The following is a 72,089-nucleotide window of genomic DNA, read 5'->3' as shown; positions in this document are numbered from 1 at the left end:
TTACAAAAATGAATATGATACAAGAAGGTAAAATGAGTGGTCTTCCTAGTTCAAGTTGGGGGGAAAAGAAGGGGAGGCATTTCTGTGTCCCCAACCCCAGACACTCACCAGTGCTGAGATCCATGGAGGACAAGAAGTCAGGAAGACATTGATCTGGGACTGGGGTGTGGCTCAAGTGGTAGAGTGTTTACCTAGCAAGCATGAGGTCCTGAGTTCAATCCCTCGTACACTACCAAAAAGGAAGAAAAAAGGAATAAAAATGAATCAAAGAAAAAACAAAGATCAAAACTATTCATCTTGATCTGTGCCATTTGTATATCATTTTATAATTTTTAATTGCATCCTGAGGAATATATCTTTCATTGTTACTTTACAGATGAGAAAATCAGGACTCAGATATGAGGTGTTTTGGCTAAGCTCAGCAGCTGGTGAGTGTCAGGCTGCCACAAAAACCCAGTTTTCCTGATTGGAAGGTCAGTGCCCATCTGAGGAAATAACAGGTTTCCCATAAAGGGGAAGAGATGTGGGGGATGAGAACATGACTGGAGACCTGGGAGAGAGGAAGGAGTGGCACCAGCTAACCAGGATGGGTGTGCGTGTGTGCGTGTGTTTATGAATCGGCCATCTGATGAGGGAACATGCAGACATCACAGCTTTCCAAGATCAACATGGGAACTTAGTGACGTTACAGAGGACGGATCCATGGAACAGAGGAACAGAAAAGCTGGCACAAGGCAGAGAATGCTGGGGAATGTTGGGAAGAGTTACAAGGCATGGTCATCACAGATTTAGGACATTTACCACCACAAATCTGTAGCCAATTATAACGGCTGACATTTACATTCAATCAGCATATGCTCTGACAGTTTTAGGACACAAAAATCCAGTAAAAAGTCAACTGAGAGTCAATTCCCCACACATCTGCTCTTTGAAAGTGAGAAGTCCGGAGTGTCAGCTGGGTGGATGCTCCCTCAGCACCGTGCTCTGTCGAGATAGTTATTGGTAACGCCATTTCCGTTGGCAGGCAAAGGAGCTGGAACTGCCAATGGGTTGTAGTTTGATTGAAAGCATTGTCTTTCCTGGGCATTCTCTCCCCATAGCTGGCCATGCCTACACGCACCAAGCTGCCTGGGTGGGGGTTGGGGCTCAGCAACTCCCTGCACCCCAAAGCCATCTATATCACTGGTGGTCCAGCTCAGCTTCAGCCCCTCCAGCCTTCTCACACCTTGTCTGCTCCCAGAGAAATGCACCCACTGCTCTCCCTGGAGGTCCTGGGGCCCCGGGATCGTTCGGCACCTCTTAAAGCCCACAGGCTCCTTGAAAAATACAACGCGATTTTTGAAACAGTCAATGCATTGTTTTAAAATGAGAGTCCTTATGGAATTTATTTAGAGTAGGAGAGTGCTAGAGGCTGAACTGGATGGCACCAGACTTTGGCACACTGAGAATTCAGAGAACTGGGGGATGTGACAGATGAAAAGTCACTGGAAAGTGAAGAGTAGGGCAGAGGCCAAGTGACCTGTGCTAGAATTCCAGCCCTGTCCTCATGGGATGTGTGACCTTGGAAACATTGACCTTGTATGCCTCAGTTTTTTCACAAATCAAGGCTTGATGATAGTTTCCAAAGACATGTGAGAGAAAGCCTGAATGCAGAGGACTTAAGGGGAAGCAGTTATGTTCAGACTTTCTCAACGTTTGCATTTAGTCTGGGGTTCAGGGAACAGGTACAGGACTTCCCGGTGGGCTCAGATGAGCTCTAGCGCACCTCATCACCTGACCTGTGTGATGGCTTTCACCGATTGTTCAGCTAATTGTTCCATGGGCCATTTCCCTGCTTCCTGGCCAAGTTCACCATGGAAGTGTGAGCAACCCAGGGACCTCCTCTGGAGGACTCTGAGTCACTGTGGCCAGGTGCATCCCATGCACGCCACGGCCGTCCTGGAGGGACAGTTTACCTGCAGAAGTGCCATGTGGCACCGTGCAGAGCAAGGGCTCCCCAACAGGCAAGCAATGGTGGGAAAGACTGCACCTCCACCACCCCCAGATGCTGACCAAGGCTGTCGGGAATCTTGCACTTGATTTTCCCATTCTCAGCTCATTAGAGACGGTTACTTTAACTTCTTAGAGAGTGTTCTGCATCCCTCATTTAACTGTGTCTGATTTGGGGGGCTCTGTGGAGGAAACGCATCTGGTGGTCCAGCCTATCCCACCTGTAGCCCTCTCGGTGCACCCACAGAGGAGCTGCGGGGCTGGACGAGGCTCCTTAACCCAGCAGCTGTCAAAGGAGCGATAAAATGGTGGTTCAGACCCAATTCATAGCAACGCCACACGATTTTTTCCTTTAGTCCCTTTTAGGGTACTACAGACTTTTCACTGACTCCAGCTGCTGCATCCTTCTACTCTTAGTTTTCATGTACCGTGGAGAAAAGCCAAGTGCTACAGGAGAAAAACATGGGGAAACCACAAGGCATACACACACAAAGCATGGTGCAACCTCATTCTTGCTGAGAGACTCACCGTTTTTCTTAATCCACTTCTGAATTGTCCCTTGTGTAGATTGATAGTCACTGCAGGTCAATGGCAGTATAATTTCAGTTCTGCTTCAGAGAAATAGGCAAGAGAGCATTTGGGTTCCGCTAACCGGCCCGGGACACCCTGCTTCTCTGTCTTGATGTCCTGCCCGTGGCCTTATTATTTAATGTCACATGCTCAGCCTTCCAGAAGACTGTGAGTTCTGGTGTCCACAGGTGTCTACCTACTCATCCAAAGCCAGCACAACATTTTGGACTTCAGTGCCCGCTGTGTCCTCACTGAAAGAACATCCCCAGGGAGACACAACAACTCTCCCTGAATCTAGGCCGGCGTTTTCCAGTCCGAGACCTGTGTCGTGTGTGCTCTAGTCCAGACTGTCCTTAGGAAACAGCGGTAAGTCGCAGGCTCCCTGCATTTGCTTTGTGGGGAAGCAGGCTGTGGGCGACGGCTGGGTGGCAGGTCGCTTGGGGGTGGAGCACCGAGGGGCCCAGACACTCTCTGACACCCTCAGAGCCCTCGGCACCACACATCCCTTCCCTGTCAGCTTCCCTTCCTTCATTCTAGAGGCTGGAGCCATTTCAGATACATCTTTGTGTTTCTAACTATGACTCACTGTCAGCCATCCAATGACCTCATCAAACTCTAATTACATTTTAATGTTTTGTCAGAGTAATGCAGAAGAGCTTAGCACATCCGCAGTGTCTCACCATAGGGCTACTATGACAGAACAGTTCTCTGTCACACTTTCTTCTTTTTGAATTCCCATCCCTAGGTGGTGTCACTTTGGCCTCCCTAGTCTGTTTCTTCTGATTCTACCTTCTTATTTCAAAATAGCCTCCTGGCTTAGTCTGTCTCTATGCGATAACAAAGTACCATAGGCTGGGAAGCTTAAACAACAGAAATGTATCGCTCACAGTTCTGGAGGCTGGATGAAGGCACCTGCAGGGGTGATGTCTGCAAGAACCGTGTCCTGGTACCCAGTCAGTCTTCTCAGTCTCATCCACACAGCAGAAGGCTGCATGTTCACAAGGGCCCCACCCTCATGTCTTAATCACCTTCCAGAGGCTCCCTCCTAATTCCATCATGGGGTGGTTAGCATCATAGCTCACGACTGTTAGGGGAACATGAGCATTTAGACCATAGGACATTCTGTAAGAAAGTAGCTGCATTTTTCAATTTTAGACATGTCTACTGACTTTCTGTGATGAAAGATTGGATTTGGTTCTCCTACAAGTCCCCAAACACACACACATGGGCACCCAACTACATACACATACATATATGCACACACACACTTATACACACGCGTACACACACACTTATACACACGTGTACACACATACACATATGTGTGTATATTCTCATGCACACATACACATACAAGTATACACACACACCTCTTTTGGAACATTTTAGAATTTCTTTGGTCAGAGTCAGCTTTGTGTTGCTATAATTAAATACCCAAAGCTGGATTCTTTATAAAGAAAAGAGGTTTATTTAGCTTAGAGTTCTGGACGTCCAGGAGCAGGGCACCGACATTTGCTCAGCTCTGGTGAGGGCCTCATGGTGGCTGGTGTCACAAAGCAGGAAGATGTAAGAGATCTCACGGAGAGATAGGAAGCCAGAGAGTAAGCTGAAACAGCTGAACTCACTTTGTAACAACCCATTATCTTGGGATCCAATCCAGTCCCATAAAACTTGCATTAATCCCTTCCAAGGCTGGTACCCTATGACCTAATCACTGTCCTTAAAGACCCACCACCTCTCAGTGTCACCATGTGGAGACAGGAATCTCTGGGATGCACTCACACTCACCGTGTGCCCACACCAAAGCACGTTCATTCCCTGAACGCTGCACTGCCGCCCTTGGAGTGGCCCTTCTTAATCCCATCTGTTGTCCTGAGTGAGCACCTTCCCATATGGGGCTCACATGCTTCTATACCAGAACCTTCCTTCTCCCATCTACTAACCACACATAGCTGTGCAGGATGACGCCTTTGTTCAACTCACCACTTCTCTCCTCTTCCCATCCTGGTGTCTATCAGCTATTCGTTCTTGCAGACACCATGCTTTATTTTCTTTTAAAGGCTAGAAATCTGTTAACGGAATTTCATTCTTCAAACTCCCACTCTTGTTCTCTGAACAGCAGAGCAGCCTCTGGCTTTGCTGTCACAGTCTTCTCCTTTCTTGGAAGATGGAGACCATGACACGATGAAGGTTCTTCTACCAGTTTCTTTCTTTTCCACTCTTCTGCTTACTTTTATCACTGTTCTTCACGCAGGAGACTTCTCTCAAATACCCAACGCCCATTATCTGCCTCTTGTGTTTAAGAGAAAGGAATTGGAAACCAAAGGCAAGCTCTGTCTGTGTGGGAAGGCTGTGGACAGATGGGAAGTGGAGGGCCATCTTGTTTAGTGGGTGGCACCAAGATGTCCACCTCTATGGATGTTTTCTGTTTAGCTCACCCTTATTTGCAACTTTCATTATCCTTTACAGGCTCCTAAACCTCTTTGATACACCTTATTGCACTTCGGATTAAATGTTTGCCACCTTAGCGTGGTTTCAAGTCCGGTGTGCCCTGACTCCTGTTAACTCTCAGCTTTTCCTCCCCAGGCCCCTGGGTTGTCTTCTGGCTTTTCATACACAATGTCTTCCTCTGGCATTCACACCTTCCATGTGTCATTTCATCTTCCTAGGACACATTTCCTTCCTCTTGGCCTGGTGAAATTTTACTCAACCTTTGATCTCAGGTGAGATGTGATTTCCTCTGAAAAGCCACCTGCTCAGGATGCCCACACTTTGTCACAGCCTCCTGTCTTCCCTCTTCAATAGTGTTTTGTGGCTGTATCTTAGTCTGGTTTCTGATGCTGGGTAAATAAGAAAGAAGAAAGATTTATTCAGCTCACAAATCTGGAGGTGGCAGAGCTTGGCTTCCAGTGAGGGTCTCCTGGCCATAGAGAAAGCCAAAGTAAAAGGGAAGCTTGCGTAGAAAGGTGGAGGGGGGTGCCGGGCTCCTTGTACAACAACTAACCCTGTCCCATGACACCTAACTCATCCCAAGACCTCACAATTCAACAATGGGTTTTGAGGGGACAGATCATATCCAAACCATGACAGGCAGTTTTGTGTTTTGTTTTGTTTTACCTTTGACCTCGATGCACTCAGAGAAAACAAGCTATTTGTATTTCCACGCATAGGATGTGTTTGAGGGAGGATATGTTTTCAATAAAATGTGTTGACTTAAATCACATGTCCATTTCTTTATGGGTTGTTTCCTTTGTTGTTGGTGACTTATAGCAATGTGTTCTCTGTATTAACCTTATGGGATCTGTGCTTCTCAGATATTTGCTCCCATTCTACTCTGAGATTGTGCCCGCCAATCCGATTGGCTACTCTTGAAGCTATTTAAAATTTTCCCTTTATAAGATTATTTATGGAAGTGTGATAGGTGGCGCAGGTGGGCGACTTAGCAACCTATAGCTGGAGAGGCAAATTCTGAGCTCCACATGTGGGCATGCGTGGGAGTGGAGGAACTGGCCTCTTGCCTAATCAAGATTCGTCGTAGACTGAGGGAGGCTGTGCCAATAGATGAAGGACAGATGACCCCAGCACTGGTAGGGAAGGGATGGCATGGCTGAGAGTCATTGAAGCCCTTGGCCTTTTTGATGGGGTCACAGGTAAGACTAGAGGTTAGTTTGTTTTTTCTGTACAGGATTCAAACCACCATTCAAGTATTAAGAAACACCCTCAAGAGTCCCTCCCAGAAATCGAGCAGGCAATTAACAACCACCCAGTCGAAGGCAGGTTCGGGAAGAAGCAGGTGCCCAGTTTATGATGGATCAGTGAGAATCTAGCCTTCTACTAAAAGGAGTCCTGGGACCTCAAGCAAGATGTCACCAGTTTTATTGAGGCTAAGGCTTATTAGTGGTTCACATGAATGGAGCCAGGACTGGTGTATCCCGAGAAAGACTATCAGAAGAGGACTGACACCTGTCAGATGAAGGCTAAAACTACCTGTGTTCAGGTGAAATTAAAAGTCAGGTTACTTGAGAGCCAGAACTGTCAGATCAGAACTGGCTGAAAGAAGCCTTTAGGGTGAGCTGGTCTGTTATGCAAAGTCACAGCTGCTCTTCTTTCCCTATTGCACTTAGGTCTCCCAGAGAGGCAGAAAGCCAGATGTAGCATTACCTGTATATTCATTCCCCTTAGCTATGTCAGATAATGTCATTTTACAAGTTGTCAACCAATGAAGTCTCATAGACAAAAACAAAGCTTTCCTGCAGAGCAAATTGTTTCAGGTCCCACAGCCACCAATGGATGACATCAGTGGTCTGCAGACTCATCCGAGTCTCAGCCCTCACACTGCTCACCAGTGTTTTACTGCAGAGATGCTTTAAGAATGCCGTTAGACTTACAGTATTTGAGAAGCAGCACTGAAAGAATATTGAAAACATCCATCCCAGGGAACTTACAAATACAAGGAAACATGACTTGTCGACCTTGAACGTGCATGGAGCAGACACACAGTCAATGCCGAGATGTGTCTGTGCGACTGAAGGAAGAATTCTCAAGGGAGAAAAGCAAGTCACCTGGGAGTGGAAAGGTCAGGCCATGTGCAATGACAGCAATGGGCAAGATGAGGAAAAGAGACGTCTGTGGTCTAAAGGTCAACCTTGCCCTCAAGTGCCACTGGCCTTTTTAGAAGACTGCGCAGGCTCTTGCAGGCTTTGATCTTTTAGACTAAATTGCCCAAAGCCAGAGGAGGTGGGACAGCAGGGCAACATTGCGGCTGAACAGACGGCCATGGATGCTGAGTGGGGCCAAAGCGAGAGGAGGCGTCTCAGGAGTCACCAACAAACTTCCAAAGACCGTCGGAGGTTGGGATGGGGATTGGTTGTCTCAAAAGCTTTTGATGCCTGCAGAACACACACCAGCTAAGAACACTGTGCCTGGCTTTGAACCTTCCCAGTTATGACCCGGGCCCATCCAGGGCTTGTGAACTTAAAACAGTCTCCCTTACTTAGGATTTATGCACACACGGCCTTTCAGAAGGTCCGCGAAACGAGTACTGATGCATCCAGTTCATTTCCGCTCTCATTCTACGTCAGCTGTAAACCTGGCCAGAGTTTTCTCTGTCTTTTCGATACGAGTGGTGAAATATTTCAGAGGCGACCAAGGGCAGGATCTAAGGGTACGCACCCAGAAGAGCGTTTCCCACAGCGGGCCGCAGAGGTCCTGCAGGAGAAAAGGAAGAAGGACTGGGAAATGCTGAGATGCTCAGGGAATGAGTTTTTTTCAAAGAGGGTCCACGGAGGTGACTGTCAGTGGCATCGTCCACCCGGCTTCCATCTAGATGGACCCTGCCTGCCTATGAGTGCCAGCTGCTCCCCTAACACCCATCATCCCCTCTGTGCTGGACGCAGCTCCCAGGGAGCCACAGGATGCTGTCAGGTGCAGTGCTGGAAGACACAAGTGCTCAGTCAACCTTGACCCAAAGACTCCTAATGGCCGGCCGTGCTGAACTGTTGTCAGGCTTTACACAGTCTAGAACACTCCAACTTCAGTTTCTTTGCTTCCTTCCTTCACTCAGGGCCAGACTTGCACCGTGGTCTGACGCCTCTCCCAGCTCCCTCATCTCCTCACCTCTCAGCCCTTCTTCCCAACAAAATTCTTCCACAGTCGACCCTATCTTGTGTCTGCTCCTCAGACAAACCAGAGGAATGTAAAACGAACAAACCTTTATGCACAGAAAAACAGCGGTTAAAGATATGAAGCAAACCTCTTAGGAACAGAAGAATTGTTTGGTCCCCAGTGCAGGAAAAAAAGAAAGAGAGAGAGACAGAGAGAGAGAGAGAGAGAGAGAGAGAGAGAGAGAGAGAGAGAGAGAGAGAGAGAGAGAGAGATAGAGAAGAAAGGAAGGAAGGAAGAAAGAAAGAAAGAAAAAAAAGAAATAGAAAAGGCACTGCATGAACATGTGTATCGGAGGTTTTAATATATCCCGTTCAACATCAGTCAAAATAACAGAAAAAACTAAAGCCAGTAACGAACTCTGTGAATTCACAGCCTGCTAAATAGGTAATGAAGCTTACTTTTTAAGTTCATGAAGCAAAGAAAAATCTTGTCATCACTCAACAGAGTCAGAAAAAAAAAAACAATAAAAGTGACAAATAATACTTGAAAATTAAGAAATATACTCTCAGACAAACTTTGGAGTACCAAGACAGTACTCCAAAACTGACATTGATTTTACACAGGGGGAAAGTTGGAAACTTAATGCTTTTATTAAAAGAGAAGGACTGGGATAGATAGGGGTGAGGCTCCAGTGGTAGAGCGTCTGCCTAGCAAGTGTAAGGCCCTGAGTTCAAACCTCAGTACTGCAAAAAAAAAAAAAAAGGAAAGATTGAAAAAATGAAATTTTGTATCATAGAAAATTAGAGAAACAATTAAAATATTAAAATAAGCCAAAAGGAAGAAAGAAGTGACAGTTAGTAAAGACAAAAATGAACATAGTGATAATTTTAAAATAGTAACAAAAAATAGAATGAATGAGTAAATCAAGAGGTAGTTTGCTGAAAGTATCAATGTGATTTTGAGTTTGATTATGGTAAAAAAATTAAAAATAAAGATTGAAAGAAAAAAAGTGAAAAGTATGTCTGATTAAGAACGAGGAAGGAGTTGTAACACAGCCATGTTATCTACGCAGCAAAATAATTCATAAGAACATTGGAAACGAAGCAGCACTACTAGTTGCTTTTACTCAAAATGTAATTTCACACCTAAAAACCTCCAGGGTGTCTATTTTAAAAGCAACCTTAATTAAAAAAAAATTGAAAATAGAAGATAAAAACATAACACTCAACAGTTCTTTTTTATACTAGGAAATGAAAACAGAAAAAATATCATTTTTACAGGAGTTCCCCAAACTGCTGAGCTAGGAGTCCATTTAATATAAAAGACAACGATCCCAAATAAAGTTAATTATAAAGTCATCCTGAGGGAAGTGGAGTGAATGTGCACACCTCTGTCTGTTTGGGACACTACAACAGGCTGCTATTACTTAACGACTTAAACAGGAGGTGCTCGTTTCTTGTGGTTCTGGAGTCCAGTCTGCGATCAGGCTGTCCGCACAGCTGAACTCTGATGTCCACTGTCTTCTGGGTTACAGGACAGTCTCCTTCTCACCGAGCAGGTCACGCATTCTCTCGCTGCACTCTTACAAGGGCACCAATCCTGTCGCGAGGGCCCCACCCTCATGACCTCATCCAATTCTCATCACCTCCCAGGGGCCCCACTTCCTGCTTCCATGGCTTTAAGGGGAGAGATTTCCATATGTGAATTTTAAGGGAACACAGACACTCACTCTTTAACACTGAACACGAGGGTTCAGAAAACGTAATCTCAGGAGACGTCTTTGCCATGTGACATCCCACGGCTGCTGATTCGAATTCCAGTTATGAGCCTGTGGTGTTTCATTCTCAAGCCTCCATTCCCTTTCTAAGAACACCAGACTACTCGTGATAAAGCTATTTCTCCAGGTTCTCCAGGTTCTTTGCTTCTCTGGCAACTGGGTGCTCTCACAGCTGTCTATAGGGTGAGATGTGCAAAGACCAAAGCCTAGCGGTCCCTACACCAAGTGGGGAACCAGCGTGTGGGGAGGGGTGTGGGGTTATTTCCCATCTACATGCTAAATAGGCCTCAAATGACTTCATTATCTCTCCAAGATACCTAACAAAGCACACCCATAATAGAGACCAGACACCATGCTTCATGCGTTTCTTGAGATTCATACAGACCCTACAGTGGCTTCAGAATACCTTATGAACTAGAAGAACCGGTGAGGTACAGGAAGGGGACTGCATCCTCCATTTCTTCCATTTTTTTATGTCTCACTTGGAAATGGTCATTTTCTAATTCCTTGCCTTTAGGTCATTGGGCAAAGATGAGCTCATAAGATGACATGCTGACCTGCAAAAGAGAAGTAAGTGTGCAAATTGCTCACATCCTCTTAAGAAACCAGAAAACTCAGATGACCTCTAAAGGAGGTCAATTCTCTGCTATTGCCCCCCTTCTGTACCCTCACAGTGGACTCTGATGGAGGCGGAGGCATCGGGTGTCAGGAGACAGTAACAGACCATCTGTGCAGTGTCAGGGAAATGAAGAAAGACCCCGGCAGAGGAGTGTGTGCAATGGGAAAGGTTGTTGTATGACTGCCTAGGGAGCAAAGAGGAAGGTGCCCACCAATCCCTCACCCTGGTCCTGTGGGTCCCCATCACATACACTCCCCCAAGGCCACTCGCACTTAGAAACTGATTGTCAAAATACTGGTCACGATGTGCTCCCAGTGGAGACTTCCTATTATGATGGCTTAGAGTGACTCAGGGGACCTGGTACTGGAAGTTGAGGGAAGGATAAAATTGGCCCCTGCCTTCTTCCACTCTTCAGCATTGGCTTCCACAATTTCAAAATGGTGGCACTATAAGAAGCCAAGAGTTGGGGAGAGAAGAGCCTCGTCAGAGGGCATCCAAATTCCTCCACAGCAGGCTTGTGACCATGCAGGCTGTCCCATCATCCCTACACCTGGCCAACACCTACCATGCAGGACACGCTGAGAGTCACTGTCTTGAATGTGTGTACGAAGCAGTAAGCTCTATATAAGCCTTGAGTTTTGCCTTGGAGAAGGTCTAATGGCAACTTTGTTATCTGAAGAGAGTTTAAATAATTCTGTCTTCCCTCTGTCACTAACTGTCACTAAGAACACAGGGACTCTGCAAAAGCTTGTGAGTTCTCTTCTTGCATGTCACTTCCTAAGCTGACAACAGGCTTTGGACTGAGCTGGCTCTCAGACTGGCAGGGAAGTGTGGCCCAGATCTGCAGATCACCTGGGTTTCATTCTTACACTTTTCTCATCCTCAGAGGCTCAGTTGGCTTGACCTCCAGATGTCTCAGTCCCTAAGGTGAAACAGATTCTCAGAAGACTGGGTTCTGAAGCTAAGGGTTGGACACCCAGCTCCTGAAGCACTTCACAGTGAGGCAGGGTTCCAAGAAGGAGGAAGGGGACAATGAACCTTGTGTCTGTCATGCCCTACTGTACATCACTTGGGGGATTGCTCCCTGGCTGTCCCGAAGGACAAAGCGTGGTGCTGACAGCACCCTCCCCTTCTTTCCCTTCTCCACAGTGTTCAGAGCAACTGCTGGCTTCCTGTCACAGACATGGCTTGTGTTCCAGGAAGAGGTTCAGAAGAGCAGTTAAGTAAAATAGTGCTCGGTTTTTCTCCAGGAAACCTTTTTCCCATTGGCTCAACAACCCCAGCACCTAATACAGCTGGTGCTCCACCCTTTCTGCGTCCTGTTACCTCCCCAGTATCACTTCCCAGCTGAGAGGAAGTAGGGCCGTGGTCAGCACGTGGTTACCCCAAAGGGCTTGGTGTGCGAATCAAGCTCTGGGTTCAATTCCCTAAGAAAACAGCTCAAGACCTCCCTGTCCCCTTATGTGCGAAGTGAGCTGTGGGCCAGTGTCTCACCTGTACTGCCTCCACGCGAAACCAGTCTCTGAGTGACCTAAGGACCTTAAACTTGGATCTGTTTCCCTTTGGGACTGAGTTCCTTTTCTCATTTATTGAAAGCAATATGAACTGTGCTGGAAACTAGCTAGTTCTCTAAAAGTTCAGTAGGGTTTATCCTGTGCTACGTCGTGAGCCCGAGTGGTCACACCCCAGGGAAAGTGCACACATCCAGGCTGGTTGGTGACAACCTGCGGGATGCGTGCTTTCTTTCTGGATGGACGTCAAAGAATGGAGAAGGAATATCTGTAAACAACTGAAGCTTCGTAAAGTGCACCTCCTGTGGGGGACAGGAAGGGTGGGAGCAAGCTCACATGAAACACCACTTAGAAGGGGGCTTGCAGTGGTTTCACCTCAATCCCCACCTCCTGGGGCTGCACGTTCAGACCGGTCCTCCATCACCCTCCCCCTCCACCACCCTTCCCCAGCCCGTGTGTGCTCACAGCTCTCCTAGCATGGCGGGTGTGGAGGAAAGGAAGTGCTGGTCCTTTGATCCTGGTAAGGCAGGCTGGGGGATGTGAGGCCTCTTCTGCTCACGGGCCCTGCCATACCAGCCTCCTTCCTCTGCCCTGCGCCTTCTTCCCTCTGCCATGTGTTTTGTTTCTCCGTCCCCCTGGATGTTCACGACGGTCCTGATTGCCAAGCCCAGCACAGGCCACTGCAGGAAGCCACTGTCCCCTTGGCTTCACATTGCTCTTTGACAGCAACATTTCCCAGGCCCCCTCCACTGTGCAATGCGTCCCGAAGAGCACGGCACTCAGGACGAACTGTCCTCAGATGGAGAGAAACCAAGTGAACGTCAGAACTCCTGCTAGAGAGTGTCCTTCTCAGACATGGCCAGTGCCCAGGTCTGCCCGCTGCTGATGGTCCCACGTGGTTTTTTCGCTTCCCGATGATATGAAAACAAAACACCTTCAATAGAAACTGCTTTGAATTTTGAGTTTTGCTCTTTCTCTCTCAATGCCGGGCAGGTGGCCATGACCCCCGGGGAGCCCCACGATTGGGTGCAGTGAGAGGAGCTGGCGGTCACTGTGCTGCCAGCTCCTGGATTTTGCGTTTTCACATTCGATCCTGTCTACAAAATGCCCTCTGGGTGCGCATGAGAGATTCAGCACTTTGTTATCAGACAGGCCTTGTGTTGGGTGATTTGGGCCAAACGGTCTGCAAATGTCCTGAGCACCTTTAAGGCCGACTGGGCTGAGCTGTGGGGTGTCTGGTGTCTTAGGGGTGCTGAATGCATTGTCTACTTTCCATGGGTTTATTGGGTGGGACTGTCACTGTAAACTGAGGAGCCCTGTATATCGATAGCACGAAGTTCACCTGTTCCTTCTCCCTACACATGGGGTCTGTGAGATTTTTAGTAAAGGAAAAAGAGGATAAATGTGCTTCTCCCACATTACCTTCAGGTGACCATGCATGGCAACTAGCTTCTCCAACTGACCTTGAACCCAGGAAGAGCTCCATGGGAGCAGACCTGTGAGCTGGGCAACTCCAGGACGCCCAGAAGGTGCTGCTTGGCCTCCGAGCGCCCCGCTCACCTTCCAGTGTCTGGTGAGCTGCATGTTCTATGACCTCCTGGTCCAAGGAGTCAAGGTCAGTCTCCATGGTGGCTCCCAGTGGACCCATGACTAGCAAGGATTCTTCAAACGCCTTCTGGTTTGTGTGAGCTTTTCTGCATGGGATTTTTCTTTTCCTGAGGAGAGGCTTTCGATGCTAAAAACAATGAAAAACAGATGTTTGCTTGGACGACTTTTCTCATGCTGACCTCCCAAGGAAGTCTGATGCCATTTGCAAGTTTACTACCAAACCCTAACCTAGAAAACATTCATCTGGGATTGTTGGGGTGGAGCTCTGGCTCCATCTGGGCCTGCTGAAGGAGGTACTCACAGTTCTGAAGCGGGCACAGCACGCCTCACCTCTATATGATTAATGATTTCCAGAAACTTTTGACGTTACTGGTGGCACCACGAATCATTTTCTGCTCTTTACAATAACTGCCTTGATAAGTGGCCTTGTAGGAAAGCAATAATTCCTCTGGTTCCTGGAGACTTCCCAAAGGCCCTGTAAACTGCCCCAACCCTGGCCTTCCCTCGGCCTCCTGGACAGCAGTGGGTTGCTGCCTGCTAGGGAAGCTTCCTCAGAAAGTTGGGAAGGCTCCCATATTTTGGGGTGGCAGAACTCACCAAGGGGGCTCAGGGGGGTTAGAATTTGTAGGCCACAAACTAAGGCTCTCAGTATGGCAGACCTTGTCATCTCCATGGGCTTCTAACTCTTATTATGGCTCTCCCTAAACTCTGCCCAGTCTTTTAATGCCTTTTGCTCTGGCCAACATTAAAGACACTACTTGCCCCTGTGCGGATGCCTCCTCACTCCAGACCTGCATTCTCACTTGTGTCTGCTGTCCTCACTGGGATGTCACTGGGATGTCTGATCAGCACCTTAAAGTCAACATTCGAGTCACTAACTCCTGATCTCCTGCTACAGGTGGCCTCTTCCCCTCACTTTTCATCTGTCACTTATCAACCCTCTTCTGGTTGGTCATACTGTAGGATGTGGGTCTCCCTGACGTTCGATAGCCAGTATATCCACAAGCCACCTCAAGAGGACCTGCCTCCCTCTCTCCATTCCCGCAGCTGCCACCATGCCAGGTGAGGAGGCTTCCCTCTTGACATGGTTATCGCCTCTCTCTCTCTCTCTCGCTCTCTCTCTCTGGTCCTCTTTATTTCATGCAGCCAGAGTGACCTTTTAAAAATGAGCGTTTGCTTATGCACTTGCCAGCTCAAAGTATCCACGGTGGCTTCTCATTGTATGTGGGACACAGCCAAGCCTCCTCCCTGCAGGTCGGGGACTCCAGGAGATCTGCCTCCTGTCCCCTCCTCAGCTCCAGCTCCTCTTCCCTCCTGGCTGGGACCCTAGCCACCCTGACCTTGCAGGACCTTCAGAGGACAGTTTGTCTTTGAAAGTAACAGGCCCTTGTTCTCTCTCTCCCTCCACACGGAGGCAGGGAAAAGGCCTCTAGATCGCTAAACAGAAGGCAGAAGTCATCCTTGGGATGAGGATGACTGGGAACGTCTCCTCCTCAGCTGCATGGTGAAGTTGCTGTGCTGTGGTGGTGATGCCATCTCTCTCCCTGGTGTTTCATCATTTTATCCTCTCTGAGTGTGACCCACCAAAGCAAGTTACCCTCAGGTCCCTTGTAGACAGCTCTGCTGGTGAATTGAAGGCTGCTCTGTCCTTCTGTTCCTTGGTGGTCTCGTTTGTGGCTTTACCGGGTCTGCTGAGCCCTCAGTTCTACTGTCTAACCATTCAAAAGGCTATGACACTTATCAAATTTTCCTTGGTGATATTTGGAATATCTAAAATGACCTTAGACAATGAGCCAGAACCATGGGCAGAGTAAAGTAATATGCACACATTTCAACTTCTGGTAACATAGAAATGAAAGTGACCATTTGATACTGCTCATTCTTAGAGTGCCTGCATTTCCCACCCTTTGTCATAAAATCATTAAACACACACCCAAGTTGGGGACAGCGTCACGGGCTCTTAAGTCTTGATCACTTAGCTTCAGTAATCATGAGCTCACAGTCAGGTGTGTAAGGAAACCCCTCTCAAGTTACTTTCAAGAGACTCTTGGTCAGCAAGTCATTTTATCTGCAAATATTTTCCTATGCGTTCTCAAAATGAAATCACAAATATTACACCTAAGGTTAGTGGTCACTGCTTAAAACCATCCATAAAACATTCATTCAGTCATTATTCAGCTTTCCCAGACTATCTCAAAATGTCGTTTCTATACTGTAGTCAGTCCACACAATTGTTAACTTTCTTTTAATCTATGGTTTCCCCCATTATAATTCTCTTTTCAAATTGTTGAGGCGTTAAAGAAACCAGGTCACATTTCGATGACGTTTGCCAGCTGCATCTTCATGAATTCATGTAACCTGTTCCTTTGTCTTCTTAGAAACTGGCAATCAGATCTAGAAACAACTAGATCATGTCTCCAGTTTTTTTTTTGGCAAGAATGACTCATTGTGTGCCTCTATCCTCCCTCTCCCTTGCTCCCTCTGTCTCTCTCCATCTCTCTCTCTTATATTGACATCAACCACTGGATCAGGTCTCACCACTTCCTATCATTTTCAGGTTTTCATCTGATGGTTTTAGTGGCCGGTCACGGTCATTGCCTACACCCGTTACGCTACTAGGGCTTCTGGAGCGATGTCAGTATGCTGACCTTCTCCCCACACAAGCTGGAGCCGGCTATGAGGAAGGGCTCCCTGTGAGCTGTGCGTGTACCCTGTACAGTGTGCGCAGGGCGGGAGGCTAAATGCTCGCTCCGATCTGGCTCCAGCAGTGACTTAGCTGCCCAGCATCTGCCAGCAATGACCAGTGGCAATGGTGGGTGTTTACCAGGTCTCTTTGAACTCACCTGTACTACGATGTTTGCTGCCTGAAAATCGTCTGTGGTTGTGGTTCCTTTTGAGAAGCAACTGTCCCAGTTTTGGTGACTTGGGGTCTCTTCAACATGGCATCTAAGCCCTTTGGACACAGCTTCAGTGATCACTAAAGATTTCTTTGATTTTTGGTTGTGACATGATCCAGCTCCTCTTGTCTCTTTCCTGGGCCAGATTGGAGAGCAGTCTTTTCTCCAAACAGCTTTTTTGGGTGTTGCTGTTTTTGTTTGGTTATTTGCTTGTGACAAGGTCTCACTAGGTAGCCCAGGCTGACCTCAAACTCACCACCCTCCTGTCTTAGTCTACTGAGTGCTGGGATTACAGGTGTGCCCCACCACACCCAATTTTCTAGGAGCCTTTCAATAGGAAATGAGGTTATAGATTGCAATCTGAGCTCCTGTGGTGTACACAGCTATAAAGTAGAGGAAATAATGAAATAAAAGGAAAATAAAACACTTCATGAATGTCATGAAATGGATGTGAGAGGTTTTACTTCTCAGTTATATATTTGTAACTCTAATCACTTATGCTAAAAATCTTGGCATTTGTAACCTTAACATAATTACTCATTTTGTCTCACATGTGTTAGTTTCAGAACAATAATGACAATCTAGGTGTTGAATACAGCTGGAGAGTCTTTGGGGTTTCTTTTTCGCCATTTGGATATACATTACACTAGGAATGACCAATCATGTGACTATTTTTAAATCACCTGAAATAACTCACCGTTGTATGGGTAAGAAGCTATTTATTTTCAACCCTACAAAAAATAATTCATTTTGCTTTCATCATTCTACACTTTTAAGCACCCACCAAGATTTTCTGAGCCTTGCTACAGTGACATTCCTAGAGTGTAAACCTACCTGAGAAGTGACATTCTTTTGCATCTGTAAGGAAGTAGAGAGGTTGTTGGATGCCTAGAGTGACAGCCCTGGCCCCAGGTGAGGTCACACCTCAGTTCACCCCGCAGGCGTGATGGCCTCTCAGTGGTCACAAAGCTCAGAGCATGGCCACAGCTGCGGAGAGCACCAGTACGCCAGAGGATTTTCCTCATGAAAGTCCCCATTGCAGGCGTTTTCCGTCAGCCTCCTCCTAAGTGGTCAGTGAACATCCTTGTCTTCTCCCACCTTCAGGATGGACTCATCCTTTTGCTCAACCTGATGTCATCTGTGGGCTAGGAGGTAGTGAATGTAACCTGTGTTTTGTCCTCAGAGTCCCTTATTCTGACTTTAGGTTGGCTTGGTTCTGCTCCACTCCCTCTGGGAACCCCGAACAAGGTGAACCATCCTTCAGTGAAAAGGTGGGCAAGCCACTTAGTGGAGATGCCTCTGTAATCTGTGTCCTTGAGAGGTGGCAACCAGACTCGCTGTTTTGCATAAGAAAAGGGTGTCCTGGATGCGGCTTGCACACTGAAACGCTTTCTTAGGAGACAAGCACACAGTGAAGCATTTGAAACACTAGGAATTAAAAGTAAAAAAAAAGGACACTAGTCCAACCTGATTTTTGTGTCAGGTCTCCTTTCTCTACCTCTCCACAATGAGAACTTACTACAGTCACACAGGAACTCTGGGTGGGTGCTGTACACAGTCTCTGCATGTCAGTAGCATTGACTGACGGGGTGGTCACACAGGAATTCTGGGTGGGTGCTGTGCACAATCTCAGTAGCTCTGCTGTTTGGTTGGTGATGGGTTGGGATGTGAAAAGCTTGAGACTCTTCCTGAGCTGCAGCGTGGCTCAGCTAAGTGACCAAGGTCCTGGAACTCAGGGACTGAGATGGCTTATCTCAGCTCCACCCTGCTCACCTGGTGACTCTGGGTGAGGCATTCAGGCTCTCTGTTCTCTTTTTCTGTTGTGTGGCCCAGGATTAATATAATGCTGTTTTTAAATTAGCAGCCAGAACAAGATATTGTCCTCTCTGCAAGGACTGGTTTGATGAACTTTGTGTTCCGAGAAGTGTTTTTCCCCTGCAAATGATGCCTTGTGTTGTGGTAAATTTAAAAGTATTGCATATAAGATGTAAGGTATATGAACTTATGCATTCTTATTATTTGTTTTATTTGAAAGAAAACTTCATCTCAGACTCATTACCCAGTGCTGCTTCCTTTAAAGAATGAAGGGGATTTTTTTTTGTAAGTATCTTAATTGGGGAAAGTTGCAAGTGTTTCAAATCATTTTGGAAATGACCATAAGCAAAACATGGCTTAGATGTTCCGGTGGGCATTAGTTCCAGGGGTCACACAGAGGTCATGGTAAAGACCACTCCAGCATCCCTTCTGCTTCCTTCCTGATTAGCTCGGAGACCTTAACTGGGTGCAGCTTCTCTCTCTCTCTCTCTCTCTCTCTCTTTTCTCTCTTCTCTCTCTTTTCTATCTTCTCTCTCTCTCTTTCTCTCCTCTCTCTCTCCTTCTCTCTCTCTCAGTTTGCATTCCTAAATTTCCAGTTAACTGATATCAATACTGAACGCTATTGTTGCAAGTCCTCTTCATAGTAATGCAGTATGTGTGATTTTTTTTTTGTCCAAAATCCAACTGTTTAAAATGTCCCAAATGCAACCTGTGACAGTTCTTGGCTCTAGGTTATTTGACAAACTGGATCAGGTTACTTGATGACTGGACCATAGTGATTTGAATATTCTGACTTGGGTTTAGGCCCTTTTCCTCTTTAGGCACCCCATTGCTCCTGCTTTCGGGGTAGGTGGTGCAGACTCGTCTGTAGAGAGAACTTGGCACACTCCATTCTGAGCTCATAGTGGCTGTCATTGTCCTTCTGTGCTCAGTTGTACCCCCCTGTCTCTGAGAATGACTTTAACTAAGCTGGCTTTAGCTCAGAGAAGGAGAGGCCCTGGCTGGAGATGGGAGGATGGGCGGGAGCAGAAGTCTTCCCTGCCTCACCTGGTGGTCTCCCCACAGTGGCTGCATCCCCTCTGTGCCCTGCAGGCCCCAGAAGGTGCATATTCCCTCTGTGGTCCTACCTCCTGCTGGTGCACCCACAACCACATCCTTCAGGAAGTGTGGGTCCTGGGTACCCCTCTGTAGCTTCCTGGGGCTGCTCTAACAACATATCACAAAACAGGTAGCTTAATTGTGTCACAGTTCTGGAGACGAGATGTCCCTGTGAGACTCTGGGTGGGGCCCTTTCTTACCTTCTCCCAGCTTCTGGGGGGTGGCCACCGTTCTAGGTGCTCCCATGGTTTGCAGGCACACCATTCAGTCTCCATCTCTGCCACCACATGGTTGCCTCCCTCATGTCTGTCTCTGTGTCTCTTCTCTTTGTGTAAGGACACTACTTGTACTGGACTAGGATCCACTACTCTAGATTGGTCTTACTTTAACTTAATTAATTACATTTCCGAGTTTCTGAAGTTCTAAGAGTCAGGACTTCCACATATTTTTTTTCCGGGGTGGAGGGTGCAGTTCGACCCATAACACCCTCTTCTTTGGAAGCTTATGGTGGTTGCTAGTCTTTGTCCTCTCACTGCCCCCTGTTGGCCACTTCAGCTCTCCATGGACCTTCAAACTCATTCTCTGCATGAAATTTCCCCCACTACACTCTGGTCTGGGCTTCGAAGGTCAAGACCTTGACCTTCTGGGAGAGGAGTATCTCCTTGGATTTGCTTGGCATAGTCCCACTCTTTCCTTATAAGCACTGGTTTCAGGAGCAATGGAAGATGTTGCCAAGCCTGAAGAATTGGAGCGTTGTCTCTCCCCAGACAAGAGCCACCAAGGACACGAACTCACTTCAGGAAAGTCCTCGAGCAAGCTGACACACATACAAGGAGGCAGTGGTCATTATAAGCCTTTTGTTTAAAAATCAAAAGGGGTAAAGCGTAGCCCCCAAACACAAAGGTGCCTGGAACAGGTGCCTCATCAGAATGAGAACCGTAACAAACCAGAAGAGCAACTTGGAATATCTCTAGTTTCTATGACATCCATTACACCTGCATACCATCATTTCTCAGTAAATCATTGTATTCTCATTTGGTGCAAGCCTTTGTTGTCTCACAGTGAAGTTCAGACTGAAAGCCAAAGTCATGGAAGCTGGGATTTCTCGTGTCTTCTCTCTGTGCAGTCCTCACAGGCCAGATAGGCAACTCTCTCTGTTGTGATGTGGTTGATTTGGATCCCTGAGGTGCCACCTGTGGCAGTGCTTTTGCTTTTGAATAATATCCACTATCAAGAGAATTCGAGGTATGTCAGAAGGAATGACCATCAATCAATGGGCTATGAGAATCTTCTTAAAATAATGGAGGTGGCAATTCCTCTGGCCGCATATACATAGTGCCAAAGTCAGGGCATGAAAAATACCTCTGATTTTCTAATTACTCATGTCATTCAGACATGTAAAGATCGCGAGAATGAATAATTTGATTTATTAAGATGGCTCTTTGTTCATTAATGAATTCCTTCACCCAGTGAGAGTTAGCTAGGATGTGCTACATGTCTGGCTTGCTTCTCGATGGTGGAATATAGAGAAGAAGAGAGTTAATAAACAGGACAATGGCAGAGCGTGGTAGGGGCTTTAATAAGATGTGATAGAAATACTCTGGTGACTGATCGGGGGCTGCTCTCAGTGCCTCCCCTCCAGGGCCAGGCCAGTCTCTCCAAGGTCATGTTGCAGAGCTGAGATCTGGAAGACAACTGACTGTACAGAGCCATGGGAGAAGGACATTTCTGGCAGAGAAAACACACAGCATAAATTCCAGACTGAAAGAATAAACTCAAGGGGTGTGAGGACCACAGGAGGCCTGGACATCTGAGCACGCCAATCATTGACCAGAAGTGAGACGAAGACAGAGGGGAAACAGGGGAGGCCACACAGGGCCTCGCTGGAGTTTGATTTTATTTGCTCATCAGCGGGAACATCCAGGAAGGTTTTTAGGCATAGAAGAGAAATTGCATATCTTCTCTGTGTGTAGAATAGACATCGGGGAGGGATGGCCTGGTGAGGTGTGGTACCTATATTGGGGTGGTGGCAGTGACTATGAGGAGATGTGGACAGAGCCAGGGGACATTTTTGATGTCGAGTTCACAGGACTTAGCAATCAGTCAGATGATGGGGTGTGGTGGGTAGACTCTGGGTGTCCTGCATTTACCACACCTCCTGATATTCAGTCCCCTGTGAAGTCCACTCTTGGAATGTGGCAGGGCCTGTGATTTGTTTCTAATTTGTATGGAGCCCGGATTGGATTGATCCGTCCTTGTGCATGTTGTGTAAGATGGCAACTTCTGTCTTGCTAGCAGCTCTCACCTTGCTGGTTTTGATGACGTGAGCTGCCATATGGAGAGGCCCTTGTGGCGGGGAATGGTATCCAGCCAGTAGCCAGCTAGGAGCAGAATCTTCTGTCCAATAATCTGCAGGGAACTGGATCCTGCCAAGAGCCAGCAAGGATGGGGTCCTCCCCAGTTAAGCCTCAGCTGCATCCTCAGCCGGGCAGCAACTCAATAGCAGGCTTGTGAGAGAGGATACCGAATGGACTCCTGATCCCCGAATCTCCAAGGTCAGGAGTGTGTCCATGACATCCAGACTTGAGCAATCAGATGAAAAGTGGAGTTACTTCCTGAGATGGAGCTGCCTGGGGAGGAACCAGTGCAGGAAGAAGTCAAGAGTGGAGATGTCAAGTGAGGGGTGTGGTGCATGGTCAGAAGAGAGGAGTTAATTTTCAGCCTGTGAGTGCCGTTCAGTCCACTCACACGTGCAAAACCCTAGGATAAACACCAGACTCTCCTTTGATGGTGTGGTGGGGGCAGCCTGGGGCCAGGCTTCTCTTCTCTGCTCTTCCCACTTTGCTGGACTCTATTCCCTTTCACTATGGTTTGGAGCCTCCTCTGTCATCATATTGTCATTCCATCTGTCTTCCTCTTCCCCATGCATCCCTTGTGCTGGGTCCTCCTTACCCAAAGCCCCTCCCAAGATTAAACCCTGAGAGGCCCAGGCATGGTTGCTCATACCTGCAATCCCAGCTACTCAGGAGGCAGAGATCAGCATGATTATGGTTTGAGGCCAGCCTGAGCAAGTTAGTAAGACCCCAGCTCAATCAGTAAGTCAGGTATGGTTGTACAGGTCAGAATCATGGTCCCTGGCAAAGACACAAGACCCCTACCTGAAAAATAGCAAAAGCATAAAAGTGGGAGTGGGGATATTTCTTAAGTGGTAGAGTGCCTGCCTAGCAAGCATGAAGCCCTGAGTTCAAACCCCAGTATTGCAAACAAAACAAAACCCCAGACAGGAACCCGGCATTGGATCTTTCCATCATTTCTTCATCTTCTGATTCCTGCATTCCAGGCCCATTCCCTGCCTAATTATAAACACAGTCTGTGATTTGGTGCTGGGTAAGAAATATGGGCTTGGAGACAGATGAGTTCGTCTTCCTTTGCTTATCAGTAAAATCTGGGAGATTGGCTCAGGGGCCGAAAGGTTCTTGGGCTCACCAGAGGAAGAGTCCAAGGATGGACACAGGGGACACTCAAGCAGAAGCAGGATTATTAATGCAGAGGATAGTGGAAGGGGGCGGGCTTAACAAGAAGGGCCGTGCTAGGGTTTCAGGATGTCAAGCTTACGGTGGAGTCTGTGGACGCAGTGTGGTCCGTCCTGGAGGCTGGACCATCATCAAGCCTATCCCACCTCTGGGTGGAGGAGTCTTGGGCTTGGATGGCCAGACTGGGGATTTTGTTCTCCATGGACTGCAGGAGCTGCAGGTCAGTAACCATTCCATTAATGTCAGTGGGCCAGGATGTAATTTTTTTCTTTCAACACCCAAGCCATCATTCTCAGCCACCAGGTTTCCTAACCCCTGCCTAACCTTTGTGTCAAAAGAATGCTAATAACACACTGTTGAAAGAATGAAAGCAATAGAGAAAATGCCTGGCATGGGCTTGGCCCACGGTACATGCAGGAAACAGTACCATTGTCACAGTTAATTGACTTTTGCTAAAGTAAAAAAATCTACAAGTCACTGTGGAGCTCTTGCAGTCACATGTTTAAAACAACCATGCTCAATTCTTCCATTTTTAGCAATATTAAACTTGCTCCAGAACATGTCTTCAAAAGGATTTTTTAAAAATCATGTCACCTTTGTCATCATTCCATCATGACTGTGCTTCCTAAGAGCTGTCTGCATTCTGTCACCATCACCTGCACCAGGGCTGCTTCTTGTTCCCTGTATGCTGGATCCTGTGCCTGCCATGCTACTTCCGAGGCTGTGTGCACCACATTACCAAGAGCTTTTACTAAGCTCTTTGCAGCAATGAACTGTGTGGACCATACTGTGCCACCACAACCTTCTCTTAGTGTCCCCAAGGCATCTCCTCTGACCCCACGGCTTCAGTGATGGTTCACGTGCTTCTGTCTCTAGCCCAGCTCTGTCGGGCTCCTGGCCACATGGCTGGCTCTCTTCTGGATCTCGTAGGCTCTTGCTGTCCAGTGAATTCACTACTTGCTCACTTTGTCTCCATGAATGGCACTACTCAGATTTCTAAGCCAGGAGCCCTGAAGCCACACAGGTCCCCTGACACTCCTCTTCCACCTCAACGGCCTGTTGATCACTGAGTTGCTGTGTTCCATGGGTCCTCCTTCCATGGTGTCTCTGGAATCTGACTGCTGGCTCCCACTGCCTCTTGGGCTGCCTTCTCAAAGGCCTGGCTGTGGCACCAGCCCTCTCACTGGTCATCTTGATGCCTGGCTTGTCCCTTTCTAGTCAGTTCTCTGCATTTGGGTGTTCCTGCTGAAACACGGATGCATCTGCTCATGTATGTCCCAGCTTAAAGCTGTTCCCACCATCCTCTGTCTAAAGTCCAAAATCCCGAGTGTGGCATCTGGCACCATCTGTCATGGCCTGGCCTTGTGACTTTCCAGTGTCATAGCTTTCTTTCCTCACCCCTTACTCCATATTTCAGTCACACTCAACCATCGGTGGTTACCTGTTATGGTTTAAATATAAAGTGTTCTGTCCCCCTGGAAATGTTGAAGGCTTGGTCCCCAACCGGTGCTGCTACTGAGAGGTGATGGATCATGACCATCGATGAGTTCATAGCTGAGCGGGCTGGTAGAAGGTGGGCCTAAGCTGCAGGAAGTGAGTCACAGATGGCGTGCTTTGAAGTGTGTACCTTGTTCCCAGAACCTTCATCCTCTCCTTCTGTCTCTCTGCTTCCTGGCTGCAATGAGGTGAGCAGCTTTTCTCTGCTATGCCCTCCATCGTGATGTTCCTGCCTCACCCAGGCCTGAAAGGAACAAAGCCAGTCAGCCCTGGATGGAAACCTCTGAAACTGTGAGCCCAAATAAACCTTTCCTCCTTTAAGTTGTTTTCTTCAGGTATCTTCTCACAGCAACAACAGCAAAACTCCTGACTGTCATAATACCCCAAATATTTCATCGTCTCTCTGATTGTTGCTTTTCATAAGCTGTTCTCTCACCATCTCCCTCCATTGTCCCCATGGATTCCTGTGGTCCCTCTGTGTCCAGCCTGGATGAGGTTGCCTCTGGGACCCCGCTGTACCTGTGCATCATGGTCTAAGAAATAGCATGTCTCTACCCTGGACAGTCTCCTTCCTAGGAGCCTTTTCAGTTCCTGGAAGGAAGGTACTGTGTCTTAGTCACAGTCCTGTCTCCGGCGACCGGAGAAAGGGCCTGGCAGTTGTGGGTGCTCCCTAAGTCATTCAATGAACATGCATGTCATGTGGTCCTCCTTCGCTACTTGGGACACTCCCAACAACTTCACATGTAAGAACCACTGCACTCAGGCTTCTCTCTGTCAGTGAAGCTCCCCTCGGCTCTTTGTGTAACTGGCCCCTTCCCAGCCTTCAGGGTTCAGTAGTTGTCTGATTTCCACCCTCCTGCTGATGTCCTCCAGAGTCTCTGGTTGGGATTTTCTTGTCTGCTCACTTGTTAATGGAATGAAGGTTCTTAATCCCCTCACCAGAATATAAGCTCCACGAGAGTATGAATCTTGTCCATATTATCCTTTGTTGTGTCTCCAACTTAGAGGACACCTGACATATGAAAGGTGGACTAGAAAAAAACAAACAAAATTTGATGAGTGAATAAATGAACGTGACTGGTGCTGGGTAGTGAAGAGAGCTGTTTATGAGGAGGGAAGGGAGAGACTTGAATATGCTTAGGAGGAAAGGAGCTGAGAAAGAACTTAAGTTACATCGCTGGATGGAGACCTGTGAAGGCAGTAGACCCTGAAGACAGGGCTGGCATGGAGGGCTGGGCCGGCGAAAGCAAAAACAGAAGAAAAACAAAAGCTGGAACACTTTCAAGTCAATGCTCCCTCATCTTTCCCCACTGTGTCCCTCAGTGGGCCGGTAGGAGACAAAACCCAAATGCTACCTTATTAACATGACTGTGTCTCTGGAAAACAAAGGATTTGAGGAGAGAGAACTCAGAAGCAGAAACCAAAGTGAACTGGACACTTGCTGGGCACGCTGCCGCCCATCCAGCCCCTCCCCTGACTCAGTGCAGTGGAAGGAAGTGCACGGGAGCAGCCATGGCCGTGATGCGTCAGCCCCTGCAGCCAGCTGGCCATCCTGCAAAGGGAATGGAAACGCCGCTCGGCGCACCTGCCGAGTTTTATTAGCTCTGTGCGCTACGCACTGCTCGCTGCCAGCGTCTCCTGCACACTTCATAGGTGATTTAAGCAGACACTGTAGCAATATGTAGAAGATACTGCATTTCGCTCAGCAGAAGACGAACTGTTTTCTTTACATATGTGTCTGTGAATCTGTGCTTCTAGGACAAATATGTAAAAATATGTTGTGTGTATACACAGTGTCCATATGTGTATTACCATAATTTATACATAGAAGACATTTTATATATATATGTATATAGTATGTCTTTTTACTTAGTGACAAGGCTGTTAGAATAGAAATGCCCATATTTTGTGGTGTCTGCCTATTCCTGATGAACGCTCATTCCCCTGGAGAGAAATCCAGGGTGTGGAAACCGCCAATGGCCTCCATACACCTGAAATAGTTTACAACCAGACACTCCACCACACCGGCTTCGTTTTCCTTCCACCCTGGGTCTCCATGGCGGTTCTCTAAGCACTCACTTCTGTGACAGACTCGGCCATGTGGCTTCCCATTACACAGAAAATTAGCAGTGGAAAGTTTCAAAAGATCAAAGGGTGACATCAGAGGTCATTAAACTAAGAGCAGAAAACCCATTTGATGTGGTCACGTTCACCCCACGGTCACCCAGGAAGGGGTGCATATGTGGTGATGATCTGTGAAATACACAGCTAGCTGTGTGGAGGACCCTTTGTTTAAGAAACCAGAGATGTAAATATTATTTTTAAACGATGCTTACATCAGAAGGTTAAATTGTTAATGCTTTTATTTCTGAATGGACAGGTTTTGTTAGTTATAAAATTTGCTGGCGGGAGATGACATATGTCATAAAGCAGAAATACAAGAGATGAGGATGGTCAAAGCCCTCCCTGAAATGGTGGGTGGAGTGGGCCGTGGGGTGAGCTGAGAAGAGGGCTCTGCTTACTCAGCACCCCACTGCACCCCAAGTCCTGGCCAGTGGCAGGAAGAAGACATCTTTTACAGTGCAAATTCATAACAGCAAGGGGAGAATAGGGTCACATTTAGATGCCCTGAAATTATGAGGAATTTTAGGGAGACAGAAGGCAGATGGGATTAAGTTGACAAGAACTGAGGAAACCTCAGGCCAACACGTGTTCAGAAAAGGCCTAGGAGGACGATCAGAACAGCTGCAGAGAAAGCACAGCTCGGTGCCAGCAATTACAGAAGCAGAGGGGCCCTCTGGCCATCTCCAGGGTAATTACAGAGCTGCTGCAGACCTGCTGAGCTGGCCTGCGACTCCCTCCTCAGTCAGCCACGCCACACCAGCCACCCACGCAGCACTCCTTAATTCAGCTCCTCATCCTTAGGGATGAAAGGGCATGCAAGAACACCACACCTTTCGGGGAAAGTCATAGAAATTAAAGAGAAATAAAAGCTGCAACATCGACCCCAGAGCAAACAGAGACAATTCATGATAGAGAAAGAGACTTTTAAGCTTTCCAGTCGTGTCCTTGGAGGGCCTGGAGGTGATGCTGTGCCACTGAGCAAGAGTACGCTGCTGTGGGGTGTGGCTGAAAAGGTGAAGTCCCTGCCCAGAGAGTGCAAGGCCCTGAGTGCAAACCCCAGTGCCTCCAAAAGCAAAAGAGCTACTGTGAAAAAGAAGCAAAGGACAAGGAAGTGTCTGTAGGACTATTGAAACTCTTCTTGGAAGGAACGAACGGAATGCACACAGAGCTGGACAAAAAGTGATCCAAACAGAGGCCAGTAAATTCTTCTTTGGTAAAAAGTCAGACTTAAAGGCTTCATTCTCTCAGTTGTGTTACTGCCATAGTGGTGGGATGTCAGCCATAAACAATGTGTAAAGTAGTGGGGTGGATTCTATTTATAGAGGGCCAAAAAAAAATCAGAATTAATTTAGGACTGGTGGAATGGCTCAAGTGGTAGAGCACTTACCTAGCAAACGTGAGGCCCTGAGTTCAAAACCCAGCATAGCCAGAAAAGAAAATCAGACAGAATCAAAAGAGATCTATGATCTAGAAGAAAAAATGAAGGAAATATCACAAAACAGAGGCAAAGGACAAAAATACAAAAATGTGAGAAAAGAGTCAAAGGATATGACAGGTCACTTCAAGAGTTCCAACAACCTGATAAGAATGCCTAAAGCAGAAAACGTGACTGGAGGGGCTATAAACAGAACCAAGGGAAAGCATGTCATAACTGAAGGACACAGGTGCCTCCCTAGAAAGAGCCAGCATGACACTGTTAGAGAAGTGCAGTGGACAGGATACATCTTCATGTTGTCTTAGGACTATCGAGAAAAAAAAGTCCCCAGAGAACTGGAGAACATCATTCTGAGCGAGGTCAGCCAGGCTCAGAAGACCAAAAATCGTATGTTCTCCCTCATATGTGGACTTCAGATCTAGGGCAAATACAGCAATGTGGTTGGAATTGGGTCACATGACAAGGGGAGAGCACATACGGGAGGTTTGGGGATAGGTACGAAACCCAAAACAGGTAAGCGTTTGGTGTCCCCACTGCAGATGAACGAATACAGAAACCTTAAAGCGACAGAGGTCAACATGAGAAGGGGATCAGGAACCAGCATAACGATCAGTTAGAGATGAATGAACTTGGGTTGTAACACATTTGTACATGGAAGAAAAATCTAGGAATCTCTCTGCATAGCTATCCTTATCTCAACCAGCAAAAACGCTTTGTCTTCCTTATTATGCTTATGTCTTCTCTTCAACAAAATTAGAGCTAAGGGCAGAACAGGTTCTGCCTGGAAGCGAGGTGGGGAGGGGGCGAGAGGGAGGGGGCTGGGGGTAGGGGGGAGAAAAGGCTCGAACAATGTATGCACATGTGAATAAATGAATAAAAAAATAAAAATAAAAGTTCCCAGAGTAAAAATGATTGCCAGTACAGGAACTGGAATCATATTGTCATTGAACGTTAAAAATGTCCAGAGGTTTCCTGAGGAAAAATGATTTTAAACCGGGAATTCTATACCCAGCTCAAAGACACTTCAGTGGGAGGACAATGGTCGGAAGGTTTTGTACAAACACAAGGTCTGAGAAAAGGCGTTAGCAAGTTAAGATTTGCTCAAGGGTGGTTTACAGCAAAATAACAGCTCAATCCAACGAAGAATCTGCAGAATATAGTTTAAACATGTGAAGTCCTCAGTCAGGGGTCAGTGGAATTATATAAGGATTAATAAAGCAAATAACTTTAATTAAAATTAATTAGAAGTTAGTAATCAGAGCACAGATGGTAAGGATAGAGAAGGAGAAATGACGGAGTGCTAAGAGCTTGCCCTTTTGATAAAGAAGGACGCAGAAATTAAATAATTTCAGAACTTCATCAATAAACACATGTCCAGGTGGATGTGTTAAAAGTGTGAGAACAGGGTGGGACGTGTCTCAGCGGTAGAATGCTCGTTCAAGTTCTCCAGTCCCCCGCTCAAGCCTCAGCACCACAGAAAAAAGCAGTAAGAATAACCACTTGACCAACAGCAAACAGATGAAATAACTTCTAAACTTATGAAAGAAAAGAATGGAGTAAGATCAGTTGGTCCATCAAAAACAGGGAGGAAAGGGGAAACAAAACAAAATTGCAATATTAAATAAGATGGCATGATTAATTACAAAATGTCCAGGCTTGTCGGTGATGTAAATGGGTTACATCCAGCAACTGAACATCTGACACTTTCAAATTGTAGCTTCTGTGAATCGTAAAAGCAGTAAAAGCAGAGGAAATGTCTGCAAACGAGTGTGTGATGGCACAGTAATTACGCCTGCCGGGGAGAGTGGGTAGAATTGAACAGAGGTTGGGATTTGACAGGGGCTTTTGAATTGTTTAACCTTTACACAAGGAGGAGAGAGCAGGTATTTTATCATTTTTTTGTGTGTCAGGTCAGAAGATCTCATTTAACCCAAAGTTAAATATGACAGAATGTTAGGACAGCTCCATGTGCCAGGCCTGTGAGATTTGTCACCCATCACCTGTGTGCCAGAGAGCCATGTATCTCGACACGAGGAGTCCTTTCTGCCTCCTCGCTGGTTGGTTCCCATTTTTACCCATAACTTGCCTTTTCTGCTGAAGTGCTTTGAAAGTTATTCATCTCTTTCTGATTTCCAAAATACCCATGCTTATTGCAAAAATATTAAAATAAAAGTTTTAAATGAAAACTCTCTAGTTTTCTTCATCCATGAATAAAAATAGGAAATTCTTAAACTGACATTTAAAAACCTAGGAACCAAAAGAAATCTTGGATTATGGAAATAGGGGGAGTGGGAGTGACCTTGGCGTGGGGTCTGAAGTGGGCTGATGTGGCTCCTGAAGGTGTGTCCCCATGTAATCCCTGGGACCTGTCAACGTCCCTTATTTGGGGAAAGCATTTGCACGGTTTGCTGAGGTTAAGAATGTTGGAGTGAGGAGATCATCCCGGCACCCTTGTGAGCCAGAGGCAGTTAAATGCGGAGAGGTTATCCTGGTGGTTGGCGGGGAGGACACACAGAGAAGGAGGTGGCAGTGTGAAGATGGAGCAGAGGTCAGAATGTGAGTGCCCATGACACCCCAGCTGCCGTCCACCCCTCAGAGCTGGAGAAGATGACCACATTCTCTCTGGGGCCTTTGGAGGGAGAAAGTGCCGTCCTGCTGCTCTGCAGAACTCCCAGTGGAGAGATTGCTATTGTTTTAAGTCACCAAGTTTGAAGACTCTGTCACAGCAGACCCAGGAAGCTAACTCAGTAGCCCTCTATTGCTACCATACACAGACATACTCTTAAATGAGCCTGTAACTCCGCCACTGTTCTGTGCCGTGGTCCCCAGGCTCTGGATTCCAGATGAGTGAAATCTGGAACAGAATTCTGGCAACTAACATTGGATCATCCAATTTTTATGCTCCAAATTACATGGCAGAGCCCATGTTTGCTTACCTGATTTTACCCTGACCCATCCTCCACCCCAGCCATCTCCTGAAGGAATTTCGCACACATGTGGAGCTTTCTCTTTCCATTTCCCTCTACAGTCAGATTTAGGGAATGGAGGCAGAGTCCAGGACTACTTCTCCACATGCTGATTTACAAGAAAGTCAATGATGATTGAAAAGAGCCCCTTTATATCCCCCCATTCCACTTTGGCGGTACTGGGAATTAAACTTGGGGCCTCATGCACCCTAGACAAGCATCCTGTACTTGAGCCATGTCTCCAGCTCTTCTGTTTTCATTTTGTTTTTGACATAGGATATCAGCCCAGGCTGGCCTTGAACTCAAGATTCTGCTTTCTCCCTCTCCCGAGTAGCTGGGATTACAACATAAAAACCACCACAATGAACGTCTAATATTTTAATATGAATGAATTCTTTTTCTGCTCCTATGTTTGATGTATGACATTCATAAGCTTTAAAGGTTTAAAGACAGGTGAGGGAAAAAACAAATGTACAGGGTCAAGAATTTAAAATTATATAAAGAGGTTTAAGGAGAAATAAAGACCATACTGAGATGAGGAGGGAGGAAGAGAAGATAAAATATGTGTGGTCCAGCTCAGAAACAAACAGCTCACTGCACCCAAGATCGCAGGTCCAGAACTAAACTTCTCACCTTGTGATGGGATTTAAAGCTGAACTAGCAGCTTCCTGAATATTCCCAGCCAGAAGTCTTGCTATTCTCACACATGACTCTTAAGAATTCTCACGCAGCCAGGGAGTGGATTTGAGGCACCCTATCCCCTCAAAGCTACGTTCCCTGCCTGTGTCTCCCTCCCTTTCCTCATCTACAAGCTTTAGGGTCTCTGTGTGAGCAGGAACCTGTGCCACAGAGTCAACTGTCAAAGCGGACCAATGATCCTCTATTTGAGAAAGAATTTAGGATGAGGAACTGGCTTCTGTCTTTGAGAACTTGCTCTTTTGCCTCTCTGTCATTTGAAGAAAATGCTTGGAGAACTTCAGAAATAAAGGACTGCAGGGATTTGGGATAACCTTTGTGTGTGGGCCTTAGTTGTCAAAACGGAAGTTCAGACAGGCTAAATGATCAGCACCATGTGTTCCTCCTCGATCCATGTTTCTGTTCCAGGAGGTGGGAAAGCAGAAATTTTAAGGACACGGATGAATACACAGACCCCCAAAGGCGGGCTATTGCATAATTTCAGAAATAACTGTGAGCTGGCATTGTTCGTGCATCAGTCTGCCTCCTGCACAGCTGTTCATGTCTAGCTTCCTCACCCACAGGCGAAAGTGTACCTACAGGTCCAGGCAATGCAGGTAGTGTAGTATGGAGCCATTCGCAGGCTGCTCCTTGATGACGGGTTACGAAATGCATGTCACTGATTTGCCACATGACATTCTTGTATGTTTTTGCAACATCAACCAAAACCAGGTGAACAGAGCCTTTGTTAAAAGCTTGGCTTACAGTCACCAGTCTTGGTTAAAGTTATGAAAAAGTCTGGGGACAATTGCCAAGTTGGACTTGGAAGAGAGTAACAGTACATGTGTCCAAAGCTCTTATTCGGCAATTCCATCTGTCTTTCTTTGAGGTTTATGTTTGCTTTTTAATTCTTCAAACAAAGGCAATCGAATTTTGACTTGGGGACTTATTCTGGTGAGATCCAGGTGCACTTTGGCTGGTTTAGTATTAGTGTTTGGTTGACTGTGAGTTTCACAGCCATCACTCCAGCTCTCCTTATGGCATCTGGTAATTCTAAACTTTGGGACAAGGTTACCAGGATAGGACCTAAAGGAACAAATGTGAGCATTTTCTCCATCACACACCATCTTCAGTCCTAGCTGGGAACAGTAAACCCGGTAAAGTAGTGGCCTGAGATCAACAGTAGGTGCTCTGTCACGGTGATGGCTGCAGTGATCACATATGGCAAATTGTTGCTCTGTCCTGTCACCTGAGCACCATCCAGGCCAGCATCACCCAGCACACCCTTTGGGAGAGGCAGCACTTGCTGTCAGCCAGGGTAAGCAGCAGCAGGTTGACTCCTGAGTGCCAAGAGTGCTCCTGGATGTCCCGATATGTGGAACACAGAAAGTCCTCAGTGTCCAGTTGTCTCCAACACTGGGGACAGTTTGTCTTAGATCCTATCCTGGTACACTTTCCACCCTGGGAGTAAATTGATCTTTTCAGAAACAGCACCTACTTTTCAGGTCACCTAGCAAACCCCAAATAACTAATGGTTTTACTATGGGGTCACCGTGTTTTGACCTTGGTTCTTATGCATCATTTGCTCCCCAAGCAGCGCATTAACTAATGGCCTGTGAGTAACGAGAGCAACTGCAGCCACCAGGACGGCCCTCCGCTGAATGTCACGCTGACATTGAACTTCTGTGGGACTTTTCCTCTCAACTAAAGCTGAGTGAGGAGGGCTTTCTCAGAGAGCATTTCCTATTTGGGAAAACTCTCAGGTGGCCAGGATGCTATTACAGGCAGTAGCTCACTTCTAGCCACCCAGAGACCCGGAAGGACTTGTGTCTCTTTTACACTGAGGGAGGGCTGCCCTTCCGCCTTATGACTTGGTCAGTGGCAGTTTTGACCACTACACTAACAGATCCTTCGGATGCAGGAAGCAGTCAGGACCACACCGTGACTCACACCGTGTCACGGGAAGCAATCTTGTTCCCATGCAGTGCAGCTTCTAGAAATATAGGAGGAGTGGGGAAAGATGGGGTCAGAGGGCAGAGTCTGGGGGGGAGGAAGGACTCCTTTTTCTCCCCTTCTTCTCCCTGTCAGGATCGGTTCTGTTTTCCTGCCTGTCCTGATTCTTTTCTGTTGCTGTCTGCCTGACATCAAGTGCTGTGGGTTCGAAGAGTGCACGCTGGAGTTGACATGGAAAAGGACCCTGGGCATTCCTGAGCCTTAATTATTCACCAGACATGGAGCAGGTGGTTGTCAGTATTTCCATCTTAGGTCCTTCACTGTCATTTGACTTAAATCGGCTGCTCCCAGTGTAGGTAGACTGGAGATCCCCCACGCAGGCCAGGGCAGGTGGCCTGGGTACCAGCCACAATTACTGGACCTTGCTCTCCCTGTCCTCCCACCGGCTCACTCAGCTATCTGAGCTGTGCTGTAGCAGCCATGTGAGGACTTTCTCCAGGACAGAAAACACCTTTGCTTTTAAGCTAAGAACAACAGCCCCCCACACACACACTGGCACCCTGTTGGCAAGTGGGGGCCTTGTTTGTGTGAGATAATTCTGGTTTCCTTTTGCTTTTCCCCAACAGTTTACTTAAAGGACAGTCCCACATGGAATGTCATCGTCACATTAAATTGTTCTCAGTATTACACTCGGGTCTCAGGAGCTGAGCATGTACCGTAGGCATCAGATGGGGTCCAGCCCACAGTTCTAGGAACAGATAGACTGGAGGACAGGTTGCAAAACTAACTTCACAGATGAGGGTGCAGGCAGTCCCTGGCTCCATGAAACAAGGGATGCCTCATTGGAAGAGTCCAGGGAGGACAAAAAGGGGTCCAGAAGGCCACTTCAACTGTATGAGTTGATTGGGCACAGGGGCAAGAGGAGAGCAGAAAGGGGGTCCAGCTTCTTGCTGGTCAGATAGTCCTATCTTCAGAACAACAGGATCTTGAATGATGAAAGCAATGATCACATCTCTTTTTCTGCAGCAGAGACCTCAGTTTCCCTCTTTTCCTGGCATGTTTAATGAATTTACCATTGATTCTTCCTTCCAAAGCTTCTGAAGAATTCCCCCACCTGTGATAGTGAGGACACTGAGTGAAATGAATGCTGTTGTTTGGAATCCTTTTTCTTTGTCCAGTGTCATCACTGCTGTAAAGTGGCAGTGTGTCACCAGGTCACAGGAACACTTTCCGTGAGAGTTCTGGGGTGCAGAGTGGCCTGATGACATGGGGCCAGTTCTAGCCCTGGGGCCAGAGTGTCAGGTCTGGCCTATGCTTCCTTATAATGGGGGTGTTGGGTGGGATGCTGCTGGTGCAGGAAGTAAGAGCTCAGCACCTTGCAGCTCCAGGCACCGTCCTCAGTCACATCCTGGGAGACTCAGGAAAGCCGCAACTCATTAGAGTTATGCAACAGGCTTTGGAACCAGTGAAGTATCCTTGCCTCTCCTGTGATCGACCTCTGACCGGTACTTTTGCTAGGAATGGGGCCAAAACCCTCTACTGCTCTTCCCTCATGACAAGCACAAGCTTCTGAATCAGTGATGGGGAAGAAGGTTAAAGGATTTTGTGTATCCCATTAGTGCATCAGAGGCAGCCTGAGCAGACAGTGTGGATGCTGTTCTATCACAGTCTACTGAAATCAAAGGAGCTGGGGACCACAGTGTCCATGCTGTAATTGGAAATAGGACTGGCCCAGAACTTCTGAGACATATGGCTCCCCTGCAGAGTTTCTGATTTGTAAAAATATTCCTATGTTTTCTTTTGTTTTGTTGTTAGTCTTGTGAGCTAAGGCAACAAGAAGCTTATTCCCCATGTATAGTTAAATAAGACCTTGCCAAATCCTACCTTGAATGTTCAACAAATACTTAGAAACAAAGCAAATTTTCTTGATAGAGTTCACTCCACACTAATTCTATTCTTAATGGATGGAAATAATCTTCAGATACAGGAATCTAGCTACCCAGACACACAAGGGATTTACTGAACCTCCATACCACTCTGGAGCTATAAATGGGAATTCCCAACCTCTGCACCCCACGTGTCCATGGCAAGCAGACCTCTTTCAGGGACTAAGGCTCACCTACCCGCTGTTTTCAATTACTTCTTGCTTGATGGAGGCAGTGGGAGCAACTTGTGTAGTTTCTCTAAATTCTGTGAAGGGCAGGAGGAGGGTACAGAAGTCTTCCCACTGTGGGGAGACTTTCAAAGGCATCTGCCATGACCACGGGGAGGGAGCTTGGAGAATTCCAGGTGCTAATGAAGACATCTCATGAGGGGACTGTGAGTTTCTTCCAAGTAATTTCTATTTTTGACTTTTCACTCTTCATTGCAGGAACCCAGGAGATGCACATGGAGGGATTTCTGAGGGGAAATTTGTTTCCAGACAGGTGGCCGAGGACTTGTCAGAAATGCTTTGTTGCCTGTATCTTGTATCGTTCATTTGTTTATTTTGGCCATAATATCTTGAATAACAAGAGAATGGACTGTGGAGTGACAGAGAAGGAACCGCAAAAGGGAACAAAATTACAATGACATCGTTGCCATCCTCTGTCTCTCTTTGCTCAATTTCAGCAGCTCCATGTGTGGCATAATATTCCACCTTGGTCGGATGTCATTGTGTTTATTTACTTTTATGCTAGATAGATAGGTGCAGATATAGATAGGTGATGGATACAGTAGACAGCTAGATCGATAGGCAGGCATATACCTGCAGAAGTAGAAGATACATCTCCGTTAAGAAGGCGGGCTTTGGAAGCTCAAGGCTCGTGCAGTTCTCTCTGCAGACCCAGAGGCCCTTGGCTTGTGGTTCAGTGGCCAGCTTACCTGTGTACCCAGATGGAGCAGGCACCCAACTTCGTGCACCCACAAGGCCTCCAGACTCTACCAACGACAGATGCAGAGTGAGTTTTCCCTTGGAAACTCAAAATCCTGGGGCTGGGAAGATGAACAGGAATCACATATTTTTGTGCTTCTTGTGAATTAGGAGCTGGCCCTGGAGGTGAAACCACTTAAAGGATAACTGACCACTGGCTGAGGCAGAGCTGGAGTTACCTGCGACCATGCCACTCAGCATACACAAGAAGCTTGGGAGCCAAGGCCAAGGCTTGATATTATAGAGAATAACTCCAAAAGACAGAAAACAATGTCATCAACCATCATGGCCGTCACCCAAATGATATCTACATCACTAGGATCTCCTGAGCTTCCCTTAACACTCCTTCAAAAAGACTTCTGATTACCCTTCTCCCAAATCTGCTACCCATCACCCCTAAGAAACTAGACTGTGAAAAGCAAAGGATGGCAAATGTTGTCATGTGTGGGTGGTAATAATCACTGCAAAATAGCATAATAATGGCTAGACTAGCACTGAGCTTGTAGAATGCATTATGCACAGTGGCAATCACACATCACACACTTAACACTCACAAAACTGTGACGTGAGAGGCTCCATTAGTCTTTCACTACATGAGGAAGCACTGAGCTTTCAGAGATGGTCGCACAAGGAAGGAAGCTATGTAGCAGGGTCTTACACTGACCACCTTGCTCCCAGACTTGCTTCTTGTTGGTGAGACTCTTGGGCAGAAGAAGTGGATGCAAAGACTTACAGATGTGAGAGCAAGTCCTGCTGGGGGAACTGGACCTCTCACATGCCCACAGCGGAGGTGCACAGTGATTCAGTCAGTGAGCAGATGGAGAGACTGGGAAGGAGGAAGGGGGATCACGGGAACTTGGCCTTCACACTAGGGAGACACATTTTCTCTTAGGCAGGAGAATTAAATATTCAGGAAGCAGAGGTAAGGAGGGCCTAGAAATTTCCTGTTCACCAGTCTAAATTGCCTTCCCAAGTGACATGATAAAGTGAACCAAACCTCATATACATTGAAAATCTTTCCTTTTAAAGATACCACAAAATTGAGGATGTAGCTCAGTGGTAGAGTGTTTGCCTAGTGTGAGTGACACCCTGGGTTCAATCCCCAACATAACACCCCCCTCAAAAAAAAATCCCACAGCTCACTTCTTCAATAAAGAAATGTCCAACTATTGGGTGTTTAAGTCATTGCTCAGTTTCTTTCTTAGTTTCAATCTTGGTCATCTCATCGTAATTCAAATTCAACAAATCTTGTTCCATTAAAGTTCTGTTTCATTTTAATATCAAGTGGATTTGTGTAAATAGAAGAGTGGGTGAGCCGGGTACTGCTGGCTTACACCTTTAATCCTGACTATTTGGGAGACTGAGACTGAGCGGATCATGGCTCAAGGCCAGCCTGGAAAAATAGTTCTTGGCACCTTATCTCCAAAACAACCAGAGCAAAATGGACTGGAGGCGTGGTTCTAGTGGTAGAGCACCTGCTTTGCAAGTGCAAAGCCCAGAATTCAAAGCCCAGTCCTACTGGGGGAAAAAAGAAGAAGAAGGAGGAAGGGGGAGGAGGAGGAGGAGGAGAAGAGGAGAGTCAGATGCAGTGACTCAGCTCTGTGCCTGGGGCAGGGATGCTGTACCCTGCAGATGTCCTACTCCATTGGAGGGTGGCATTTTCCGTATTTCTCTTGATTATTTTCTGCACAAGATTAACATGAGCAATCGGAAGGGAGGTTGGAATTAGCACATCAAGGGCATGGTGTATTATTTATGACATGGCATCAGTCTCCTGTGTAACCACCCTCATTCAGGCTCACACAAAGCCATTCCCATCTTCTGCAGATACAATTCCTGTAACAAATAATTTACACATCCTGAAGTATGCTAAACGCTGTGAAATTCAAGTTTGTTACTGAGGAGTACATGACATCGTCCCAACCTGAGACTTCCCTCCATTGCAGCAGTCCTGCTCCAACCTTGCCTCCAGCAGCAACGCCTGGACACAGCACTTGCAAGTTGATTTGGAGCTGGCCCCGTCTTGCTGGAGACGGGCTGTCCCTGAGAACCACAATCTGGCCCCATACTCAGCTTCTCTCTTCTGCTTGGTGGAGCTGCTCCCATTTTGCACCCTGCTTGGTGTCTCTGGTAGCGTCTCCCCACTCTTACAATTTGCTCTGCTGTCACTGAGGCATGGCCCTGGTGCTTAGGAGTTGTGCCTCTGCTGAGGTACCATGTGCTCCTGACTCAATTGTATAAGAAGGGAGAGGAGATGGTTGGGCATCAGGACTCATCCCTCATGGGTAGGACTAATGTGCTTCTTATAAAAGAGGCCCTGCCTTCTGCCCCCATCCCTGTGGCCTCTGTTTCCTCATCCTGTGAGCAGTGATGGTGAATGAGTGAGATCGAGCCTCTGTGTGCCCTGGACAGTGTGAGCAGGAAGTCTATAGTGAGCCTCTGAGGCCACCTAATACAAACTCCACCAGAATAGGGCTTTTAGAACAGGGCCTGGAAAATAGCCGTTTCTCAATAAAAATTTGTTGAGCAACAACAAAAAAAAAAGTGAATGCATTTGTGTCTTAAGTTCTCAACAAATAAAAATTTTATATTTAAAGATAATTAAGAGCTGGGTGTCACGCTACACACCTATAATCCCAGCACTGAGGAACTGAGGCAGAAGAATCATGAATTGGAGGCCAGCCTGGCTATATAGCAAGACTTTGTCTCAAAAAGTCAATAAATACATACATAAGTAAAATTTATTCATCTTCCCCCCAGGGTGCTTTTTTTTCTGTAATGATTAAAAAAGTATTGACACTTCAAAACTTCTGTAATTATTTTCATAAATGCATATATTCATTCCCAAATGCTTCCATAATACATATATATGTATGTATATGTACACACACACACACACACAAACACACACATATATAATGGGAAGAGAGATTATTACATTCTGGGAAGTATTTGCCATGTGCCAATCATGGCTAAATGGTTCGTGTACATTTTCTCACAAGGCTTTGGGGTAGATATCATTTCCTCATTTTTTTTTCAAATTAAGAAACCAAGGCTGGGAATTTAGGTAATTTATGTATATTCACACGAAGATTATTTTTATGTTTGATTTTTAGATTTAAAGTAAAAACCCATCTGAAATTTATATTGGTAGTGGTATAAATTCATGGTTTGGGGGCATCAAAATCTTTCAAAACTGCACAAAAGCACACACACACACACACACACACACACACACACACACACACCCTTTGGTAGAGAATCAATAGCTCTCATCAGAATCCTAAGTGGTTCATTGGGAAAATCTTGCTACTGTGGCAGGATGAGTGAAGGCAATTGCCTCAATGTTGCAGAATGTAAGAAACAAGTTTCACAGACATGGTGCAGGGGCTTTGATCTGAGAGAAGTCTGTCCACCCTGCCTTCCCCAGGGCCAGTGGGTGATCTTTTTCAAATGTGGATGAACTCCTCAGGTTCACCCCTTTCCCTTCCCCATCATTACAGGAAAAGAAAATCATACAACAGAATCAACTTAATACATCTTGCAAAAAGCCAGCCAAAACTTTAAAAACTTATTTTAAAAAATCTTTGATGAACAAAAAGCCATTTCCTGGACAAAGGAATATTTAAAAACAATAGCCAGGCTCATACTTAACTGCTAAAAACCAAAATAAATAAAAGTAAAAGACTGAACATTCCATTTAAATTGGGAACAGAAGGATGATACTCTTCTCCGCAATTATGCTTTAACATTGTGCTGGAATTTCTGGTCAGTGCAATAAAATCTTATTGATCAAATAAAAAAAAACTATTAGAATGGTTTAACAAAAATTGGATCAATAATTTCAGAAGATACTTGGCATTTTCCAGGCATAAAACTATGTTGTTTAAAGTCTGTATTTTGTTCAGGCTGCTATAACAAAATACCTTACACTGGGCAATTTAATTAATTAATATACTTATTTATTTTGAGGTACTGGGGATCAAACCCAGAGCCTCATGCATGCTAAGCAAATACTCAACCACTGAGCTACATCCCCAGCCCAGTACACAGGGTAATTTGAAAACACTGGGATTGTGGTGAACACATATAAGACTGCTGTTATATTGATCGATGGTATTGTGTTAAAGTATGGAAAATTGTTGTAATAAGAATTATTAGCTAGTGTGTGTTAGGACTAAGAAACCAAGCCAGAGAACGACAGGCCAATATGCAAATAAGCCAACCCTAAGGTGGTTAGACCAATTACACCAACTATGAGGTCACCACCAAGCATAAAAACCCAAGCCTCGCTACACTCATCGCTCACCTCCCGAATGCTGGAGACCATGCTGTCGGAGCCCGTCCCGAAGCTCGGATGCAGAGGCAGCTGCCACTTGACAGTGTGCCCCTTCTCCCGACAACCTGGTGTCTCTGGTGAACCATGAGACCAGACCTGCAACTGAGGTCGGCTGTAAGGATTCCCCGGAGCTCAGCTGGACTCCCCTCATCAGCTAAGAAGACGTCACATGGTGAGCAAGGCTTGGGGAAGGTCTGAGTAAATTCCTGGCTGGCTGGGGTAGAACAGGACAGGATATTAGGATCCGTGTGAGAGCGCTGTATGGATTTGTTTGAATAAAATCCTGTTCTCTGAAGTAAGAGTCTCCTGAGTACTGCTTATCTGTACTCGATTGGTAATGAACCATAAGTGCTCGTGACAGGGATTTATTGCTCACAGTTCTGGAGGATCAAGGTGACAGCAAAGTTAGCAGTTAGCACCGGTTCCTCGTGGACGGCCCTGTCGGCTGCCTCCTCACACCAGAAGAGCAGGACAGCTCTGGGGTCTCTCACAAAGGCACTGATCCTGTTCATGATGCTCCACTCTCATGACCTGGTCCTTCTCATGGCCCTTGCCTTCTAACACCAGTACTTTGGTGGCTAGATTTCAATGTAGAAACTTGGGGGACAGCATTCAGACAGCTCCTGGTGAAGTGCGTCCATCCTCCAGCCAGTCACCTGCCTCACTGAGGTTGGAACTTGGGGTGGGGAGAAGCCAGTCTGGCTTCCAGCTCCTCCTTCTCTGGTTCCTATTTCGTTTCTCTTTCCCTTGATGCACATCCACCTTCCCTTCCCAACAGCCTTGCCCTGTAATAAGCCTTTTGTCTTCGGATCACCTGTCTTCCTGGTTGCTTTGTTCCTCTTTGCTGTGACTGGGTATCTTTCAGGATACCCAGATAATACCTGAGTTAATTCTGAGTTCTATAAAATTCGTTTTCTGATCCGACTTAAATTATAGGCATTTAAGACCCTATTTCATATCGGAGGACACTGGCAGCCATGCCACGCATAGTGGCAAAACAGCTACATAAGCCGCCAGCTGTACACACCTGCAAGGAGGTAGATAATTCAGCTCTTAAAAATTCACCAAAATGAAGACATTTTGTCAACGGTAGTTTTCTTGAGTTGGAAATCCATCTGGAGCCGATGATTATAGAAGAATTGAAAAATATAGAAATAAAAAAGAAAACATAGAACTTCCTTTAATGCCACGTCCGGAGACAGGTCTTACTAATGTTCAGTTGTATATTTCATGAAAACAAAGATGGCCACATGTGTTATTTGGGATCAGCTGCTTTCTTCATCCTTCACACTGGACAATCAGAGCAATGCTCACCTCTCCGAAGGTGGTGGTGACCTCTCAGGAGGCCATGTGAGCAAGTACCTGGTCACAAAGGTGACCAGGAGACCTGACGAATGAATAGATCAGGGTGGTGGCCACTGGGGCTGAAGGGAGCTGGGGTGAGGTTGGAGGGACAAATTCTCTATCATTTTTCCCCTCTTGTCAAATTTGTAATTTTAGTGTGCATATATTTTCTTCTCAAGTTGTAAAATTTATAATACATTCTTGATAAATGAAGAAAGGTTTGAATGTTAATACGAGAAGTACAAGGAAAATACGGAGGAAAGGCTGGGTATGAAAGTGTCTGACGGTGTTAGGGTCCACATGCTTACGTTAGGACTTGTGTCAAGGGCAGGGCTATGGACACAAATGTTTCTTTATTTCATTTTGGTGACAGTAATGCAAATGATTATAGAGAGTGTGAAATGAAGAGAAACAGACAGAAAAAAGTAAAAATCCATGATAAATCTGAATCTGGAGTCAGACCCCATAATGTTCTCCTGTGTGTTTTAGCAACTGTAAGGTTGTAAAGTATTATTTGTATCACCTTTTCCACTTAGGATACACTAGGAGCATGTTCCAATCTTCCTAGCCATTTCTTCCATTATCATAATACCCCACTGATTGATCTCCTTGTCCGTGTTTTTTCCTTTCCTCTTTGATGTTATAGCAAGCTTTGGAGATGGACGGCTTGGAGTTTTGTACCTACTTCTCATCTAACTCACCTGAGGCGCAGTTCAAGTGGTCACCCATTAGTGGAGATTACATCGAGTATGTCTTGGGGTTTTTACAAGGCTGAACTGACATGAGTCACTCATAAAAACTTGAGCACCACACTTGACACGTGGCAAGCACTGAATGAGTGGTTGGTGATTTGTTTTCAAAACATTAGCTTGGATGTGTTTGTAGATAGATTTTTATGCACATTTATGACGCTTTTGTTCAGATGAAGTCTTAGAAGTAAAATAGCTGAATCAGAGGAATAGTCCTAGAATTGCCGTTAGGTATTGCTAAGCAGAGCCTGGGAAAGGTCAGCGATGTAGCAAAGACCCTTTGCCAAGGTACAAGAGGTGGTACACACTTGTCTTTACCAGCTCTGGACAATTTAGGGTTTATTTTAATTGGCCATTTATACAGTAAAGGTAGCATCTCAGTTTGATTTTTCTTTAATTACTAGTGAGAATGAAGGGGTTCATATGTCATAAATATGTTTCTTATCAGTGCTTCTTTTGAGACATAGTTTTTTTTTATTTTGCCCATTTTCCAGTTGGATTTGCAGAATATATTTTTAAAGATTTGCAACATTTTTACATAATCAACTACCAGTACTTTTATGGCTTCATTGAGATCTTCATTCCATCTGGAGTTTGTTGGGTGTTGGGTTAAGCTCACTTCATTGTTTCTAGGTAGTGGAACACAGGCCCTGCCGATGGGGATAGCACTGGTTATCTGACTTGGCACATCAGGGTTTGGAAGTTCCGTAGGAAATCACAGAATTAAATCAGCAATCACAATGGATCAAAAACACAAAAGAGCAGATATAGTCTCTTATGTATGGACTTAACTGAAACCACAGGCAGTAATTTTCACCATCTGGAACCAGCTTTTTCAAATACTCAGACCCGTGAAGGTGAGCCATGAGGAAAGAAGTAGCAGGTTCTAGACTCTCGAGTGGAAAGAGCTTATCAAATGTAATCATGCAACATTGGCTTTTAATTTCAGTATCGACTACTTCACTTAAAGTTGTCTAACTTCTAGGATACAAGATCATGCACTAAATCATTTTTTACTGGGAGAATTATTGAAGTGAACTATAAAATACCCTCAATTATAGAGCACACTATCTTCTTATATCATGGACCCCTGGGGGGGGTCAGAGAACTCACTACCAATTAAAGTGGTAGAATATGTTAATGTATTTTATAAATATAATATGCCTAATGCATATATATATGTATATATATATATATATATACATATATATATTTCAAACATTAAGGACCCCATTGCAACACCTGCAATTCTGGCTACTCAGAAGGCAGAGATCAGGAGGACTGCAGTTAGAAGCCACCCTGGGCAAGAGACCCTATCTCGAAAAAACCCATCACAGAAAAGGGCTGGTGGAGTGGCTCAAGGTATAGGCCCGGAGTTTAAGTCCCAATACTGCAAAAAGAAAGAAAAGGAAGGAAGGAAGGAAGGATGGAAGGAAGGAAGGAAGGAAGAAAGGAAGAAAGAAAGAAAAATTAATGTTTAGGACTACAATCTCTAAAAATTTTGAATTTCACAATCTTAATAAAAATGTGTGTATATAATTATAAGTCATGTTCATGTACTATTTATTAGAGTTCAATGTGCTTTATAAGACACAACACACTAAAATTTTTAAATGACTCAATAATTATAAATCTAACTAGAAATTTTTAGAATTTCTCTTCCTTATCCCAATAAGTCACCCAAACACTCACCCTCCGTCCCACCCCCCCCACTTTGCAGTAACTCACTTGCCTGTAATTGGGCAGAAGAGATCCAGATGTGGTCTCTTTTACCTCCAGGTTGGACTTAGTGCCCCCCCTACCCCGTCTCCTGTCTCCCAACAATCTACCCTCGAGTTAGAAGTGAGCCAAGGTCAACTGCATTAATGCTTTCTTTCCACTCCTGTAAAACTCTTATACTTTGAGATATCTCATAACCACAGTGAACTTGAGATTTAAGGCTAATGTGAAAGTCACATTTGTGCTTAGAATTCCCAAAATTAACTAAAGGTTATATCTGAGGGAGAGCTCCAAATTATTAATTTCCTGCCAGTCTTGCCTAGCTGTGGCTTCACCTTGTGGTACATTCTTGGAAAGCACCCCAGCTCCACCACAAGGCATGAGATCTTTTAAAAAAATCCTGAAATTATAATGTGAAGACATTTCCTTAGGGACACAACATTTTTGTCTTGCTCTTGGGATAAAAATAAAAAAGAAAGAGGTCAGATCCAAATCTTCTCATGGTTGTAAACAAATTTAAAGTCCAATAAACTGAATTTCTGGAAAATATCCAGCTTGATGTGGCCAGTATTCTCCGTAATTGAATAGTCTAAAATCAGAACTTTTATATTTTAGAAGGGGCAAAGACTTAGAGGAGTCACATGAAGACCAGACTGGTGTCACTGAGAGTCTTCAGTTGGCTGCGGTGCTTGCTGTGTGAGGGCTGCAAAAACAGACTTCCCCCAGAAGAGATGGACGGTTGAGGGTGAGCTGTGATGGGCTGACCGTGGAGGCAGGAAAGAGCTCTGTTCTTTCAGCAGTCATGTATGTAATACCTGGTGAGCTAGTTTTCCATGAATATAGCAATGCCTGGGTTAATCAACTTATACAGAAAAAGGGGTTGTTTTGACTCATGGTTTTATACGTTCCAATCCATGGTCACTTGGCCCATGCTTTGGGGCCTGTGCTGAGGTAACACAACATGGCAGGAGCTCATGGTAGAATAAAACTGCTCATGCAAGGAAGCAAAAAGACAAAGAGGAAGAGGGGCCTGGGCTCCACTAGCCCCTTCAAGAGCACACCCCGAGACCTAACTTCCTTTTATGAGGCCCCTACTTCCTAAAAGTTCCACTCCCTCCTGATAGCACCACAGGTTGGGGACCAAGCCTTTGCTATATGGGACTTTGGGGGACATTGAAGATGCAAACTACAGCACCAGTGAAGGGAGCTAGGTGAACCTGCTTGGGCCACTTGCCCATCCCCCTTGCTGGCAGGAATGGACATACCATGGACCAATGAGGGTTCCTTTGCAGGGTGAGGTCCTCTGCTTTGCTGCTAATCACCACTCAGGAGCTGGGGAAGGACAGTGTCCTGTATGTTGGCAAGAAAAGAATCAACTGATGTCTTCCATATGGCAGAGAAGAGAACGGAGCAGATTTAATTCCACAGTGGTGACTTTGAGCTAGGTGAGCGCCAGGTGGCAGTTGGTACAGCATGCAGTTAAAGACTAGGAAAAAGTGGTGGAAAAAGTAACTGATCTCACAGCACCCGGTGACGTGCCAACTTTAAGAGGCATGGCTTTGTGCATCAATGCTGTGTGACAGTCGAGTAGCAAAGGGGCCCCGTCACACTATCAGCTACCATGTCAAATTAATGCTATGAAGTTGCTTTGTTTTGTGTCTTTTTGTATTTAATTAGTGAATATTTTGTTTTGCAATCACATACCTGGTTAAATATGTATTTTGCTCACATCAAAGTAAAACTGATTTTGGTGATCCTAAGTTGGACTGATCTTCCTTTACAAGGGTTTCATGCATTACATCCAAGAAGCCTGGCTAGCAAACCTTTTTTTCTGAGACCCACTCTCTTCTCCTTCACGTTATGCACTGGAATTCCTTCCTCTCTGCTTCCTGTGATTTAGGGGACGTCCCTGTGGTTTAGGAGTTCCAGATGCACAGTGTATTCTTTGGAAGTACGTGAGACTCAACTTCAAGGCCTCTTGATAAAACTGTCCACATTTTCCACATGGCAAACAACAAAGGAGGGCACTAGTCACTGGCCTGACTAACTCCATTCTGTCCTCAACCTTTTCCTCCTGAGTCTTTCCCCATAGTCACCTTGGACTCTGGGAAGGACAGGGCCAGTGGATAGACATCTTGTAATAAGAACTGAGACTTCCCCAGGTAGCAATGAGTTTCCTATTGTGACCTGTCCCCAGCCTGACTGATCTTGAGATAACTATCAACCAGACCTGAGACTACTTAATTATTTATGATGAATCATGCACACCTCTGTCTGCCACCCCAATTCTTTCTCTACTTAAACTTCAAGTTCATGCCAGTACCTTGAAGATTATCTTGGGGTCACTGATACCCCCATAAGTCTTCCCAACACAGCTGCCTTTGATTAAATCTCTTTTCTTTACAATTTGCTATTACTTTTTTTTCTCTCTCTCTCTTTTTGCAGTACTAGGATTTGAACTCAGTGCCTACACCTTGGGCCATTCCACCAGCCCTTTTTTGTGATGGGTTTTTTTTGAGATAGGGTCTCAAGAACTATTTGCCCTGGCTGGCTTCTAACTGTGAGCCTCCTGATCTCTGAATCCTGAGTAGCTGGGATTAGAGGTGTGAGCCACTGGCACCTGGCTACTTGACTCTTTATTTGGTGCATTGCAAAAGGTAACAGATCCCAGTCTGGTTGGGACTCCCGGAGCCAGGGCTTTTCATCCTAAAAAGTCCAATTACAATAGAAGTTTTCGGTTAGGTTAGCATGGGAACTATTCACTGGAAACTGCCTGCTTCTCCAGGTTGTGCTCTGCTCATCCTCGCTGCTCAGACCCTCTGCTGCTCAGATGTGGCTGAACACACAGCAACCCCATCCTGACGGCAGAACCCAGGGTCGCCTTCCCCAGGTGTTAGGGGGAACCTGGAGGCCAATGTGTCTGAGGTGTGAGCATTCATCAGATGTCATAAGTCAGACTTACTAAAGGGAGAGCTACCATCAGCAACTCAACTAGAAAATGCACAACACAGCCTCATGTGTTTAGCCTCGGAAATTTTGCTAAATAGATTTTGTGAGGCACACACATTTAAAAAACAATAAATATGTTTGTGATACTTTTGAATCTTAAAAAAGGTGATTTGTTGGACTTTTAAAATGGTGACTCTTTTATTTGCTCATTGATGCATTTAATTAACACTTAGCACATGCCTGCAGGGCGACGTCCTCCTATTTGCAGAATTGCAAACTATTATAATTGCCATAGCATCAATCATTTCTGTTTTTATCATGCTTGCTTTCCCAGGGAATTTAGATCTCTCCCCACTTTCAGTGGTTGGTTTTCACATCATCTCTGGTGTGAAAAGTGACCTGTTGGGTTAATACAGCTGGTGTGGGCTCCAGACCAAGGGACTGGAGGACCAGGACTGCCCCAGGTGGAACTCCACATCCCTGAGTCTCCAGCATCATTCTGCCAAGCAATTTTCTATCTCTGGGGAACTTTCTGTCTTAGACTAATATGGTAAAATACTTACCTGTAATTTTACTCTTAAAAAAGAAGAAATTCTATAAGGAGATTAAAAATTACTATCTGTTTTGGCTCTCTGGTGATTCCAGAGAGGAAATACGCTGCTTGTACCTGAAACCCCAGGCAAGGGAGTTGACTCTTGCCCTCTAAGGACCCCGTGATATATGGCTCTTGTAAAATAATATCCCAGCGTAAGAGAAAGGTGAGGGGGGCAGAGGGGGAAGCCATGTGCATTTGGGGGATTGTAATGTTACTCTTCGTTTCCTTTAGTGTGTGGACAGAACTGTGTTGCCTTTTTACAAAGACCACAGTCTCCTCCGTTATTGATACCACCACTCATGTGGAAATGATGGGTCCTGACTTCCTCTCAATCAGAAAGATGTCAAACTGAAGAGTTGGACTAAGCAGTGTTGTTGTGCTGGTCAGAAATCCTGTTTTTGATTAACAGAAGATGGAACTAAAGGAACTGGGAATTTAAATAGAAGCCAGCTCTACACTGTGAAGTGCCTCAGGGGTATTTACGACTCCCACATTTTGCAGATATGTTCACTCTATTTTATTTATTTACTTTTGTGTGTGTGTGATACCAGGGCTTGAATTCAGGGCCTTTACCTTGAGCCACTCCGCCAACCCTATTTTTTTGATTGTTTTTTTTCAAGATAGGGTCTCGACAACTGTTTGCCTGGGCTGGCTTTGAACTGTGATCCTCCTGATCTCTGCCTCCTGAGTAGCTGGGATTACAGGTGTGAGCCACTGGCACCAGCAAATAACAAGACACAACTATGCTCACTTTATAGTTTTAAAATTTGCAGTGTATATTTTCCATGAGTATTTTCTTTAAGAGTGCCAAGTTAAGTGACTTTTGCATTTAAACATGAAAACTGAATGGACCTACTGTTTGGTGAAGTCTTTGGGACAGTTGAGTTCATGGCTACATGATAAATTTCTACAGGATAGAACAGACCCAGAGTCTTCGTGGCTCTTACGCAATTAACCATTCAACATTGTATTCTTTATTTGAGTTAATAAAATTAAGAAAGCTAGCCAGGTGTGGTTGTGTACACCTTTAATCCTAGTTTTGAGAGGCAGGAGGAGCATGAGTTTGAGACAAGCTTGGGCTACATATATATGGCAAGTTCCAGGCCAGCCTGGGCTACATAGTGAGACCCTGTCTCAAAACACACACACAAATGAAGGAAAAAAAAAAAACAACTATATAAATAAATAAATAAAATAAAATTAGGGAAGATAAAGATTCCAAATGATCTCTAGTTCATCCTGCTTATACAAATTCATTAGGTTAGAGTCTTGTAGGTAATAAGGTTTCAGGAGTCAATCAGACATCATCTGATGTAAAAGTTTGTGAGCTCTAACTTTAATTCAAATACATGGTGGAGAATTTCATAAGGACATATATGCTGTTGGAAACAAAACATCAAAAAATAAGTCATCACAGTTTTCTCTATGGAAAATCATAAAATCAAAACCATCTAGCAAAAAACTGTGAGCAATGTCATTTCAGGGTGAGGATGGGAACTTTTCTAGAAAATGAAATACAGCATTGGTTTTCCTTATAGAAGAGACATCTAAAAAACTTTACCATTGTGTACTTTACTTGTTCTGTGAGAGGAAAAACAGCCATCAACAAACACCTCAAAATTATTAGTTAACTAAAAAAAACTTAAGAAGTGAATAAAACGGATGAGCTATGAGTACAGCCAAGAGGTACAGAAAGAAAGGAGAGGCAAATGGCTTGTGAGGGTTGCCTACCTGTCGGGATGGAGGGAAGAGGTAGGTGTAGGAATCCGTCAGGGTGAGGAGCACAGTGGGAGGAGGGTGACCTACCTACCAGAATGGCGTGTGGAGTGTTCATAGCCTTGTATTTCTCTTATTCTGAAACCAGTCCTGTTGGATCAGATCCCTGCCTGATACCCTATATAAATTGCCTCCTTAAGGCCTGTGTCTATGTGTAGTTACAGTAGGGGTTGACGCTTAGATATAGGAATCTGGGGGAGGTGTGACTGTGCCCTTCTTTTGGGAAATGAGCTGGACAGGCTCTGTGTGCTGGTTCTCTCTATCGATGGCTGGTCACCCTGCCCCGTATGCTGGGCTCTGACAATGGGAGGCAGAGAAACAGACCTGGGATTTCCAGGGAGGGAAGAACTGAGCCAGGGACAGTGGTGACCTTGGAGTCTGTTTTTAGCTGGCGCATTACATTCCTTCAGGGGTTGCATCCACTAAGAATAATTGTTCAAAAGAAGCAGAGCTTCAACTGCCACGCCAGTGTGACCTCCACTGTGGCTGAGCAGGGCTGCTTGACTCCCACTGCCGGATGGGTGCTGAGCAATCTTCAGAGCTCTTCACACTCGAAACTGAACAAAAAGGAAACCTGATGCCATAAAACCAGCATGGGAGAACACTTATCCTGTCTGCTTTCATCTCTCTACCTGGACCTTGGATTCAGCCAACAACTGCAAAATATGAGGGCAACTGAGCACAGGAGGCAATCTCTGAAAAAACTCAGGGGTTCTAGGAAGTTTTCCTAGGTTTCTATGAAACACAGCTCCATACAAATGACACCACAAACTGAAAGGCATCACGGCTTTCTTTTAAGTATTTGTAAGTTTTTAAGCTTGGGATGTTTTCTCAGACATTGTGCTTTACACAGCAGTTCCCATAAGGAATTTGTCCTTTACATACAGAAGACCATGTGCGAAACAAGGCACTGTGGTAAGTGGTGTAGACATGCAGAAATAAAAGAAACAGCATTATTGAGGAGCATATAGAGAACTTGGCAACAATGAAAGCAGAAAAAAATAATTTGCAAAGCAGCTTAAGCATAAAGGGAGGAGGAGGAGGTCACCTCCAGCCAGGACTACTAGCAAGGACTTTCACAGAAGTTCTACCATTTGAGTTGGGCTTGAACAGAGTAGAAGTTTGAGATCTGTGGAGAAGTAGAGGATGCCCTTCTAGGGGAAGGGATGAAAACCAACAACATCAGCGCTGAGGACAGAAAACTACAGGGTATGGACAGACAGGGAGCTGTAAGTGGCACAAGTAACATGGGAAAAGTTGGCTGGGATCTGATCTCAGAGGTTCCTGGATTCCTATTGCAATTTAGACACACTGTGTACTTAGCATTTATGTACACATACAGAAGGGACCCACTGAGCTGAAATTCCAGCTGAAGACCTAATAATCACATGCATATCTGAAGGAAAAATAACTTTTGAGTGTACATTGTGGCTGTCACCCTAACATAGTTGGTGGAGAATTTGGGAAGTAAGTAAAAAGACAATACATATGCATACAAAAGGAGAGTGGGGAGGGTGTTTCTTGTTGCTATATTTGTGTTCTTGTTGCAGAGCCACTTCTCTTTAAGTGGCTGACATTGAAAAATGAGGCAAGGGCAGAAGGAATTCCTAATATGCTTGGCCTTTAAGATCTGTAAAGAGAAGGCATGCTATTTATATGTGACCTACTTCCAGACACCCTTTATGTTTGATGGCTACCTGGGACAGCTAGGAGAAGTGGATTCTGGGTAGTCTGGAATCTGCCATCCAGCAGGAAGAAGTTTCCCCAGCAACACTACCGCACATCCTGGTGACTTTTTTTTTTTATAAAAAGATACACGTGTGCACACACACACAAGGATAGAAAATCACACCCTGAACGCCCACCCCTCTCACAGAGATGGAGTAATTGTTAAGAGTCAGCCACTTCTGCTTTTCTTTTACCCCAAAGCATCATAAAGCAAGCCCAGGCCTTCTCATTTTCTCCCTACCACTTCAGTTTGCATCTCTTATGTGTAAGAATGGTTTCTTACATAACCTTCATGACATGGACACATTTAACCTCAAACAGTAATCCTTTTGTGGTACCTGGAACCGGTTTCTAAGCAAATCTCTGTATTTTCTCCAACAGGTCTCTCATTCAGATAGTTGGTTTGAGTAGAAATCCAAAGAAGGTGCACACATTACATTTGGTGTCTGTGTCTCTTCTTAAGACTAAGATTGGAACAACCTTCTTCTCTACCTGCCTTTTGCCATGACCTTGATTTGTTTTTTAAACAGAGTTAAGTTGGGAATGGTGGTGGATGCCTGTAATCCCAGCACGGGGGAAGCAGAGGTAGGAGAATCTTGAGGACAACTTGGACCATGTAGTGAGACCCCGTATTCTGAAAAAAGCAAACAAATAAGAAAAACAAACAAAACAATGGGATCCATTTTCTTAGCAAACATACCATTTCCAGTGTTTGCATCCTTGCTTCCACATGGTATTATATATTCCTCTGTACCCCAAAACACATTTTCAAGTCGATGTCAGTTTCCTACATATGCCCACTTTTCCTTGAGCCTGGACAGATACACGGAAGGAATTTACTGGGATGAACACAGGTTCTCGTTTGTGGACAGGTAGAACTGACCTCTATTGCATAGCCATGTTAATTTGTGTACATTGTTTAACCTCTCCAAGTTCCTTTTGTTAATGTCATTATGAGTATACCAGCAATTCATGGGGTCACCACGAAGATTAAACAAAGAGAACCTTAAAAGGACCTGATTCAATGCCGAGCACATTGACAGGCTGGATGAACCTGGAGTTGTTTCTAGAGATGTGCTAGTGGACTCCATGCTCTGGTCTGTGGTCCAGTCTCCTGAAGGACTGGTCTGTTGATCAACTTAATAAGACTTCTGATTTCCCATATGTCAAAAGAGAGGCATCTCAACAATTATGAAAATGACAGCTGGTGTCTGTTTTTAGGAGTCGAAATTTTAACTAAATCCAATTTAAATATAATTCCATTAAGTGGAGGGGTTATTTACATTAATTAGTCTTGACAAGATGGTCTTAGGCTAGAATGTTTAGCAGTATTTGTTTGCAGAAGAGAAGAATTTGTGAGTTAGATTATATCTTTCAGCTTCCTCCATGACTGCAGACCCGAAGGCTGAAAGCTCCAAGTCCTGAAAGCTAGGGGCCTGTTGCTCCAGACTTTGGAAGCCAGAGACTTACGGTTCCAGACACTCAGGTTGGAGGCTCTTCCTCTAGGCTTTACTCAGCAGTGGCCCTAGCTCTTGCCAGCTATTGTAGTCCTTGGCTTCTGGCAGCAGTGAGTGAAGGAGCAACAGTGGTGCCTTCCAGCATTATAGCTCTCACGCAGGCCTCTGGCACTGGGACCTCAGCTGCACAGTAACAAGCGTTACAGCTCTCCGGTCTAGGGTGGGAGATGTTGGATCTTAATGCTGAACAGGTCTTGGTCTCCCCAAAGATCAAGGGCCACTGTTTCTCCTTTGCAGCTCTTCCCAACCCTTACTGTTTTCTTTGCTTCTGCTTTCTGTTGTTTTTGCCCCAGACACTGCCTGGAACTCTTCAGCTGCCCTCTCAGCACTACTGCCACTGTTGCTGCTGCTACTGCTCTGCTGCTGCTTCCATTGGCCTTGCCAGCTCAGCCTCTCTACTAATGGTAAAGATCAAAAGTAGACAAGAAAAGACCCTTGGAGAAAAGCATTTTATTGGGCTTAATGCTGCAACACCAGGGAGCAGCACAAGAGGGTGTCTCCCAGCTGACTCACAGAGTGAACCAAGTAGCCTGCTTGTACAGCCAGAAAGGAGGTACGGCATGCAAGTGAAGAACTGTGTTTGCACCAATCATGGCTCAGTCCCTCATGCAAATGAGGGACCACACTTGCCAGGATCACAGTAGTACCTCATGCAAATGAAGGACTGTGTTTGCATGAGTCATATGTCTTCTTGGGGACCACCAGGGGATGAAGTCCCCCTCTAGAGTTCACTGAGGCTGTGATGGCAGAAAGTCTGGCAAAATCGATTTCAAACAATCAGAGGGTAGTGCCTTCAGGAGCAGGAGTTGTGCTTTAGCGGCAAGGAGCTGTGGTTGTAGTGTGCTTTCCTCAAGGTGTCCATGAAGTTTCAAAGCAGCTGGTGTGCTAGCAACCAGGGCAGTCTCGCTACTTGCTTGGCTGATGTTCTTCACTCAAGAGAGCCAGGGCTTATAACAAAGGGCCCAGCAGCTGTCAATTAAGGAGTCAAATTATCCAGCCCCAAACACCTTAGCTTTTATAAAGGAAAACATAAACATTAAAAGTGGTGCTTACAATACAGGCCTGTCATTAACATTAACAGTGCTCTAACAATGCTTAACTCCTGCCCCAGTGCCTTGGGGAGAGGTGGGTCACTCTAATCTGTCTCCCTTGGCTCTCTTGGCATGGGGCATGTTGACAGTGCTGCTTCAGAGCTAAAGGCTACCAAGTTCGCTTCTTCAGTTTTACCCCGAAAGTATGAAAGAGGGAGGAATGGTTGCATAAATGCACGAACCTTCTTGCTCTTCTGCCGGCATGATGGCAGCACCATTCTTGTTATAAGCCTCTCAAGAGTCTTAGCTTGAGTCATTGGCAATGAGCCATGAACTAGGCTCATTGGTTATCGAAGAACAGTACAGGGGTCCCCTGAATCAGAATTACCTAGAACACTAGTTTAAAAATGTGTGTTTGAGGGCCCTGCCTTAGACTTGAGTAAACAGAAATCTCCAGAAGGGGGGGGGACTCAAAAATCTGTTTTCATATGTATGCTACAAGTGGAGAATCTATGAGCTAACCTGGAGGAAAGTTCCCAGTTTGTAAGTTTGTGCCTGAGTTACATGGTTACATGGATCAGCTAATATTTTAATCCAGGTCTACCAACTTGAAGTCTGTGTTTTATCCACTATGAAATATTTTGAATTGTCAATGACTGTCACATCACTTTTACTAACTGCTCCTATCAACCATACCTCTCAGTTATTAATGATCCACACACAATTTTTTTATTAGTAGTATATTACAGTTGTACAAGAAGACACATTGTAACATTTACCTAAGTGCTTACAATATCTTAGATTTACCCCCTCAATCTTTCTTCTTTATTCCGCTTACCCCTTAGAACAATTTCAACAGGTCTCACTGTTCTATGTTCATACATGAATATAAAAGAAATCCTCATATTCACCTTTCTTCCCCCTTTCCTTATGCCCTCTCCTCTCCCACTGATACTCATCCTCAACAGGATATATTTTACCTTCCTGTCCTTCATTGATTAAAATAAAAGGACATTTTTATTAGTTTGTGATAGTTATACAAGGAGTTTTGTTGTGACATTTCCAAACAGACAAGCATACCCTGAATCAGTTCTTCTCCATTATTCTCCCCCCTTCTTATGGTGACTTCAACAGGTTTCAATGTTCTATATTCATACTTGTGTAGAAAGTTTATCAACAATATTAACTCTCTTTACTATCTTCATTTACCTTCCCTCTCCTACTAATACCATCTCCTTAACATGAGCTGTTTTATGTTCCTGTCCTTCACTATTTAGGTGCCTGTCCCTTGTTCTGTGAACCTACAATTTCCAGTGCCTTGCAATGTAGTGTGATTTCTCTTTGTCCTTCCTTCCCAGCAGAATCACGAACTTGGTTTAGAACACTGTTTCTCTCAAACCATTTACTCTCCAGCCTGCATTCTTACTTTCCAGCCCACCTTCCAGTCTTTGCTTGTTCTTCTTCTTTAATGAATTTCCAATATCAAGTTTTAGCAAAATAAGAAATTGAAAATGTAATGCAGAGCCTTGCTATCACTTAACAGACTATTTTAAAAAGATTATGTGTACTTTGTTCCAACAGCTATTTCATATGTATATTGAAAGTAGTAATCATTCTTCTTATCATAACTCTGACCCTTATTATGACAGCATATGTAAAAACTGTGATTTCCTCCTCCCCAGAAATTTAGAGACAGAAGAGGATGAAAAGTTTGGGAATGAATGAGATCAACATTCAAACACTGGAAATATTCTGAAAATAAAGTCATGTCATCTTTACCAATGGTAGAATATGCCCAGGTGAATGATATTAGAGTTCTGGTTGTTTATGGTGTTTAAGATATACAAGTGATTTGCAAATCACTAAGGAGAGAGAGGGATATTTGACTTAAATTCTGGGAGCTTGTAAACAAGTCTTGGGGCAGGTGTCTTTCTGTGTAGCTTTTATCTGAGGTTCTAAATGAATGACCATGGATGTCTGCTTGATTGAAACCTTGCTTCAGGAATACAATATGCACTTAGACTCCTGAAATGCAAGCCTTTTGGAGTCAGTGGAGGAGAAGGAAGAGCACTGCAGGAGGAGCCCCAACTTCCTTATCTGTCTCTCCAGGAATTCTCAGAGCTGAGGTTCCAGCTCAGGTTGCCAGACAGATGAGCATTTGCCAAGGGCTTTAACTTGGCCTCTTCATATTTCTGCTTTTAAAATTGCACATTGTGTTTCCTTTTTTAAAAATTTCCTTTGGAATTATCTCTTGTTTTAGCTCTTTAATAATCTTTTACTACATTTCTTACTCTTTTATTAGTTTCTTTTCAATGGGAAAAGAATTGCAGATGCTCCTCAACTTACGATGAAGTTGTGTCCTGATAAACTCATTAGATGTTGAAAATATCACAGGTGGAAAATGCATCCAATACATGTAACCTACCAAACGTCAAAGTCCTTAGATGTGCTCAGAACACTCACATTAGTCTACAGTTAGGACAAATGCAAAAGCCTATTTTATAACAAAGTATTGAATGTCTCAGGTAATTTACTGAAGAATATAGTAAAAGTGAAAACACAATGGTTGTAGGGGTACACTTTCACACCACTGTAAAGTCAAAAAATTCTAAGTCAGAAACTATTCTAAAACAAGTGAAGTTGAATCCCGTTTCTCCCTAGTTAGCACCACACAGGCTCTTCTTTCCTCTGCTTGAGATCCGCTTCCTGGCAGGCAGCATATCAAGTCTCTCTGCATTGTCAATCGCAGGTGATTATACAGTCAGCCTTTCTTATCAATGCGTGCCCATCCTGGAGGATCAACAGATTAACAGGACTCATGCTGAAGACAGGACATATAATAGGTCCTTAAGAAACTGCTTTTGCTTAAAAGCACTGACTCCTCACTTGGACCTGCAAATGTCCAAAAGGGTAGTTAAAGGCATCCCTGCCTCCATTTTGTGTCTGTCTTTGTTCTGAGCCATTCTCTCTGCAGTCACCTTGGAATCCAAGAAAGAAAGGACTGATCAGTATCATCTTTTAGACAAGAGTTGAAACTTCCCTCTAGACAACAATGACTTTGTTATCATGACCAGATTGCTCCCTCAAGTGATGACAATGACAACAACTTATCTGGAACCATTCAATAGTGATCAGGCCACAATTTACCTGGGACATACCTCTCTCCTCCTGCCCAAATTCTTCCTCTATTTAAACCTAAAGTTCATCTCTATACCTGAAAGATGGGCTGAAGTGCTTACTTTGTCTCTTCCCTCAGCAGGCCCACACGTGTAACAACCTTTTTTCTGTTGTTGACCACTGCTCCTCTCTTTATTTGGTGTATTGGAGCAAGTGGCAGACCTAATATGCAGAACCCTTGGAGTCACGCCCCTAGCCTAGAACTCCTGGTTATGCCAGGTAGTCACATGCCAGGTGGAGGATGAGGAATTTGATTAGAATGTTAGGGTGGGCTGTTCTCTCTTCACTGAAACCTGCTCCTGGGGTGGAAGCTGAAGTCAAAGCCTCCCTGGGAAGAAGGGCGAGCCCAGCCTTCCTGAAGTCCAGGCAGGAAGCCATCTGTCAGTGGTCACACTCACTGTGTCTGTCTTAGTGCCACCTAATGTGCTGGACAGGGCCTCTCAGACCATCGGCGGTCACCCTCTTGCTGTGACAGCAGCAGAGAAGGCCGCCTTGGACTCTGGTCAACAGGCCGTGGACTCTGGGATGGGGAAGTCTTATTTACTTCCATATCCAAGCTCTCCCCAAATGGCATAGGATCTGCAGTGACAAGCACACTATCACGCACAGCCTTGGCATTGTCAACAAAAGCCTGGAGGCAAAGGCGCCAGCACCAGCACCCTGCGAACGCAGAAGCAGCTCAGCTCAGCGCGCCGCAGGTCCCAGAGCGCGCCCCCCAATCTCGCGAGACCACCGCCGGGCGCCATCCGCTCCTCCACCTCTCGCGAGAGTTGGCTGGACTTCCGGTTCGCCCGGCGTTTCTGCGGGCAACGGCGATGGCGGCCGCGGCGGCCGAGCGGCTCTTCTCTTTGGAGCTGCTCGTGGACTGGGTGCGCCTGGAGGCCGGGCCGCCGCCGTCGCCGCGAGCCCCGAACCCCGGCCTGGCCTTCCGCTTGCTGGACTTCCCTCCATTGCTGGTCCGGCCCCCGGCTGCGCCCGCCCCGGCGTCCCTGCACGGCGCCATCAGCTTCGGGCGCGGCAAGGCCTGCCTGTTCCGCCTGCGCCCCGCCGCCCTGCGCCGCCCGCTGCTGCGCGCCGCCCTGCTGCAGCTGCCGCCCGCGCCGCGGCTGCTGGGGACCTGCGACATCCCGCTGGCCGCCGTCGCCCAGGGCCGGCGGGACACGTTCGCTCTGCGCGACCCGGCGGGCCAGCGCGTTGGGGTCGTGGCGCTGTTCCACCGCCTGACCGACCTTGGGGACCGCCCGGCCGCCACGCTGGGCCCCGCGCGGGGGGACCCCGGTTCCCGCGCCCTGGATGCCCTGGAGCCCCGCCCCCGCGATGCGGGGACGCCCGCAGCCGTACAGAGGGATCCGGAAGAAGCACTTTCCCGCAGTAAGGCCCACTCCCAGGACGCGAGTTCTTCCCAGGACCCCAGAACCGACCCTGATGCCGCGGGTTCGGCATCCAGCAGGGACAGGAGTGTCAGCCCCCTCCATCCTGAGGTTGCAGAGTGGGACTTTGCAGCCAACACGTTCTGCCCTCCTCCTCTGTATTACACTAACTGGACCCAAGAAAAGACGCCGCCTCCTGCACGGGTTGAAATCACCATTGAACCTCATAGAAATGTTCCTGAGGAACTGGATGGTGTTATTCCCGAAACAAAACTTGTAAATCCTCCAACACATCCGAGTCTTCCAAAGCATGAAAATTCTGCAACACAGGAGAGACCTCCAAAGCTTGCAAATCCTCCACATATTCAGGATGTAGGAGCAGTTAATCAGACCCCGGGCCACCCTCAAACTGAACAAAACATGATCAACACAATAAGGCAGCTGCCTTTGTTAAATGCTTTGTTAATTGAGTTGTCCTTGTTATACAACCAACCTGTGGCAAGCCCTACTCATGTACACCCTCACTTAGCCTGGTTGTACAGAACTGAGGATAAGGCACAAGAATCTTCCACCAAATCCACGTGTCAGTCTGGCTCTAAGAGGGATGAGCGTTCTGTGGGAGAACATGAAAAAACAGTGAGTTCTCAGTATGCAAAGAGCCAAGTTGAAAACCTTAAGAAAGGTGAATACTTTGAAAAGAACAATGGTGGTCCCCCCAAAAAAGTTGCAAAGGGGAGGCTACTTTATGGCTTAACAAATACACTAAGACTACGTTTAAAGCAAACAAATCCTGATATGTTGATAGTACATGAAAAGAGAGAACAGTACAGAAAAATGAAAGCACACATGTTGGGGACAAAATTCAGGATTTCATCATGCAAAGGCAAAGTGTTAAGCTTTGCAGAACCCGTTCAGAAGTCTTATAAATTGCCTGCAGGTAAGCATTTAGATTCAGATGGGTTGTTTGCTGAAAATAGTGGTACCTCATGGCCAGTTAGTGGAATTTCTGGTGAGCCCAGTACAACTAAAACAAAAATGAAATGTGCAACTGAAAAAGAGACAAGTGATGGTGGTGAAAATAGAACCAGCAGTGCTTCATTGGAAACAGTTGTGAGTCCTGCAAGTTCCATTATTCCAGAGAGAATTATTCACACAAATATTTTGAGAGGAAAGTTGGAAGTCCAAAACCCATGTGTTTTCCAACAGGATGCTGTTGTTGACAGAATTGTAAATAAAGAAGTAGATGACAGGCAAGTCAAAACCACAGATAATGACATTCTTAGTGGTGATACAAGTGAAAGTATACCGAGTAAGAATAGTTATGAAAGCATCTCAGAACTAAAGTATTCAGATGACTTCACCAGCTCTTGCTATTCTGAAGACTTCTGTGCACCCAAGGACACTATCAGGTGTTTGCAATCTCATGCCAGTAGTGCAGGGGCAGAAAGGCGGAAACACAGCCCATGTACAAGTACAAGTAAGTCCAGTGAAGCCATATTGTCCCTCAGGAAAAGTAGCAGTGAGAAGAGTTCTGTTCTTAGCCCACCTTTTTCAGCTGGATCACCAGTACTCTCACGTAAAATATCTCATATTTCAAAGACTCTGGATGAAAGTCTAGAGGAAATGTCTGGCATCTCTGCCAGTGATCGCTCTTCACATTGGAGGGAGGAAAAAGTAGACCAAACTAACAGGCATAATTCAAAGGTTGTGAAGAGAGGTCAGGACGTCTCCATTAAAACAGGAACTGGTTGCAAGTCTGTAGAGAGAAGCCAGTCACCTCAGACATCGCAGGTGAGTTCTTACCTGCCATCTAATTTGTCAGAACTGGAGCTCAAAGTCCTGGATAGCAGCCCATCAGATCACTCTGAAGGAGACGATAATATTGGTTCACTGAATATTTCTAAGCAGTGCAAACACATCTGTGAATTAGTAATAAATAAACTTCCAGGATACACCGTGTGAAAAACGTGCTTTAAAAAACATTTTTGCCACCTGTATGTGCTATTAGTGAAAAAAAACCTTTACATTATTTTAATTTGTAAGTTATGCTAATAGTTCTTTTTTAAGAAATGTAAATAAGTTCGTCATTCCTTTGGTGTTCTGATCATATTATATTGACCATGAAACTGCCTTATAACTTAGGTAAGATTTCTTTTAAAGTTAAGAATAAAAGTATATCTTTCTAAACTGTTTCTCTTAAAGTGTCTAACCTGAAGTATGGAGTATTCTAAAACTCGCTTCATGGGCACCATTGAAAAAAGGCTGGTGAATAACGATAGCCTCAAATTTTAATGGGAATAAATCATTTAACATGCAGAGGTCTTACTGTGTGAAATGCAGAAACGTACATAAACATTTAAGATATAGGCCCTGCTGTTAAAAGAGCTTACAGTTTTATGTAGGGGTCATGTTTTGACAGGTACACATCACATCCTGCATGTCCTGGCTCCCCACAGGTGGTGTCCCTTTTACTTTCTTTCAGAGTGTTCTGTACCATTATTTTGTTAGCCACAATTTGTATGATTTCTTGATTGATGTTTATCTTCCACTGGGCTTAAGTTCTGTGATGGGAGGGACCCTGTCTGTTTTACACGTCAATATTGTCTTAGTGTCTAGCTCAGCCCCTGGCATGTGGTTTGGGTGTAATAAAAAACATTTAACAAACTGACAAATTGAAGGCCTACCATTTAAAGCACTTAACAGAAGGGCACAGGATTGAGCAGAAGTTGTAAAGAGAAACCTGGAATTTCTTGTTTTTGTGGGGGGAGGGGGTTTGGCAGCCCTAGGCGGGCACGGTACCATTCAAGCTACGCCCCCAGCCCCCAAACCTGGAAATTTTTATCGAGACATGCTTGACTAATGCTTTTGTTTTGCTGAGTGTAAACTGCCTTCAGGTGTTCTCAAGTATTTGCACAGGGGAGCTAAAAAAGGTGTCTTCCCACACAGTTTCTTGATTAGGAATTCATCTTAGGTTTTAATGTAGAAAAGCTTGTTTTTATAAGCCCTAGTGATTATTTCTTTATAATTTAGTCCACTGATTTTAGACTTTACTCAGTATTTATATATTTGCATATATTTTTATCTAGCTGTGTTAACTTTAATTTTTATGCTTTTTAACATAGCTAATTTTTTGGACATGTGGAGTGAGATCCTAATTTTCCTTTCTTTAGAGGTGATGAGTGATATAGGTATTGTCTTCTGAATGATCATCATTTTATTTATTTTTCAATTTTATTTTATTTATTTTTTATTCATTTATGCATACAATGTTTAGGTCATTTCTCCCCCCTTTCCCCCATCCCCTCCCTCTCCCCCTCTACCCCCTCGCTACCAGGCAGAAACTGTTTTGCCCTTATCTCTAATTTTGTTGAAGAGAGTATAAGCAATAATAGGAAGGACCAAGGGTTTTTGCTAGTTGAGATAAGGATAGTTGTACAGGGAGTTGACTCTCATTGCTTTCCTGTGCATGTGTGTTACCTTCTAAATTAATTCTCCTCGAACTAACCTTTTCTCTAGTTCCTGGTCCCCTTCTCCTATTGGCCTCTGTCGCTTTAAAGTATCTGCAGTAGTTTCTCTGCACTGAGGGCAACAAATGCTATCTAGTTTTTTAGATGTCTTATCTATCCTCATACCTCCCTTGTGTGCTCTCGCATTATCATGTGATGAATGATAATCATTTTAGACAGATGCTGTGGAGAAAAGGGTGTTCTGCTTGGAGTTGATAGGAATGAGAGAGTGATGGTGAATGACCGTGGCATTGATGGGCGAGCCAGCGGATCATCTTGAGTAGAATAACATGTTTGTGTTACAGAGTGACAGAAGAGAAATTTGTGGAGTAAGGACAGTCCCAGATGTAGTCTTGAGTGCCAGTCACTATATTATAGTAGGTTACAAATAACACCAGTAAGTAGTTATGGCATTTTGTGTATTTTAAATTACTGGAATTAATTTTAGAGGTACAAATTAAGGCCATTAAACATTTGGAAGTATAAAAGGATTTTTTATAGCTAAAGACTGATTTTCATTTTTCTTTAAATGCATGTAGTGTATTATCTTAAAAATCAAAGACATTTAATGCTGTACTGTAGGTACATACTCAAATGACATCAATTGTGCAAATTTATTGTTCTTAGTGGTGCTGGGAATTTGAACACAGGACCTCACAATTGCTAAGCAGGTGCTCTACCATTTGTGCCATACTCTCAGCTTGTTTTGCTTTAGTTAGTTTTGGGGTAGGGTCTTATGATTTTGCCTGGGCCAGCCTGGACCACGATTCTCATATTTATGCTGGGTTGACCGAGCTGGGATGACAGGTGGGTACTACCATGCCCAGTTTTATTGGTTGGGGTGGGGATCTTAATAATTTTTTGACAGTGTTGACCTCAAACTGAACCATGATCTTCCCTATCTCTGACTTCTGAGTAGCTGGGATTACAGACATAAGCCACTGTGCCCAGCTGAGCAAATTGTTTAATAGCAATTTTTCGTTTACTGTGGAAGAGACAATAAAAATATAAGCAATATCAACTTATATTATCAACTGCTTTATTATTTAACAGTATCATGATGAGAATAGGTCTAAGGCACCACAAAGACAAAGAGCTAATGAACTTGACAGAACTGGGTACTGAATAGGCTTCCTTTGTGTTATTCCATGATTACTTATGTCTAGAATTGTGGAATTGGTTTTTGTGGCTTACTTCTAGTGGAAATACCTATTTTCACATGTTGCATATTGCCTACTTACATTGTCTGCAAGTTCTATTTCGTTTTAATTGTATAATTTATAAACTTAGTTTTTAAAGAATTTCATCGCTTGTGAAGCCTAATTTGACCTTAAGATTATTAAAAGATGAAATGATATTTCAAAGTCACAAGGGAGACCTGTCATTTCATGGTAAAACCAAACTATCGCATTCCAGCTTTTCAAATAGCCTGGGCAAAGGTGAATGGGGCTGCTTGTTTATTTACAGTCACTGCAGTGCTGAGGATGAAACTCGGGACCTTGGGCACGGTAAGCAAGCACTCCACTCTTGAGTTACACCCCAGCCCTTGGGACAGGGTCTGACAAACAGCACAGAACCTCACAGTTCGTGTTAGGACCTAACGCTGTGCTTGGGAGCAGCTGTCAGTAATGAGCCCTTTAAACTGTTGCTGTAAGCTTCATTCACACAGGACTGCACAGATGCAGACAGTATATTATTATTTCCCTCTAGTCAAATGCATCTGATTGACAATAACTTCAGATACAAAGAACGATTACATTGAACTTCTGTCCTATACTTGTGGCTTTCTGTCAAGAGTTCTCCTTCACAGCTCTTTATAGACTTAAGAACCAGACTTTTGTTTGTAGCAGACATATAGGTCAAGACCTTAAGTTTAAGTGTTAACTTTACAATCACCACATTGTTAGTGGCAAGGTAAAGAAATTTCACAACAAAGAAATCGGCACAAACATAATCAACAATATTTACATTTGTTGAATTAAATGGTCCTTGGGCATACAGAGGTAGTCATTCTTCAGGTGGTTTGTAATTTAATTTGGGTTAAAATATATCGAGAGTTGTGCAGAATGGCAATGGGTGAGCCAAGATTTGCTGGATCTTTCTTGTTTTTAACCTAACACAACTCAAGGAACACTTCCTTTGCAAGGAAATATTCTCTAATTTTTCTCCAGAGATGCGTGGTGCGAACAAAATACATCAGGATGAGCATCGTTAGGTTGAAGCATCAAGCGTCAGTGGTAGAAGTATTTTTCCAAACAGCCCTTATGTCTGTTATCTGCTCATTGTAAAACAGAAAATTCACGTAGGACTTTTTGCTTCAAAACTGTGCACTAAGAAAAGGTGTAGTCCTTCCCCAAATATCTCTGAAATAACAGAAGATGTGTAAAATTAAGAAGGAACCCAGAGAAGCCCTGGAAAACTGGGAAATACTGGTGGTGGTATGGATAAAACAGGTTGAGAACTTCTGGAAGATAAGCAGAGATGTACTAAGATGGAAAATTGGTTAGAGAGCCACCTGCAGCACAGCACGGGGTGGCACTGAAGAAGTGAGAGGCATGCTTTCTGGCAACCACAGGTGAGCGTGAGGCCCAGTCAGCAGGACTTGGGAGCAGGAGCAAGTCACTGGACAACTGGAGCTGAAACAGAACCTTGGGTACAACAGAGAAAAGAAGCTGGGGCTGGAAAAGCCATCTGCTCAAAAGGTGTTGGGACCAAGGGAAAATCTGTGTGTGTGTGTTTGATGGGTGTTTTGGGGGGGCTTTTCACACTAAAACATCAAAAGTGCATCTAGGTTTTATTGGGAGACCACAAGCCTGTTGGCAAATTAAAGTGGTGTAGCCTGGTCTCTGGGGACAGGAAAATGGAGGCTGCATCCTATATATAACATACAAAACAGTGAATCTGAGTGTGTTGGGATGAGTTCAGTGGTGCTAGAGAGAGTGTACCGTGGTATCTATTCCTTCCCTAGGGAGGTGCATTTTCAATCAAAACTTCAATTAGGGAATCAACCCTTCCTTCCAAAAAGTTTAAATAGCTCTCTAATGGCGAGACAAGGCACAGTGGAGGCAGAAGAGGCAGCACGGAGATTTCTTACTGGGGAAGAGGGATGCATATGTCACCAAGCAAAGCCACCAAAGTGGGGCTGGCAGGAGCCTTTGCCAACACTTAGCCTGGTCATCAACTGAGTGTGGTGTTGGGGAAGCAGGGACACGAAATCCCTTCCATTCAGTAAGAAAGGGTACTCTGCGCCAGTACATAGTAAGGACAAAGTTTTCCAAAACCAAGAGCCCACCTTCCGGAAAGCAAGAAATAGTTTCCTCCCACCCACGTCAGGACCCTCCCCATCCCCGCATACCCAGATTGCTTTAAAACTGCCTAAATGGTTTTGTTGTGCTCTATTCATTTCTGTCTGCATATCTCATGCCTTTCTTTATTAAGAAAACAAAATCGTTTGTTCCTTATTGCCTTGGGGACACAGAGGAGGTGGTGGGGACATAGCTGTCCTAACACTTCATGATAGGACTTCCTCCTGGAAGCCCTGCCTTCCTCCCAGAAGCTCATAGGACAAAGGAGGTGACAGCTCCCTTTCAAATCAGATCCTGAGTAAGAGGATCCTGGACAGCAAGGGTCCTGGAGAAGGTTTGGGTCTTAAAGGAAAGAAACTTGTCCAGGAATGGGGCTTGGAGGTGGGGTGTGTAGACAAGCTCCTGAGTGACAGCAAGACAAGATAACAGCCAGAGATTAACTCAAGAAGAAAGAACACGGAATCGAACAGGAGTCAGTGAGTTGGTCACTGAAAGACTGGAAATTGTCTTGTGGCTAGATTATTTGGAATATTGTGTGTTTTGTTCATTTTCTTCTTGTGTTCCTCTTGGTTTTAATATTCTTTTGGAAGGATCTGGTTGTATTATAAGAGCAGTGGGAGGTGGCTTTGGCTGTGGCCCATAATTGAGCTGAAACCCTACAGGAGCAACCGCATATCCCAAAGTCTACACATGGAAAGATGGAGATAAAAAATGCAGGGTTCTTCCTTCCTACCCAGAGACATTTCCATGGCTATCCTCTACTAAAAACCTCAGAGGGCTTTGCATTTTGTTTTACTAAGGAAAGCTGTTCAGTTAAGAGTCTCACACCCATCAACTGCCTCTCACAACTTGTGATTTCCCTGTCAACCCTATGGGGTGAATTGGGACCGAATTCTGGACTCCGAATCCAAACAAAAAATAATTGCCTTAGCTACAGAGGAGCCTGCTGTCAGAAACCCCTCTACTGCTTGTGTATGCAGAATCTTTAAGACTGCTTCCATGTACTTTGGGATAGCATTTGTTAGCCTAAGGGATAGGATCTTTCTAATTTGAGAAGGTCCAGAGAGTGGACATCTACTGCATGTCAGCAAAGTGCTCTCCAGGCTGGCCAGCAGCCAAGGCTGAGGAAGGTGGACCTCGGGTCTCCAGACAGAGCCCCCTTCCCTTCAGTGCCACTTTCTACATGTCTGCTTTCTGCTTTCTTGCACCCTCACTCATCGCAGCTTGGGTTCATACTGTCCACCTCTAAGAACCAGCTTTACTAAAAGCCTTCCTTTCACTGAAAAACGGGCACTAACCATGTAATTTGATGATGGTCATTCCTCCTACCACTAACGCCTCCTTACACTAAGCAACGTTTAACAGCTCACGAAGGACTTTCAGGAGCTTATTTCTTCACGAGAGCTGTAAACTGAGCATTCCTGTAAGTGGGGACCTTGCTTTCCATAGTCACCCCACAGAGAAACAAAAGGGTTCTCAGCATAAATCTTAGAAGGTTAGTGTTCCTTCTACATTTGTGTCATTTCTAGAAACAGGGTGTGTAGCAAGAGTCCATAAACAAGTGCAATTCCAAATTGGTTTGTATTTTTTATAAGGACATTGAACATGAGCTCTACCCCGTTAGCAGATTGTGCGTGTGGAACACTTTGCCAGTGTTGTCCAGCAGACCTCTGGGGCTGAGGTGTCTGGATGGAGACTTTATGCCACTTCTCTTTCCCCTCACCACACCCCTGACGACCACCATCCCTCATCCGATTATGTCCACTCGGCTGTCTTAGATACCTCATGAAATGGAACCACACAGCATCTTCCCATGACCTCTGGTCATCCAGGCTGCTGCATTTGCAAAATTTCCTTGCTTTAAGCAGGCGTTCCATTTTATGGACATACGTTTTTGTTGCCCAGTCTACCTTTTGGTGGACATTTTGACTATTTCCACATCTTGGCTATTGCGAATAAAAATGCTATGAAAACAGAAGGGCTCATATCTCCTTGAGATCCTGGTTTCAGTTCTTTTGGATAAATACCTGGAGATGGGAAATGTGCTTTATTATAACAAGTTTAACTTTTTCCTTTTAAATAAATTGTTTTTACTGAACCAGATACATGCTTTCTTGGATCGCAAAGCAGTATCCATCTTCTCTGCTGAGAGAATAACTATACTGTCGTGAGCATACATGTAGAATGAAAACAAGCTGAGACTGTTCGAGTTATTGTTAGAAACAAAAGCCTGTGTTTATAGGAATTGGAGCTAAAAAATACAAATCATGGCTGAGCATGGTGGTTCACACCTGCGATTCCAGCACTCCTGAGGTAGAGGCAGGAAGATCATAAGTTCAAAGTCAGGCTGAGATAAATAGCAAGACCCTGTCTCAAAAACAAAAAAGAAAGAAAATGCAAATCATTTAGTTTAACATCTTCATTTTATAAATAAAGTCCACGGTCCAGAAAAATAGAGCTTTCTAGTCTCCCCCCATCCCCCATTTCAAGGTTCTTTCCATTAGAAAATACCACTTCAGGTGTCAAATAGAGTTGTAGCAACCCCAAATTGTGTCTGGCAGACATTCTACAACATTTGTATTGAAAACACTAACCAAAAGTTGACATTTGGAGACTTGGGAATCCATTGGAGGAGTCAATGCCTCCCAGGCGGCATCTCTGGGGCCACACAGACCTGTCTGAGTCCTGACTCCTTCCATCTCCCTTCTGGTAATCTTAGTCATTATGCAGCAATGGGAAATATAGTAGTCAGGAAAAAAAAAACACCATGGCAAAACAAGGAGACAGACTTTGGGGGAAAGGACAGCTTAAAATTTTAGACACCTTGTAAGAGGCACTTGCCCTGCAAATGGTGCCACTGGCCCTGGTCATTACTCTGACCTGGCATAGCCAAGTCGCATTGCCTCGAAAGTTCTTCATTTCCAAATGCATACAGAACTTGACCCCAGCCTCTGGACATGGTTGGTGCACAACACACCTGAGCATTCGGTGTTGGGGGCGGCACACCTCCCCTCTAGGATCTGGTCATTATCCTCTGAATTTTAATTTTACAATCTGAACTCAATCATCCACATTTCATTACTACTGACAAATTCAGCTTGTAAAGCATGTATGCAGGGTGACTCCTTGCAACTCTTTGTTGTAGGGATAATGCAATTCTGTGTACAGTATTTTCATGAAGAACATACAATTATTGAACAATAGATCCCTTTATTAACTGTTTCTACTTATTCCATGGGGGTTTGTAAGGATTTTATGAAGAATGACTCCCTAAAATGCCCTTCACACCAGATGCAGTCCTCTGCAGGGGTCCTGGGGACATATATGTATAACCAGTCTGACTCACTTCACTTTGGGGATATAGATATAAAAATTCCACTTGCACATTCCTTTGTCTGTTCTAGCTCCAGGTATTCATGTTAGCAGGAAACCCAATGAACCATCCCCAAGCAGATGTGCCTTACTCGTGACTTTTCTGTCTTATGAATGCTACCTCATGTGACCTTTGGTTTTCCAGTGCTGTGACTTCTATTGAAGTGATCCAGTGTTACACTTGAAGATCTGTCACCTCCCTGGTCATGAAGACATGAGTGGCTTTGGTTGTTATGAGCGCACACTCACAGAGTACCTGGGCCTGGAGTTGTCCTTAAACCCTTCCCTGTAAGGGTCTGTGTCCTCGTGCAGAGTGAGGATTGCTAGGGTGTGTTCTAACTGTCCCTGTTTCCTTCAGGGTCTTTGAGGTCCTTTCCTGCCAGAGAGCTGTGACTGAGGTGGTCCTAAGACATCAGCATTTCTGATAACTCTGAACATCTGATAGGAAAGGGCCCAGGTTTGAGTCTGCTCCCCTGAAGTCTGCCCACCCCTATGCCCCTTACCTTTCTCTATCTCCATTAAATCACTGAAGGAGCTCAGGTTCTCAAGGTCAGTAGATTCTATTCTACACATCAACATGACCAAGAGTAACTTTTGCAGTGTTGTAGAAAGAGGCCAAGAACTTTTCCTGGAGAGTTTTCTGTGTCCCTTATGAAAAACAGTTGGCAGCACTGCTACCACGAGTTAATCAGCTTCACTTGTCCAAGGCACCACCTCAAGGGTACATGTTGAGATGTCCTGTTACTGCTGTTTTCTGTGCTCTTCCAGCAAGGAGCTTCCCACAGCACCTTCCAAAAACCACATTGTCTCAGTGCATGTGTGCTGCTGTGACAAAACACCACAAGCTAGATGATGTACAAAGGACAAATTCATGTCTTACGGAGCTGGAGGCTGGCAGTCCAAGATCAAGTGCTGTCAGTTTTGGGGTCTGGTGAGGGACTTGGTTTCTGGATGTGTTCCCAGAGGGTGCAAGGGTCAGAGGGCACGAAGCACCTCCCCCCATCTAGTCCTTTTAAAGGTCAACTGATCTCATTCATGAGGACAGAGTGCTCAGGACTCAGTTACCTCTCAGAGGCCACATCTCTTTAGTCCTGTCACATCAGGAGTGATTGTCACTATGATTTGGGAGGGGACAGCACATCATAGCATCTGTGCTTCATGTATGCTGGTAGAATTCCATAGAGACAATAACGTAGGCTGTCATCTCTTCATATTTTACAAATTAGGGTGTTCTGTACTTTATCCACCTAAGTGCTTAGCTGAGAGAGCGACTGGGTCATCCAGAAAGAGAGGTGATGACCTAAGAAACTAGTTCACTTGATTTCCTGCCACCCCAAAGGATGAACCTAGATCAAAACACTCCATGATTCCTCAAACCAATGCATGTCTTTGGGACCCCCTGGAAGGGTGAGCATAGACCAGGGATCCACTGCCCATTCTTGACGTCACCCCTTTTCTGAATTTACTGCAGGGTCAGTTACGTAAGCTGAGTTCCCTAGAAAGACACACTTCTGTAGCAATGTTTTCCTGGCAGACAAGTATTCCAACACATGGCACCTCCTGGGGGGCATCAGAAGATTGAAATAACCCAGTCCCCATGTTTCAGTTGCATTTCCTCAAATAACTTGGTCATAAAACTTCCTTTAATTCTGCCAGGGTGTGAGGAAGAGCTAGACTCAATGTATATATAGAACACTTTGCACGTGGATTTAATTTTAACGTTCTTGCTGTAAGCAACCAGTTTCATTGTGTGCATTTTGAGGAAAATGAATGTAAATGCATTTGTTTGGTCTCAAATCTGGGGACCCACTCATTTGCTTTTATTATGTAGTATTTCAAACATTCAGAATAAAAAATAACACAACAAACTCCTACGTATACATCATCCAGGTCTGACCAGTGGCAAATCTGCTTGTTTTTTACTCTCTCTCTCTTTCCATGTACACACAGAGCCCACAGATACAACTGAAAATCCCCTTGTTTCCCCTCCCTGTTCAGTGTCCTCCCTTGGAAGGAGTAACCATATCTCTGGGGTGGTAGCTCTTGACTGCATTTGGGGCATGATACATAGGTTGTTTTCAGACTTCCCTTATTATTTTTTTTTGTTGTTTTGTTTTGTTTTTTCATTTTTCTTTTATAATTCATATGTGCATACAAGGCTTGGTTCATTTCTCCCCCCTGCCCCCACCCCCTCCCTTACCACCCACTCCGCCCCCTCCCTCTCCCCCCCCTCAATACCCAGCAGAAACTATTTTGCCCTTATTTCTAATTTTGTTGTAGAGAGAGTATAAGCAATAATAGGAAGGAACAAGGGTTTTTGCTGGTTGAGATAAGGATAGCTATACAGGGCATTGACTCACATTGATTTCCTGTGTGTGGGTGTTACCTTCTAGGTTAATTCTTTTTGATCTCACCTTTTCTCTAGTACCTGTTCCCCTTTTCCTATTGGCCTCAGTTGCTTTAAGGTATCTGTTTTAGTTTCTCTGCGTTAAGGGCAACAAATGCTAGCTAATTTTTTAGGTGTCAGACTTCCCTTATTATAACAGGGCTGCAATCCACACTCTGGCCTCTGTGCACAGGTGCTCACATTTCCCTGGGGTTTTATATAAGAATAGGAATTGCAGGACATCTAAGGGCATGTGTACCTTCAACATTGCCAAGTCACTCCACAAGGAGGTTGAACCCACTCATTTTGTCAACAGCAGTGCGTGAGAGATCCTGTGTCTTCACCTCTCAGCCCCAAACAGGCAAATAACAGACTTTACAATGTTTGTTGTTCTATTAACTACCCTAGCTTTACAGTAAGTCTTGGTTTGTGGAAAGACAAATCCATTTTTTATTTTTCTTCTTTGTTTACATTTTCTAACTAAGCCAGCAGTCCTGAAACTTTTGGTCCCAGGGCCCCTTTACACACTTAGAAATTATTAGGAATTCAAGAGCTCTTGCTGATATGGATTGCAATACCAATGTCCACCCCGTTAGGAATTCGAAGTGAGAGACATTTTAAATGTTTACGAATTCATTCAAAAG

At 45.1% G+C, this 72,089-nt stretch overlaps 1 protein-coding gene across 1 annotated transcript; it reads left to right on the top strand.

The window, feature by feature from the left end:
- The first annotated feature begins 58,303 nt into the window (after positions 1-58,303).
- Positions 58,304-65,954, top strand: Map10 (microtubule associated protein 10). The gene has a single exon (XM_074056864.1). The coding sequence runs from the start codon at positions 58,322-58,324 to the stop codon at positions 60,836-60,838; it is 2,517 nt and encodes an 838-aa protein (XP_073912965.1). The 5' UTR covers positions 58,304-58,321; the 3' UTR covers positions 60,839-65,954.
- The last annotated feature ends 6,135 nt before the right edge of the window (positions 65,955-72,089 follow it).

This window comes from Castor canadensis, chromosome 15 (assembly GCF_047511655.1).
Source record: "Castor canadensis chromosome 15, mCasCan1.hap1v2, whole genome shotgun sequence".
NCBI classification, from domain to species: domain Eukaryota; kingdom Metazoa; phylum Chordata; class Mammalia; order Rodentia; family Castoridae; genus Castor; species Castor canadensis.
The sequence above is the reverse complement of the archived record's forward strand: the minus strand, read 5'-3'. Positions and strand labels throughout refer to the sequence as shown.

Excerpts from the sequence above, each read along its gene's own strand:
- Map10 (XM_074056864.1), top strand. The coding sequence starts at position 58,322 with ATGGCGGCCGCGGCGGCCGAGCGGCTCTTCTCTTTGGAGCTGCTCGTG.